We start from the raw sequence: 72,089 nt of genomic DNA on the forward strand, positions 1-72,089 counted from the left end.
GCATTCTTACATGTGTAAAGAAGCTCCTTCGCAGGTTTCATTTTCTAGATGATTTATTCCCGACGATAACATATTTACAAGGTGAGAGTGCGACTCACACGTTGCACAAGGCTATGACTATCTGCAGTCCCGGTGGTTTCTAATAGAGTAGATTAATCTCGAACAGTCTTTCTTGATGGTTTCCACCATGTTGATTTCCAACAGTCGGCCCCGATGTCGTCCACCTGCAGTTGTTCTTCAGTCCCCAAGGCATCACCCCATATACCCGCACGGCCACGCCCTGGTAACTTCCAGCAGTTTTCCCCGGTAGATTCTCTCAGCAGACTCTATTGTCTTCTACTTCACTTCTCTTGGATGGCAAAGTTTATAGTGGGGGCAGTGGAGATGGGTTGAAACAGGTACAGGTTACTGTACGGGGGAAGGTTCGTGTGAGTCGTACTCTTGCGTTGTAAATACATCATCGTGAAATAAATCATCTATCAAATGGAACCTGCAAAGGAGCTTCTTTACACATGTGAGTGTAAGCCTGAGTATAATCTCATGTGTTGTTGCTGTCGAGTATTTTAATTTTACCAGTGGGTCAATGAGGGAAGGGGATGATGATTTATGTAGTGATAGAATGGGTGGGTCATTCTTGAGAGCATGAAAAAGTGCGTGAGTGAGGTTGACACAGTAAATGATCGGGTGATTGTGTGATCAGGTAAATATATGACTCATGAGGAGAGAGAGGGAGTATTTACGTGAGTCATAGATTTAAGGAAGTGGGTGAGTTCATAATGGAGTGAGTACCAGTTTATTGAGTTGAACAAGGCGAGAACTAAAGCGACCAGGATGAGTCTCATTTGCAAGAGAGACCTGGATCACCCAAATTACCAAAGCTAAATAAAACACAGAGTTACAGTAATTAAAGCAAACATACTATTTTCTTCTTTCGATAAAGCATATATAAACAATAGAAAGACAACTGCTGTCTCATGAAAAATCGACGTAATGGAGCTAAGGGATGATAGAATGTGTGAGTAATGTGCGACATGGATGTCCTCTGCCCCCTACACGACTGAACATTTTCTTTGACTACGTAGTTTGAGACGATTTCCATGGATGTACCAGTAGAATTTATCTGGTATAGATATAATGGGAGGCTGATCGATGCCTGAGCCGGTCATGGTATGGCTCTCTATTGTTAAACCATATTATGAATGCGGATGATCTGGTGATTACTGCCCACTCTAAGGAGAAGTTGGAGACACTACAGCTAAACATGAAGCATGCTACTAAAATATGGGCCGTTACCATCAGCCCCACGAAAACAAATCACCTCCCTGGGTATTTTACATCATAAAAATGCTCCCTTCCTCAATTCCTCATGTATTTGGGGCACCTGAGGAGAGAGTGGAGTGGGCAGTGTGCTGATGATCAAGTCCGTTTTGGGAGCCGAGGTCTCATTTAAAATAATTCGAGCATTATATTTTCATCAACTGCTCAACAGTGTGGAAGCTACCTGGCATGTCACTCCATAAAAATCTTCATGTCTTCTCGGCCACAGTTATACCCTTCCTTATCTCTCTCGAAAGGAACATTAAGGTTAGCTTGCCCACGATCTATTCAGGGTTTAACCAGACTGGACTTTGTAAGCTCACAGATTCCTAGAATATCTGGACAAATGCCCATCTGTGGGCTCCTCCAGCAAGCGAGGCTGCGTTGATTGTGTCATGCAGTCCGTATGCAGTCACGGCATCCCCAATCAGCTTCAATTTGGCTGGATAGATGGTGCTAAATGGGCGTGGTACGGGGTAGAGAAGAGATGGACTGATGTGGTGCAGAAGGATGTGGAGCTGATTGGACTTATTGATGACTGGTATCAGCAGTGTCATGATCGGCTTCTGTGGAGGAGGTTCATGAAAGGTGCTGCTGGGGAAGTGGAGGCAGTTGCCCTCCAGCAACAGCATAGGGCAGAGGAGCGAGGCTCAAAACAACGAGCAGAGCGCCAAACAACTGACACAAATAAAGTTGGCACAGTGGGGAGCACGGCTGTTGCATCTGCCCATCATCTTCCTAAGTCAATCCATGGCACCTGCGTCTATTACATGACCTCCTGCCAGCCAGCCTTCAACACTTCACGTGGCCTCAAAATGCACCGAGCATGGCACAAGTGCTGTGGTGATGTCACCGCCACTTAGGGGTGAACGACGGTTGTCGCGTTGTTGTTGTGCGTGTGTGCACGGACGCATGCACGCCTGTGAGTCTCGTGTATGGAGAGATAAAGAGAGGCAGCCGGGCAGGGTGCTGGCCATTCACCCCGTGTGCCATTCAGAGCTTCATAGGCGCTTGCCCCAACATTCTGGTAAGGCTATACAGCGGATGATTGTCGCTGTTGTGTGTGTGTATGGACGTTCACCCCCCTCCCACCGCCCCCGTGTGTGCAGGGACTCATTACGCCCCCTCCCGACAAGCAGACCGGCATCCGGACTAAAGGTAAGTGACAATAACAGATTTTTTTTCCATTTAAGTAACTTTATGTTTTGCTCACAATACAGTATTTATTAGAGTGTTGCATGCAAATGTACGATATTTTGTCTTATATATGACTTTGTTGATGTTCTATGGGGTATGTTTGTCTTTCTGAGTAATGTTTTAATTAGGGTGGTGTCATTTTCACAATTTCCCCAATATTTTTAAATGGCCGACTTGCGCTTCAGCAATTTTCGGAACCAATGGCTAAATCTCTTCATCTTCTTGGGCTTGGTGGTGGTGGCAGAAGTGGTGGTGGAAACGGTTGCGGTGGTGGAAGCTGTGGCAGCGGCGGTGGAAGTGGCGTCGGTGGTGGTGGCATCATTGTACATTTGAGACACGGTCCATATTAGCTCTTTCAGCTGGCTACGGAGATGCAGGTTCTCTTCTTGCAGCCTCTTTTCCCCATGCCACATGTCCTCGTGACGCACCAGCTTCCCGCGCAGCCTAAACTGTTCCTGCCCTCTCTGCGGATTCAGGAAGTTCAACTTCCTCAGGTGGGCGTGCAGCGACCTCCGGAGATCTTCGTTTTCACAGCGCAGCGACATTTGCCGCTTTGCTGCATTGCAGTCTCGGAGAAAATCTGCATGCAGAGACTTGCTCTCCCTGCAAGGCACTCTCGTGGGCTCCAGCTCCAACTGGCGCTCTTTAAGCTGTTGAACCAGGCTCCTGATCTCTCTCTGGAGAGTCTCTCGGTTCTCCATGAACTCCTCCAGCTGATGCTGTAGCTCCAGACGGAGCATCTTGCTCTTCTGACAGAGCTCCACATTCTGCAGGCCCATCCTCTCCGTAGACAGCGTCGTGGTCTCATGGTCAAAGTCTGAAATGGAAAGCGTAAAAAGAAGATATATGAAGATCCCCATCCCAAGCATGGCCAAGACCAGAACGCCAACGATCAGCAGCACCATGCTCAGTTCGAGTTGACGGCACGCGGGACAGAAGCAAGTGTGAGACACGTCACGAAGGGGCGTGTTATTTATCGTGACGTCATTACCGGATGTGACGTACACTATGACGTAACAGCCATCTCTGCCCACTTATTGTCAATCATTGCCCACCACGTGACTCCACGGCCCTGCCCCTAACCACACAGCTCCTCCCCCATACTCTTCTTCCGCCTTCCCCACGTGACGCGAGCCAATCACGCGAGAGGCGGCGCGCGGTCGGCCCCGCGTCCGCTTCCCGCCATTCTTGCAATGGGCGGCGGGGCCGCTCAGGGTGGGGCGCGGGGGGCGGGGGCGAGTTCACTCCACGTCGCGAGTCGGGAGGAGGGACGAGGGGGAGGGGCCAGGAGGGACGAGGGGGAGGGGCCAGGAGGGACGAGGGGGAGGGGCCAGGAGCGGGAGGGGGGGGGAGCTGAGAGCTGCGAAAGTTTGGGGTACCACTACTTGAAAAATATACTGTACCACAGAAATGAGTTTATGTTTAGTTCGATTTAGAACATCTTTCCAATGGTTGCTTAATTTGAAACCAACTTCTCGGTTGAAATTGTGTCTGTGTTTGTAGATCTGAATTGCCTCGTGAACAAATCTCTGATAAAAACCCGTGGGTTTGCAAAGAACCTTGGTATCGGAGAAAATTATATCGTGATCACCCACATGGTTGTAACAGTGATCAGCAAAGAATTCGTTTTGCTGTGTTTCAAATCTGATTTGTGCTCGCGAATTCGGTCAGAGACATGTCGCTTTGTCTCCCCGATATAGCAATCACCGCAGGTACAACTCAATTTGTAAACCCCGGGGTACTGTAAGTCAGGAATGACATCCTTCACGGATGGGATCAGATCACGAATTTTGTGTACTGTATTGAACCGGACCTGGATCTTGTGTTTGTTTAGAATTTTTGAAATCTTTTTAGTAACGCCTGCTATATATGGTAGTGTGATGGTTTTGGCCGGAGTATCAAGTGGTTGTTTCTGTATGGAGGGAGAAACAGCTTGGCGGATGGTACGGTCAGAGTAACTATTCCTTTTGAGGGCCAGGTGTACATGTTTTAATTCACTGGTCAGGTGGTGTTGGTCCGAAATGCAATGAGCCCTATGGTATGAAGTTTTGATGAGAGAATTCTTTTGGGCTGGGTGGTGGTGGGAATCAGGTTTCAAGTAGGAATCTGTGTGGGTGGGTTTCCTGTAGACAGAATGCCCCAATGAGCCATCAGGTCTCTTCTCAAACAGAACATCTAAGAATGGTAGCTTAAATTTCGATTTAAAGTTTTCGTGACTGCAAGGATTCATCTTCTTTGGTTCTTTCGGTAAAGTCACGTAGAATGAGAATAAAATAATAAATTGATAAAATAAAATAACACAATAATATTCTCACGACGTTTCGGCCACAACACAAGCGGCCTTCATCAGGTGAAGGGGACGAGACTGTCTGGAGGACAGCGCTGGAGTGAGAAAGCCACGCTGAGATCACGACCTTTAAGCTGTGTGAGAAGAAACAAAGCGCCTGACAAAGGAATTAGCATTTAATTTAGCATTGAAATGGCTGAGTGATTAGCTTGTGACTGGTCACAGAAAAGGCTATATTAAAGTTAAAGCATACACATCTGCAAAGGCACCCCTTGACAAAGGAATTAGCATAGAATTTAGCATTGAAATAGCTAAGTTAAAGTATACACATCCGCAGAGGCACTACTTGACAAAGGAATTAGCATAGAATTTAGCATTGAAATAGCTGAATGATTAGCTTGTAACTGGTCACAGAAATAGCTATGTTAAAGTCAGAGCATATACATTCACCGAGGCACCTAGTACAAATCAAACAGGAGAATTTAGCATTGAACTAGGCGAATTTAGCATTGAAATAACTGAGTGATTAGCTTGTGACTGGTCACAGAAATGGCTGTTGAAGTTAAGGCCTACACATCCGAGCTATTCACTGTAACTGGGTATACAATACAATATATAATGAATACTATATCATGAACCAAAAAAAATACTAAAATATAAATTACCTCAATGTTATCAATAAACTCTATATTCTCCAATCAGCTAAGCTACCAACAATAAGTCGTTATATATCACAATGCTATATGGCGAAAAATGGGTGGATTCTTACCCTCAACTTTAGCAACACGGATAGCTTAACCGTGGTTAATGGTATGGTTTACAACATGGAGTATAACAGCGCCTCGCAGCTGTCTCTCTCCCCCTCCTCTGTTCCGACCATCGATGAACTCGTCCGTCTGAACGGGACCCGTAGCTATCCGTGGTGCTAAAGTTGAGGGTAAGAATCCACCCATTTTTCGCCATATAGCATTGTGATATATAACGACTTATTGTTGGTAGCTTAGCTGATTGGAGAATATAGAGTTTATTGATAACATTGAGGTAATTAAAATGTTTGTGTTTTTTATTGGTTCAGTATATAGTATTCATTATATATTGTATACCCAGTTACTGTGAATAGCTCAGATGTGTAGGCCTTAACTTCAACATAGCCATTTCTGTGACCAGTCACAAGCTAATCACTCAGTTATTTCAATGCTAAATTCTCCTGTTTGATTTGTACTAGGTGACTCGGTGAATGTATATGCTCTGACTTTAACATAGCTATTTCTGTGACCAGTTACAAGCTAATCACTCAGCTATTTCAATGCTAAATTCTATGCTAATTCCTTTGTCAAGGGGTGCCTTTGCGGATGTGTATGCTTTAACTTTAACATAGCCTTTTCTGTGACCAGTCACAAGCTAATCACTCAGCCATTTCAATGCTAAATTATGTTAATTCCTTTGTCAAGGCGCTTTGTTTCTTCTCACACAGCTTAAAGATCGCGATCTCAGCGTGGCTTTCTCACTCCAGCGCTGTCCTCCAGACAGTCTCGTCCCCTTCACCTGATGAAGGCCGCTTGTATTGTGGCCGAAACGTCGTGAGAATATTATTGTGTTATTTTATTTTATCAATCTATTATTTTATTCTCATTCTACGTGACTTTACCGAAAGAACCAAAGAAAATGGTAGCTTACCATCTTTCTCCACTTCCATGGTCTTGTTCTTCTGACAGAGCTCCACATTCTGCAGGCCCATCCTCTCCGTTTGCAGCGTCGTGGTCTCGCGGTAAAAGTATGAGATGGAAAGCTTAAAACGAAGATAAATGAAGATCTCCATCCCAAGCATGGCCAACAGCGGAACGCCAACGGTCAACAGCGCCATGCTGAGCTCGTGTTGACGGCACGCGGGACGGAAGGAAGTGTGAGGCACGTCACGAAGGGGCGTGTCCTATATCACCGGATGTGACGTACAGCCATCCCTGCCCACTTATTGGCAATCATTGCCCACCACGTGACTCCACGGCCCCGCCCCTTACCGCGCAGCTCCTCCCCCATACTCTTCTTCCGCCTTCCCCACGTGACGCGAAGCGAGCCAATCACGCGAGAGGCGGCGCGCGGTAGGCCCCGCGACCGCTTCCCGCCATTCTTGCAATGGGCAGCGGGGCCGCGCAGGGGGGGGGGCGGTGGGGGCGGGAGGGGGCGGGGCTGAGTTCACTCCACGTCGCGAACGGGAGGAGGATTGACGAGGGGGAGGGGCCAGGAGGGACGAGGGGGAGGGGCCAGGAAGGACGAGGGGGAGGGGCCAGGAGGGACGAGGGGGAGGGGCCAGGAGCGGGAGGGGGGGAGCCGTGGCGCCGCTCTTGGGCCGCGAGGCCTCCCCCTGGACCCGCGGCGCCACGCGGAGACCGCGACAGCAGCAGCAGCAGGAGGTGGTGGTGGTGTTTGTGGTTGTAGGCACGGGAGAGGTGGTGGTGGTGTTTGTGGTTGTAGGCACGGGAGAGGTGGTGGTGGTGTTTGTGGTTGTAGGCACGGGAGAGGTGGTGGTGGTGTTTGTGGTTGTAGGCACGGGAGAGGTGGTGGTGGTGTTTGTGGTTGTAGGCACGGGAGAGGTGGTGGTGGTGTTTGTGGTTGTAGGCACGGGAGAGGTGGTCACGGACAGGCGGTGAGTGCCGGGTGATGGAGGGGGGGGATTGCAGGGTGAGTGAGTTAATGAGGAGAATTAATAGGTGAGGAGGGTGAGTGAGTTGAAGGGTGAGGTGAGTGAGTGGGTGAGTGGTGAGTTCACGACAGGGAGATTGGGGCTGAGTGAGTGAACGCAGCGCACGGTAAAGATCCCCTGAGAGCATTCGCAAGAGTTGGACATTGAGTGCCGCTGTCAGGGTCCACACGCAAATTACTCACTTGGCATGATATACAAATTAACCATTGTAAACGATAACTTTAAAAAGTCCGCTATTTGTCAGAGCTAATGCGATGTGCGTTTTGCATATTTGTAGCACGTTATAACCATCGTCAACATCGTCATTTAGAGTAACCATTAGTCCATACGTGTCACTTGCTAATAGTCCCCGGGTCAATCACAACTTTGCCGTGCGTGCAGGCTTTGTCTCTGGCTGCTCGCTAGGGCTGCGATGCCTTTCCATGCCACAAGATGACGTTCATTGCTCCTTCCACACCGCGACAATATTTACTGCAGTGTTCTATAACGCGGCAGTTGCGTTGCTGAATAACACCGCGTTGTGTAAACTCCCTCGTTACAATGACTAATACAGGGTAAAGCACAGTCCGTGATAACAGCGTGAGATGCGTGTGTCGGCTGAACAAAGACTGAGGCGCGTGGGGAGCATCAGGAAGCATCCAGCAGCATCCCAATGCCTCGTGTGACGCTGTGCCCAGGCAGCCGTACAACCGCACATTCCTACTCGCGCGACGTGGTTCTGTTGACTCAATCGCGTTATATCCATTTAGCATCTGCGTTATAAAACGTGTTCCCTATTACATCCATCGTGCCATATCCAAATGGCGTTATGAAAACACGCGTTGAGGCAGAACGAACTCTATAAACTATTTTTATTTTACCAGGTGAGACCCACTGAGCTATGTGGCTGTTTTCCAGAAGCGACCTTTCCACAAATGATAGATCAGCTAAATGGCTAATCACGTTAGAAATGTGTAGCACCAGCCACAAATACTCTAGACATGGGATCCCCTTTGACAGGGTCAGTGTCTACTTAGATTCACTCACTCCGCCTATTGTCATGCGGCATCCGCAGCTGCGTCGCGACACTTGGTAGAGTGCTGTCTTTGAGGCAGAGAGCTTTACAACCGTGTGCAGTGGTTAATTTGCTTAACAGCTTTACACCGAACTCCTTGCTTGTGGTAAAACATGTTTGCGACTTTGCTGATCGAGAACTATGCAGATTTAGATTTATAGTAACATGTACTTAGTGTGAGATGAACTTCCAAACAATTTCCTTTGCTCAACATCTTGCAATTAATGTCTTTTTAAATGGTCAGCTTAAGTGATTCCGTGATGGTTATGTAACTTGACCATTAAGATAATCTATGGAGCACAATTATTTCAGTATTATTTGTCGTAAGTAAACTTTAAACAGAACCCATATGTGATATTATATTGCCTGATTATTTTAATTTTTAATGTAGTCTACATGCTCTTCTGGGGATATTACCCCACATTTACCATTCATTGATGTTCCCTTTGACATTGGTAATTGGCATTGTCACACCATAGTAATTCATGGGCAATTATGTAATTCTCTCTGTGTCTATCTCTATCTGCATCTGTCTGTGTGGGTATCTCTCTCTGCCGGTGTGTTTTTCTCTATATGCGTCTCTCGTGTGTCTCTTTGTGTGTGCCTCTCTCTGTGTGTGGATCTCTCGGTGTCTGTGTCTCTCTTTCCTTTTCCACGATGTGGTGTTGTATTTACATGCAAATTCTACCTCTAGCCCTGCCCACTTACCCTTGGGCTGAGCTTATCTCAAGCCAATATAACTTTGTGTTTCAGCAGCTTTCTCGCTATATTTTTTCACCTGATGATGGTTGCTTGTGTTGCGATCGAAACGTCGTGATCTATTATTTTTTTCTACCTACGTGACTTTACCTAAAGAACCAAAGAGTATTGTGATTTTGATAGTGATCTTTGTGGTGGAGGTGGTGATATTGATGGTGGTGTTAACGATAGCGGTGATTTTGGTGGTTGTAATGGTGGTATTGATGGTGGTAATGGTGGTTGACTATTACCCCTCTCGTGTCCTTACTTCCACAACCAGGTTTAAGAATCTGCTGGTGTCTGTGCTGGAGGTGGACGTCGGATATCTGTGCGGTCTGGAGCGGTGGACAATAGACTCCTGCAGCTCAACCAGGTGGACGCACTGGGCAGGGGGCAAGATGGTTGTGGCCTTAGAGACCCACTTACTCCCACAGAGAGCCATAGACTCACTCACAGAGTACACTCACACAGAGAGCCAAAGTCTCACTGACACAGAGCCATAGGCTCACTCACATGGAGACACATAGACTCACTCACACAGAGAACCATTGATTAACTCATTGGTTTTTTCGGTAAAGTCACGTATGTAGAAATACCATAAAATTATATTAAAATAAATCAATCACGACGTTTCGACCGCAACACAAGCGATCTTCATCAGGTGTAAAAACAAATAGCACATAGGGTGACATCAGCGCAACACATAGAGAGCGTTAAACTGCACGGAGGTAAATACAACAAGAAGATGAGAGACGAGAATTCAAAAAACCTAAGAAAAATTTACGTGATGCAAAACCAGTCGGCCAACGACACAGTTAGACACCTGCCTGGCAGACCACGAATTTCAGAAGAGTGCTAAATTTCGTGTTCATCCTCTGGGTTGAACATACCAGCATAGACAGAGTGAACAAATACGAGGTATAAGATAGCAGAAATACATATACAGGGACACAAGAGGTAAGAAGAGGAAAGACGGACAGAGAAGCAAGAAAAAAGGGGCCGGAGGGATGAACAGACAGAGGCTTAAAATAAGTAGTAGAGGTGGGGGGAGGGGCGGAAGAAAGCAAGGGGCACCCCACCCACCCCACCCCACCCACCCATCCCCACCCATCCCCACCCATCCCCACCCCACCCACCCCACCCCACCCACCCCACCCCACCCCTCCCACCCCTCCCACCGATCCTCCCCCCAACCCTCCCCTCAACGCTCCTTTCACTCCTCCCGTCACCCCTCCACCCCTCTCCTTTCTGCTGCGTCAGGGCCAGAGGCTGAGAGCACGGGAGAGGAGGCTACACGGGGAACTGGGCCGCGTCAGGGGCGAGAGACGCGGGGCGACTCGACACTTCACAGCGTGGGTGAGTGTGGGGAGTTCGTGGTGCATGGGGGACGGTGGGTGGTGTGGTCCAGAATATAAACCACCTGTGTAGGATACACGGGGGATTTTTGATTGGTGCTTAAATGTGTGTGTGTGGAAAACGGTGTAGTGTGTGAGTGTGTGTGCGGTGGGGGGTAGGGAGGTAAATGTGTGTGTAATGCAAATTAGTATCTGGGGCGGTGTGTAAACATCACACATTGGGGAGACAAAGGCGGTCCGGCGTGGTTCTGACCACTTACCATTTCGTGTACTATGCCAGCCTTCATAGGAGCTCAATAACAGCACTTGCCCCACCAGTCTGTGGAGCTCCATGGGGGATGTTTGTGTTGGAGCTCGTGCTGTAGGTGTAGACGACGCACGACCGTGGATCCTCTGTAGGGAGCGCGCGTCTGCTGTGGGTCGCATGGAGCTGCACAAGCGGACACCGCCGCAGCGATTCCCATACCGAGTCACGAGATAGGCGCTGGGAAACACCACCATGGTGTGCTTGCCTTGTATGGTCAGTCGTGTGACTGATTATTATAATATATTAATTCACACCTGTGCACCGTGTCATGGCAGTTTCTCTGTTTTTCCTTCATTGCATTTTTATTTCAGAAATATTTCACCTGCAAAATAGATTGAGTTTGAATATCTCATGCGAAAGGGTGCCCAGGGCATGTGGGGTCGTCCAATTGCACAGTGTTTAGCGCACATCACTACACACCCATGGACTAAATCCAGAGGCGAGTGACAAATGAATCAGTTCTGCCCCCCTCGCTTCACCAACCCGCACTAGTCAGCGTGGTGAAATATGGTAAAAAATCAACACGACCGACAGGGCATAGGGTGCCCATTATCCAGAAGTGCTTTACTTTATGATCACATCCACATCTAATGTGGATTTGGTTATTTTTCTTTAGTTTTCTTTGTTGCATAAATACAACTTGACAAGATGTGTACTGCTTCATTCTGGTACATTTACTGTTTTTCAGTGCATTTCAGCACTGGGTGTGTTTGTTGGATTTATTGTTTGTCACGTGAGGTTAAACACTAACAAAATATTTTATGAACCAGGCAAAGTTCACTAAGCTATTAGATTTTTCATTAAACTGACAGATGCTGTAACCTGGTCCCTTGGGTACCCAGGCCTTCCTATAGTATAACTCCAGGAATCGGCAGATTTTTATTTTATTGTACCAAGTAAGGTCCACTGAGCTATATAGCTGTTTTTCAAAAGCAACCTGGCCACAAATCGTAGCTCAACGAAGTGGCTTATCACGTGGAAATTTGTAGCAGCCAAATACTGTAAACGCATATTTCTAAATGTGGAGGGAAAAAAACTCGAGGATCCAGAGAAAAACCCACGCCACCACGGGGAGAATATGCAAACTCCAAATATCCAGGCGTCGGGGTTGGAATCGAACCCACGACCTCCTGCATTCCAGGCGAAGGGGATAACTTGTTGCCACCACTGAGCCCCTTGTTAATCTGATGTGGTATACTGGTACAGCCCCTGGTGGCCTCGGTCACTTTACTGACCTTTGCACCATTGTGTAGTCGGTTCAATTGAGTCGCAGACATACTCTTTGGAGGCAACAAATTTATTTATACCAACACGAAGGGGTAACTTCCCTTTTACCAGATAACAACCTATGGTGGTGGACCACCAGGCTATCTGCGCTAACACTCTGGGATAGCTACAATGAGCAGGACTCCAGCTTGAGTCCTGCCCATGTGTTGGTGACTCTTCACGGACGTTGAATGTAGATCTTTCAGAAGACAACAGCAAAGCTGAACCCCGGTCCCTCTGGGGACCCGGTTTATATGCTCACCAGTCGTGGCCGGCTCTGCCCTTGGCCACGACTACCTTCTCGATTCCTATTGCAAGATCTCGCCCTGATACGTGACTACCCACTAGCCCCAACTTGGGGCCCCTGTGTAGACTTTACCCGTCATGTACCTTCCAGGGTCAACCAGAGTGCAATGGCCCACATTAACCTCATTCATGGTTGACACTTTCACACCCCTCCTATAGAGAACAGCACTGCACGCCACACGTGGTGCCACTCAGCGCCATGACTCAGCGCTCACCAAGCCCCACTAGGGCTGGTACTACACCCACATATATGGGGTGTCGGTGATGTAATTACATCGCACGCCGTGCCTCTCAGGCCGGCACTACACAGTGGCATTCCCGATGTCACTACATTACCCCCCCCCCATTCGTAGCATTCAGCCGTCCTGGCTGTCAACTCCCCCTTAAAACTAACCAAGTGAATAAGTTCTAGATTTGAAGCTTTCGTGACTGCAAGGATCCATACTCTTTGGTTCTATTCGGTAAAGTCACGTAGGTAAAAAATAAAACAACAAAAATCATGACGTTTCTTCCACAACACAAGTGGCCTTCATCAGGTGAAGGGGACCGTACTTTCATGAGGACAGCGTTGGAGTGAAGACAGTCCATCCCAGGTCGCGTCCTTTTAAGCTGTGTGGGAGGAAACAATGCTTTGACAAAGGAATTAGCATAAAATGACCGTAACGCACAAGAGGACCGGCACGGAGGGGGGGAGGGGGTGTGAATTGGAACGTAGAGGACCGGCACGGGGCGGGGGGGGAGTTTACAAATGTAGGTGTGAAGTGAAATAAGCTTCTATGAAAGTTTGGTATATCACTATTTGGATAAATACCATTGAAAATTAGTTTAATGTTTGGTATGATTTAGAACATCTTTCCAATGGTTGCTTAAGTGAATAAGGTGAAAAAAACGAGTAAAAGTGACTAAACGCTATGTGTGCCTCAATAACAATAACAAATAGCATATAAATAACCAAGCCCACCTATACAATATATACACTAGCTGCAAATGTACAGAACAACACGAGAAAATATAAAACGCGAATGCACGGAATCCCCTCCATCACCAACAACTCCCATCCTCACCGTGTAACAATACCCATAAGCACAACAAAGGCTAGGTTCAGCCAATAACCGATATGGCCTACTGAGTGTGACAAGCAACTGATGGTGTGGGAGTGTGTGTGCATGGGTGTCACAAAATCCGAAGAGTTTTTGAGCGAGTCCTCGTGGCTGGGCCTCCAGTGGAGGTGGGCTCACTCTCCCTGGAGGTCCCAGGGGGAATATGCAACTGTCCAGTCGAATCCGGCTCCTCACGAAGAGCAGTAGGCCGGGTCGACGGGTTCTCCTCTCTCGAATCAAGTGAAGACAGCGCAGGCGGCGGCTCGGGGGACATCAGGCGCGCGGCACCTGAGGGAGGAAGCACACGACTCCGCTGAGGACCAACCTCAACGTGCACACATGCCAGCTCGCCGGACACATCTGTCCCTCGGCGCCCACAGTGTGGAGATGGAACAAACTCACAGGGAGCAATAAAGGGCTTAGGGCAAGAGGAGTGTACAAATCAACTCCGCCGCCCCAAGCGGATCTGGACACACTGCGGTCGAATGACCCGAATCACATCAACCAGCCCTCTCCAGGGTTTGAGCAATTTGGGCGATGTACCCACCGGTACCTGTGGACAGTGCAACCAAGCTCTGTCCCCAGGTGCCCATTCATGTTTTTGAAGTACGGAAGCCCCTCAGCCATTCATTGGCCAATCGGCACGAATCAGAATTTACTCTGGAAGTCTCCCGCACTTCTGAAAGCTTTTGAAGGGTACAGCACACGGAGTCAGAGATTTAAGATTTAGCCTTGTTGGGTGCGGCTTGTAACTGAACATGAATCAGGGGGTCGTGTTCTCGCTGACCTGATGACTCAACATGGAGGTCAGAGTTCTGTGCAGCCACCTCAACCATACCATCCATCTGCGGATTGTGCGGTGACATGCGTACTTTCTTGGTTCACAACTAACGCACACCTCTTGCAATAATTTTGAAGAAAATGTTTTGCCCTGATTGTTCAGAAGATGTTCGGGAGCACTCTTGTCCATTATGTAGTGGGTAATAAACTGGAGGAAGCTTACTCTGAGGCAACACATTTATTATAACATTAACAGGTTATTACACAATGGGGTAATGGCCCCTTTCACCCGATACTCTATGGAGGTAGTCCCTCCAGACTAGCTTGCCTCTCACTGGCTATCACGACATCTATACTGCTGGGGCTTGAGTCTTCGCTTGAGTCTTCACTGGTTATCAGCTGGAGCTTTCACTGGTACAAGCTCGAGCCGACCCTAGCCAGGGGTTCGGCTCTGCCCATTGGGCTCTACTCTTCAGGGCTCCAGGATGCTCTTCAGTCTTCGGCCGGACAACAACTGCTGGGACCGCTCAGGGACCTGACTTATATATAGGCTCCTGGCTCACTCCGCCCCTGGCCACGCCTTCCTTCTAGGACCGTCTCCGAGGGTCTGGAGAATGACATCATCTCCCCAGCCCCCTTCCCGGGATCTGGGGTCCCGACCGTTGGTCACGATGCTCCCCCAGGGATTGCCTTGGCCAACGGCCCGTCATCATTAATCCAGCAGGTTCAGCCTCCCCTCTGCTCCCTACTGACACAAGCTAGTACTGCCGGCTATGATTAGTGGCGATCATGTTCAACCATGCCACTACAATTACATAGCCATTGAGGAATGCCTCAGTGATCTTTGCCGCCAACTGTTTGGGAAGCGGCCAGGCCACAGGCCATCATGAGAAATACTCGACTCCCACCAGAAAATATTTATTCCCACGAGCGGCTTCTACCGCGTGTACTGCACACACCCCTTCAACAAATTAGCAGCATCCTCAGCCATGCCAGGCCAGAAGAAATCCGACTTACGTGTGGCCAATGCTAGTTTATGCACACCCAAGTGCAACAGACGCTCGTGCACCGCCCAAATGACCTTACCCCGCAGGGCGGTGGGCACAACAATGTTGGAACATCGCATCTCTCCGTCCCAATGCATGAGCAATCCACCTCTGAGAATGAAAGAGGCGACACCCCATCGATCCTCGCCCCCATCAGTCTCTCTGACTCCGCATCGCAATTTAAGCAGGGAAGCGTCCTCAACCTGGAGGCGCCCCCATTCTTCGTGGTCCAATCCAATGACAGCATCACGCGCCACTGGATCCCCAGCTCCCTCAGATGTTACAACCTCGGCCGATGCCGTAAGGGTAGGGGGCGAGTGTTCGTTGCGCGGCTTACAGCGACCGGAGCCCGAAAAACTTGCGCAACTCTCGTTCGTGGGTAATCGCGAGAGGGCGTCCGCGTTCGTGTGATGGGAGCCTTTGCGATAGGTAACCTGAAAAGAGTAGTCACGGAGGACCTCCAACCAGCGTGAAAGTTCGCCAGATGGCTGGTCAACCTGCAGCGCGTACTGCAGCGCCGCGTGGTCCGAGCGCACCTCAAAGTCTCTCCCATACAAATATGGAAGATACTGTTGCAAGAAAAACACGATAGCTAACAGTTATCAGCGTGTGACACAGTACCGCTGTTCAGCCGGAGACAGCACTCTGCTTCCTTATGCGATAACACTCTCGATGCCATTGACAACTAGAGACAGAACAGCTCCAATGCCAGTGTTACTAGCATCTGTATCAAGGACAAACGGCAAGGAAAAGTCGGGGTAGTGGAGGGGAGGGGCGTTCACCAAGCCATCTTGGAGTGCAACAAATGCGGCCTCCTCATGGGTGGTGCCGATGTCACAAGTCGAGGAGACTGAAGTGCTGTGACAAAAGGGCCATTGCCTGAATCGTCTCTTACTATAAACATTTCATTTCAAAGCGGTGTTATCGAAGAAGTTTTTTTGGAAGATAAATAACATCGCGATGGGGGGAGGGGGAGATAGCGGGATTGAGGGGCAGCGATTAGGGGGGTTATAGAGGTGGGTGTTGAGTAAAATAGTATCAGTGTCTTGTGCTTGAGCCTAGGGGCTATGCCAAGGGGCTAGGACATTGAGAACACGGATTCGAATGAACGTCTCATCTTGCCACATGCTTTTTTTACTATCTCCATCAGTAACAAAATCAATCTACAAAGCAACGCTGCTTCTAAAATGGGTATAGTACTCTGAAGCATGTAAAAATGGTAATGTACTGTCAATCGTACTTTAACAGGAGCATTGTCTCTTTAAAGGTCACGGTTTTTGTTGTTGACATGAACTCTATTGGCTTCCACCTCCCTGTTCACAGAGATCGTCAATAGAGGCTGAAGTCTGTTACTCGCGCAGTCAGTCGAGGGAGTGATAGCCCTCACTGTGCCCTTCAGCCCGTGGCGTTGCCTATGGGACTCATTGTCCCGTAACATCCCGAGTTCACAATGTCGATTAAAGCGACACCTTTGTTTAATAACGATCCATGAAATTAGTGGGACTTTATATAGTGTGACAGTCTTGTCTTTGGTAATACTGTACTCATGTTTGTTTCTGTTGCCTGGTTTTTAATTGGTAAAGCTGTGATCGTGTTTGATCCCTCCACTGGTATCCGATTAATTTCTGCATCAAGCACAATATCCCCTTTACTGTCTTCAAGTTCCACCATGGACACGCTCCTGCTTGCCTCTCCCATCATCTTATTCCCCTCCCAATGTTCTCCTATATCGTCCCTACCATCTCGCTTTACTCCCCTTCACTCATTCTCCGCCCAGCAACCAAGGCTTCCTGTTGGAACTTCTAATCAACCTTTACTCATTCGGAGGTCACTCATTCCCTTTTCTTTTGATGCAATTATTTGGGCCTGTCACTTACCATCCACAGATTTCTCCTGTGATCATCACTTTATGTTCTCTCTTTAGAAATGTAGGCTGAATGTACACCTCCTTGTTCCCAATGATGATTGTATCTCACTGATGTGCACATCACCTTGACAGAGGCTCTTTTTAAAGGCACTCTAATTGATTATTTCTCATTTCACAGCCTCCACTACACTACTCAGCAGATTATACCCCACTTTGTTCGTCAAGACTTGCTTGAGGCAAATATAAGTATGGTCCAACAACTTCTATGACTAACACGGCACGAGTAAGACTGCCTGCAGTCCAACCAAAAAGGCTGCATCATTGAAAGCTGGTTTCAAGCCTGCCCTCCACGTGTGTTAAAAGATCTTACTCACCCATGTGATGATAGTTGAGTCTCTGGGTGTCAGCATTTCTGCTCTGATATTGCAAGTGTTGGATACTAGTGATTTCTTTCATTTTTCTTAGGGTACCTCTCACTTTATACTCAAATGGCTCAATGCAGAAGGTGTAGGGTCTTTGGTTGCTGTGGCTTGCATGAGCTCTTCAAAGGGATATGACGAAGAGCGATTCTGCATTTGGGAGCATAATTACTTCTAGCATGCTAGTTTCCGCCTTCAACTGCTGAGGAGCTTGCCACTGGCATTTGTAATTGCGCAGGAAATATTAAAGTAGGCTCCCCTGAGCTGACTGAAGTTTGCAAAGTCATCCTTTATTTGACTGAGAGTTATTATTCAACTGCTGCAGCTTTTCCATCAGGCCCCCTCTGTTCATGCCAGATCTGAGTTTTGCATTGCCTTCTTAGGCCCTTGTAGCAGTTTTTACGTTCGTTTTTCAATTAAACACCACGTTTAATCACTAATCCATTCATTTCCAATATTGCAACAGGTTGTTGGGCTGGTCTTGGCGGCGTTGTTTACATAATCTTGAAATTGTCCCAAACTGTTGGTTCCTCATTAGACAGGAGCGTGCATTACCACTGCCCACCTCCACATTACAACCATCCCCACCATAAGAATTATATCCAGTATGAGCTGGAGAAGCTTTTGTTGAACTTCGAGAGTACTACTAAGAAATGGGGTTTACGTTCATCCCCACATAAAACAAAGCACCTGCCTGGGTATTCTGTCATCGTATTCTCCCATCCCTCCACTCCCCATGAGCAGTGGGGCAGTTTTGGACAGAGCAGAACAATTTTCCATACCTGGAAAGGGTGCATGTGACTAGCTCCAGTTTGGCAGCAGAGGTCATGCTCCGAATCGGTTGAACATAATTATCTCAGCTGCGTAACACACTGTGAATGCTACATTGCCTGTCGCTCCATGTAAAGCTCTGGGTCTTCTCAGCCAGATATCCCCTCCCTTCTCTACATTTGAGAAATTTGGATCCCTTTTAAAGGGACATCCACACTGGTTTTGCATATTCAAGTTGTCTACGATCCACCGTGGACTTAACAAACTAGATTATGTGAGCAGCTTAGATCCTTGAATGATCTGGACAAATGCCCATCAGTGAGATACTAAGGCAGGTGAGGCAGCATTGGCTGGGTCATGTAGCCCAAATGCCCAGTCACTGTGTACCCAAACATCTTCTGTTTGTCCAGATATAAGGGGCTTATCGCTATAGGCAAGAGTTTGACTGCAGTGTAACAGAAGGATGGTGGAGCTGTTTGGGCTTGCCAACAGCTCGACCAGTGGTTTCAAGATCAGCGTCTCTGGAGGAGTTTTGTGAAGGATGTCCGCCTCCAGCAATAACGGAGGGCGGAGGAGTGATGCTCACAACAACGAGCGGAGTGCAGAATGAGTAAAATGCAGCAAGGTGGAACAGTAGGGAGCACAGGTGGTAGATCTGCCAGTCATCCCTGTCACTCAACCCATGACACCTTTATCTATCCTGTAACCTACTGCCCATGAGCCTTCGACAGTCCACATGACCTCAATGTGCACTTAGCCTGGCACAAACACTTTTTTGACGTCACCAATTTTGAGTGGCGAATGGCTTTTATTGTTATTGTGTTTATGTATCCACCCCTTCATGTGTCGTACTGGCCTTCTTAGGTGCTCGCTAGCAGAACTAATCCCAATAATGTAAAAAACGATATGGGAGATTTTTCTAATTTGTATCTTGTATGTTTGTGTACATCGCCTATGTGTGTTTGTGGCGAGCCATGCTGCACAACAAACTCAGCCACAGTTATCAATAGCACGTGATATCTACACTGGTTTTGGGTCCTCTAGGTTGTGTCTGCATTAAATGAGTGCCTGGTACAATGGGTAATCAGTATAACCTATGAGACAAACGTGGCCAGGTGTGGTGCTGGCCATTTCTACCCCACTTTGCGTGCAGGTCTTCAAAGGGGCTCACTAACAGCACTTGACCCACCAGTCTGTGGAGCTACATGGGGGATGTTTGTGTTGAAGCTCGTTCTGTCGGCGTAGAAGACGCTCGACAGTTTATCCTCTGTAGGGAGCACGCGTCTGCTGTGTGTAGCGTGGAGCTGCACGATAGTGAAACCAATAGAGTTGTTGCGCCTTGGGCGTAAACATCAATGTATGTCCATTTGCCAGGTGTTATTTTTTTCATTTCCTGTGGAGATGTGTGCTGTATGAGAGAAAAAGCGACTAAGCCCACGCCCTCACCCCCTTCTCCCTATTGCATTATCTCCTCGTACTATTTGACTACTCATAAAATCATACGTATATAGTGACACCCCAGGGATAAATTAATATTGCTTGTTATAGCACCTTCTTGTAGAAAGAACGCTGGTTAAGTCAGACCGGCCTGTATATGTACAGTATAGATATTTAGTTTGCAGCAATGCAATACACACAGCTCAATACACAAAGAGTTAAATGTATAAATATCTCATACTAAAGAATGGATTACTTGGGTTTACAAACATGATGTACAAAACTCGTTATAGTCTCATGCTCTGCATGCTGTTGTAAATGCACGTGGTGCATACTCACTGACCAGATGCTTCGTTATTATTGATACTAATAAAAAATGTTAAATTAAGAATTTTCTTCATCAATTTCTCACGTTAAACAAATATAGGGAGGCGTTCATCCAGCGGTAGAGAGACAATGGCTGCTGATGATGATGTAACGTGCCGCTAATTTTGAAGAATTCCTAAGAGACAGTGCAAGTGGAGATTCAAAGGCATAGGAAGGTGGTTGCACAGACACCTGGACCACTGCTGTCCTGTATAAGTGATTTATTTAACATAATGAACATTACAGTAACATTGACGTTGCCTCATGTGTGTACTTTAAGTTTTGGCTTCCCCACACAAACACACTACCTCCACAAAAGGTCATGTTTACTCATTTCTGTGAAGCGTATTCAAGTTTAATTTATTAGGTATAGCCCTGTGAGCCATGCGGCTCTTAAGTCGGGTGCAAACGCAACAAACAAAATATGAATCTACATTGCAGAAAACTATTGAACCACAACCAGACCAAAATAAAGCTACAAAAACAATGTAACAGCAGTAATCATAGGAACTGTGATTTTAAAATTAACAAACGATAAACATAACATGTACGACAAAACCTGCAGCCATAGCTGGCAGCACGACACTCCCAGTGTATGATGTGTGAGTGAGTCAGCAGCAGCGTGAGTGAGTGTATGATGTGCGAGTCAACGTATGATGTGCGAGTCAGCGTATGATGATCGAGTCAGTATTAGGTTGAGTGAGTACATGATGTGTGAGCCAGCGCATGATGAGTGAGTCAGTGTATGATGTGTGAGCGAGTCAGCGGCAGAGTGAGTGTATGATGTGCGAGTGAGCCAGCACACGATGAGTGAACCTGTGTATGATGAGTGAATGGGTCAGTGGTTGTTCGAGTGTATGATGTGTGAGTGAGTAAGCGCATGATGAGCGAGTCAGTGCATGATGTGTGAGCGAGTCAGTGCATGATGTGTGAGTGAGTCACTGCATGATGTGTGAGTGAGTCAGTGCATGGTGTGAATGAGTCAGTGTATGATGTATGAGAAAGTCAGTGTCGGCTCCCTCTGCCCGCGCTGTCGCCCCCCCCTCCCCCCGGCTCCGTCGCCCCCCCCCCCGGCTCCCCCGCCCCGTCGGCCTCCTGGCTCCATCGGCTCCCTCCGTCGGCTCCCCCGGCCCCCTCACAAATGGCCCCGCCAGCCGCTGCTGGGAGCGCGGTATGTGACGTCATACCACTGCTAGACAACCTCAGAGCACCCTCTACCCATACATTGAGAGCATGGGAGTGCCCACTACATAGGGACTACCCAAGATCAAACCTGGCTCCCACCCTCTAATCGTCACTCAACTAGAGGTGACGCTATCCCGATCATTGCACATTACAACGCAATTTGCCGTCTGCGTGGCATCACGATGGTCGAGGCAGTGAGCACGTGGTGTCACGCAGCTGCTTAATCTGCTAAACCTGTGTGGTGTTTTGAATTAGGTTTACATTTTACTTTTCTTTATCGTAGTGTTGTGTTCATGTGAATGTTCAAATGCTTGCACTGAAGAGTGTTTTGAGATGCCTAAAGTGTTTCGATGCAATTGTATGTATTTCTATATATTCCAATGACAATTTTTAAGCTTTCATTACAATTTAAATAACTCAATGTATTCACAATCAAATACCTAAAGTCACAATTGTACCTAACCGAGACCTCTCAGATTTTAGTAGCAACATTTTATTTTTATAATTATTATTCTTTCCCGTACCTGTCTAAAATTACACGACTATGCTTACAGGTGACACATGGTTTGTTTTCATTTTCTTCAGGTGACTCGATGCATTTGTCGTGATGGCATCAAAAGTTTCTGCATGTGAGAGCATTAAAACCAACAAAGTGAATCTGCAGAAATACCTCCAGGCGAAGTCTTCAGAAGTGCTTGACTATTCCTATCAAACAGGGATAGTCCTGGACAGTGTATATGCGTCCCTCAAAAGCGAGAATAACCCCATGGCACGAACACGGGACCTGGTTGACCTGGTGCTCAACAATGGAGAAGAAGTGTGCATGAGATTCCTTAAAGATGTGCTGGTGCCACTGAGATCCGAGATCCCTCTCTTGGGTCAGTGGATATCACAGCATGAGCAGCAGCTCAACGTGATGGGTGTCGATCTGAGCACAACTGCGGGTAAAGCCATCCCTGGAGCAGCTTCTTGTGAGTGATGCTAAACTTCACGTAACCACTCGCATGTCTCTGGCAAGTTTAAGCGAAGGAATTGCTTTGAACTGATATGAACTGTCATTTGATATTCGCAAACTGCACCACTCTTGCATAACAACATCCCTCTCAGGAGGAGGACATTCATATTCCATTCCATAGCAGGGTATGTACAAGGGATCAGAGATTTGGAGGAAAGGATGGATGGATAATGGAAATGTGTGTCAGTATCAAAACATTGCATCCACACTGTACCCCAACATTCCTGAATTTCTGTACTATCCTACACCTCCCTTTCCTTGCAAATGACTTAAACATGGTGATTTTCTCTCACCTCTTCAGACACAGGCATTTTATTTGAGCTGGAAGAATATAATGAGCTATGAAGCTCTCTTTCAAGTGTCAAGCCCAATATGTTTGGCCATGGCAGCAAACCCATCAGCTGCCTTGGTCTCCATGACTTGGTACAATCTGGATTCCACCAAGGCCATTTCGTTGAAACTGTTTCCCTATTGAGAGTGAATGACCACCTCTCTTAAATTATGGAAGCTGCTTCTAGTTCTTGACTTTTGGGCTGCTTTGGATACCACACACCACTCCATCCTATTGAATCGGCATGGCTACGCAGGCATCTCTCACACTTCCCCATTGCTTCTGCTTCCCCTCTAAAAGTGAGCCCTATTTTTGCAAGCAAGGACTGCCTTCTGTTCAGAAGTCCCAATTATATGGTGTTCCACGTGGCTCGGTCCTTGGCTATCTGCTCTTCTCAGTATAATGTCTCCTCCTTTGTGGACATTTTTTACTCCTAATTTTTTTATATTGACTAGCTATGACTGCTATTCTCTTTGGTTCTATTCAGTAAAGTCACGTAGGTAAAAAATAAAACAACAAAAATCACGACGTTTCGGCCACAACACAAGTGGCCTTCATCAGGTGAAGGGACCAGGCTGTCTCGAGGACAGCGCTGGAGTGAAACACAGCCACGCTCAGACCGCGACCTTTAAGCTGTGTGCGAGGAAACAAGGTGCCTTGACAAAGGAATTAGCATAAAAATTAGCATTTGATTGGCCGACTTAGCATGATGAACGGCGTAGAGGTGGTGTACATGTGGGTGCACATGCCGGTTGGCGCGGAGGGGGAGTTTACCTATTGATGGTGTGAAAAGGGAATTTTTAAGAGCTCATTGCATTTCGGACCAACACCACCTGACCCGTGAATTAAAACATGTACACCTGGCCCTCAAAAGGAATGGATACTCTGACCGTACCATCCGCCAAGCTGTTTCTCCCTCCATACAGAAACAACCACTTGATACTCCGGTGAAAACCATCACACTACCATATATAGCAGGCGTTACTAAAAAGATTTCCAAAATTCTAAACAAACACAAGATCCAGGTCCGGTTCAATACAGTACACAAAATTCGTGATCTGATCCCATCCGTGAAGGATGGCATTCCTGACTTACAGTACCCCGGGGTTTACAAATTGAGTTTTACCTGCGGTGCTTGCTATATCGGGGAGACAAAGCGACATGTCTCTGACCGAATTCGCGAGCACAAATCAGATTTGAAACACGGCAGAACGAATTATTCTGCCGTAGCTGATCACTGTTACAACGCTGTGGGTGATCACGATATAATTTTCTCCGATACCAAGGTTCTTTGCAAACCCACGGGTTTTTATCAGAAATTTGTTTACGAGGCAATTCAGATCTACAAACACAGACACAATTTCAACCGAGAAGATGGTTTCAAATTAAGCAACCATTGGAAAGATGTTGTAAATCGAACCAAACATTAAACTAATTTTCAATGGTACAGTATATTTTTCAAGTAGTGGTACCCCAAACTTTCGCAGCTCTTAAAAATTCCTTTTTCACACCATCAATAGGTAAACTCCCCCTCCCCCCCCACGCCAACCGGAATGTGCACCCGCATGTAAACCACCTCTACACCGTTCATCATGCTAAGTCGGCCAATCAAATGCTAATTTTTATGCTAATTCCTTTGTCAAGGCACCTTGTTCCCTTGCACAAAGCTTAAAGGTCGCGGTCTGAGCGTGGCTGTGTTTCACTCCAGCGCTGTCCTCGAGACAGCCTGGTCCCTTCACCTGATGAAGGCCGCTTGTGTTGTGGCCGAAACGTCGTGATTTTTGTTGTTTTATTTTTTACTAACGTGACTTTACCGAATAGAACCAGAATATGGATCCTTGCAGTCACGAAAGCTTTAAATCTAGAAATGACTGCTATTTCTAATGACACCCCGCCTTTTAATGCCATTGACTCATGAAACGGAACCTACTCTCTCCTCTTAACTCTTGAAAAATGTTGATACTCCTACTGATACTCCTGCTGTTATGGAGTGACTCATGCAGCAAGCTATGGCTGCAAAGTTTGGTAGTACATGTTATGTGTATCTTTTATTGTAAAATTTAAATTAGTTCCTATGATCACTGTTACATTGCTTTTATAGCTTTATTTTAGTGATTTCTAAAACGTTTTGGTTTAGCCATATTTATTTGTTGTAGTACAGAGTTAGACTGATAACTTTAATCTAAATTGTCTTATGGTTGTAATTGTTTGGCTTGCATCCCACTGGGATGTTTGCACACAGCATTGATATACGGTGCTTTTTCCGGAAGACTTTGCTGTTTTTTCCTGGATTTTTCTGTTTGCGCGTAGTCACTTTAAGATGTTTCTTGTTCCTGGTTTTGTTTGTTGCAGTTGCACCCGATTCAAGAGCCGAATGGCTCACAGGGCTATACAAAATAAATGAAACTGAAACTGGATTGGTTATACTTCACTCCAGATTCAACGTCAAATTTGTAGACCTCGTCATTTGTAAAAAAGTCCACGGGAGATAATGACTCCGAATATATGATTCCCGAGAAATTAAAATAAGATCAGATACAGAGGGATCAGGCTACTCATGGTCACCATTGCCCAAGTGGTGAGAGACTGGGTTCAATGTTTCCTTGGAAAGCTGATGGAAGTTGTTGAGCAAATTTGTCATTGGAAATCGACACTCTCCACAATGTAGTGGCTGCCACAGTGTTTGCTGATGATGCAGTAGCCAGATTAGTTGAAGTTCAAGTGAACCTACGATGTATCACGTGGGATGCTACGAGTGTTGTGATTCATGTGTCTGTTCTTGTGGAAGTGACAGCACTTCATCTTCTCTGCTGCTAGGACCGTGGCTGGTGTACTGCACTCCACCAGTGTAGCCCCCGTGCTACGTGATGTAGGCCAGCTTGAGATGGGAGAGGAAACACAGCCCCAATACCAGTGAAATATAAAAAAAAAAATCAACATCCTAGACAAAAAAAAATCGATAATTGTAGGATAAGGCAAGCAGTGCATTTTACACACAGATTGATAGAATTAGGTTGTGATGATGCTGATGTACACGGTAATGCTAAATGTGGTACTATCTTTTTCACAGGCAAAACAAACAAGACACATGGTGGTAGCATTTTTGTTATGATAAAACATATTTTTTTACAAAAGGTACAGTGTTTATAAAAATTGCATTTGGAGAATACACATCGTGAAAACTTCCACACAATAATTCATGATGTACATGATGTTGCTGCATTATCCATGGTGAATGAATTCGCTATGCTTTTTTTACATAGTTTATTTTAAACATATTTGTCTGCTATAGGAATATGTTTTTTATTGTAAGTGAAACTGATCTGCTCGTTAAATTATTTGTGTCATTTAGATAAGCCTGGTGATGATTTCAGAGAATTATTGCTAAAGCTGACATCATTAACACGAAACTACGACGCACGACCTGGAGAACCTGCAGTGTTTTTGCTGGAGAGGATGGTGAAGCCAATTCTGGTTCCCTACTACCGCCATCAAGAAACCAAGGAGCACGAGTTACTAGCGAGAGGCAAGCAGCACGAGGAGCTGATGAAGAGAGCACAGAGAGAAGGGATTACTTACAAGAAGCTCTTTGATCACATTGGAAAAAAAACACACCCCCGACTGGTTATTGTAGTGGGGACTCCAGGCAGCGGTAAAACCATGTTGAGCAAATTCATTGTGCACAGCTTGCTGTCAGGTGAGAAAGTATTTGCACGACGCTTTGAGCACATCGTGCTCATAAGGTTCAGGGAGATAAATGATATTGGAGAGGTGTCACTGGCAGAGCTGTTTTCTAAGCTGCACTCATGTTTGGGAAACAAAGCGGATGAGGTTTTCGCAAACCAAGAGAGAACCCATTTTGTTATGGACGGGTTGGACGAGTTTGGAAAGCGCCTTGACTATGCCAATGCGTGCACCGATCCACGTAAGACGGCAACAGTAGAAGCCATCATTGCTGCCCTAGTGAATGGAAATCTCTTGCCCAAGGCCTCGGTCTTGATAACGACCAGACCCATTGCCATGGAACAACTGAGTCAAGTGAATGTTGATCGAGCTGTTGAAATCACTGGGTTTTCCAACAAAGATAAAATAGCATTTTTTAACAAATTTTACCAAGATAGGAGTCTAGCAGAAAGGGCACTCAAGCTCCTGCAGGAAAATGAAACAGTGAATACATTGTCCCAGAACCCTTCATTCTGCCATATAGCAGCCATTACACTGAAGGAACATTTACAAAAGTCTGAACATTCTGAGATTATCCTCAAATCAATGACCGACCTCTTCACACAATACGTGTTTGGGCTCATAGTACACCATGGACGTGGCAGCTGCTGTGCCAAGGAAATTGTATCGTCTCTTGGCAATATGGCTCTGAAGGGGGTTCAGCAAAACATCCAGATGTTCAGCCAAAAAGATCTAGAAGAGTTTGTTGTTAGTTCTTCTGAACTAGGAAGTACATTAATCAACAAAGTGTTCACATGTGAGGGCATTAAACAAGGGAGTTGTTATTCATTTTCACACTTGACAATGCAGGAATTCTTTGCAGCGATAGCTCTGCATCTGTCACATTCAACATGGCCAGTGAATGACGTCATCAAGGCTATTAAGGACAGCAAAGATGGGAGGTTTGATGTGTTTCAGAGGTTTTTTTGTGGACTGGCATCAAGCACTCCATGGAAGTTCTTTGAGGGTATCTTGGATCCTCCATCTGCAGATTATCAAAAGGAAATAATCGAGTGGCTCAATCGCAGCATGAAGAATCGGATGGTTGACAAACACAGGCTCAACAGTCTCCTGCACTGCGTGCACGAGCTGCACGACCGCAAGTCCCTGAGTGATGTCACTCGGTCCATGACTGAGATAGACCTGTCATTCACAAGGCTGTCCCTGCCAGACTGCGCTGCCATCTCCTGGATCCTGCTGCAGCGAGAAGAACCTGTGGAGACACTCAACCTGTTCGGCTGTGGCATCGGCACCGAGGAAATGAAGAGGCTTCAGCGTGGACTGCACAGATGTAAACATCTAGTGTAAGACTGGCACACCTTGCATTCACTACTTCACAAATTGTGTGTGCATAATTGTGCGTGATATCAACTCAGTTTCAATTGAGCACCAGGTGCAGTGTGTAAAACATCGCTACTCGGGAGACAAAAGCAGCCGGGCGTGATACTGGCCACCCACTCCATCATATGCCATGCCGGCTTTCATAGGTGCTCCCTAACGGCACTTTCCCCAGCAGTCTGTTAAGGCTATACGGCAGATCTTTGTCTATAAGAATCCTCACTTATTAACTGTGCATACAGTACAATGTAACTCCATTCTCACGTAAACACTCGGTCTTGCGTAGCCCAAGCATGAACACAAATTTTGACAAATTCTTCCCCTTGCCACTGCCATCATTGTCCTCACTCACTTCACTCCTCTCCCCGCACGCCACGCTCACCCCTCCCTTGATACCTCCCATTAACCCCCAATCTGCTCCTGCCTTCACTTTTTCCATAACCCATCCCCCACCCTTGCCCATACCTTCACTCTCCAGCCGCATACCCACTCCCACTCATCCACTGAGGGATGAGGTTCGGTGAGTGAGTGCGTGCCTGCTTGAGTTGGTGGGTGACTTGGTGGGTGGATCGATGAGTGAATATGTGGAGTTAAGTGAGGATGTGAGTGGCGTGTAAGTGGGTTGGTGAATGAGTGAATTAGTGTGTGAGTGGGTTGGTGAATGAGTGAATTAGTGTGAGTGGGTAAGTAAATGTACAGTGAGTAGGTGGGTCCACAGTGAATGCTGCACTCACTGTACGTTAAAGTACAAAAGGAAAAAAAAGTTATGCATATTCATGGATGCTGTAAAGTTTTCCATCATCTTCAGCAACATTTAATTAGCGATAATGATAGCCCTCACACTATATGCAGGGAGTGAGGTGACCTTAGGCCATACTGAGAAAATGTAGCCCTGATTGCGACTGCGGTGGAGAGTGAGGGTAACGGTTTGATCCACGTGTCCGATTCAAGCCCCTGGTTCACAGTGGATCATGGTCAGTGATTGTGCTCACCACTACAGAGACAGCTAATTGGTAATGGGTGTTAATCTTAGTTGTAAAGCATTAAAGAGACAATGATCCCCCAAGTAGCCCATATAAACTGGTGGGGAAAGTGAAGCCAGTGACAGGGAACAAGCACACACTATTACACTGCACTTTAGAGCACAAAGACAATCTCCCCGTGGAGCCTGCATACACTTTTGAGGCAAGTGCTGATCGCACTTCCCTGACCAGCACCGTCCTTGGCTGTCTTTCTCTCCCCATTGCTGATGTTGACACACCACCAGGTACTCATTTAAGGCAGAGTCACCCTACGGGAGTTCCAGGACCAGAATTTTTTTCATCACTCACCACTGATGCTGTTTACGGATATTGAACCCAGGTCACTTCGTTTGTAATGTAATGTGCCAACGACTTTCCCACCATTCCCCTAAACGCATATAAATACACAATCAAAGACACTCGTATATACACACAGACATGTACACACACAAACGTACACATAGTGTACATATAAACTCACACACTCCTACACATGTACAAGTACAGCCTTTGGTCAGTCTACTGCTGGATAAGGCACTCCCACACCATGCAGGTCTTGGGGGTTATTTGACCAGACATCACCAATCTTGTCAGTGTGGGTTGGTGTAGAGCATAGAGATGAATGTTGTTCCATTGCCATAACGCAGCTCCGCAGGCTACAACAACTGTTGTTATACATGTTAGTCTTGGGTAGAAGCACCATCCAGCCTCGAGCCTATTTAGATTTTCAGATTTATTAGACCTTACATGTGTAGTGTTCGATTTCACTCGGACAACTTTTGTCTTTCTTTGAACACCGTTTTATTTACAACTCTCAGCATGTCCTCAATATTTTACAGTATCCATGTCGCCACGGCTCGCTCGTTGTGCTTCACTCGACTCGCTCGCCACCTTTGTCTCTCCACTCCCCCACGATTACTTCGCTTACTCAGCCGCTAACTTCTTCATCTCTGCTCTCCTATATCACCGTCACTATGCTCTCTCCACTGCTAACTGCTTCGTCTCTGTTCAGCTTCGCTATCGCTACGCTCTCTCCACTGCTGGCTGCTTCTCTTCTTCAGCTCCGCTATCGCTACGCTCTCTCCACTGCTGGCTGCTTCTCTTCTTCAGCTCCGCTATCGCTACGCTGTTTCCAAGCTCTGTCTCCAACTCTGTCTCCCAAACTCTGTCTCTCCAACTCTCTGTCTCCAAGCTCTCCACACTTCAATTCCCCGCTGTTCACTCCAAGCTCTCCAACTTCAACAACCTTGCTCCAATTGCCGACCCCCCAATTTATCCCCGCTCTCATTACTCCCCAATTAATTAGTCCGTGTCCCAACGACGCTCCGCATCGTTCGAACCTGTTTCTCCTCCAGACCTTTAGGTGCCACTCTAGCCTTGGCAACAGCTCCAGCCAATCACAGCCGTCCTTGGTTCACCCAGCTTAATTGCCCTAATATAACCTGCACTGTATTTGCCTTCGCTACAGGCTGACCCAACATAACCCGTAGTGTCTGTGTTATCATGTAATCACGCTGAACACATCTTTGAATTCAAAGGGAAACCCATGGAGACGCGACCGCTGCACAGGCGTTAGTTCAGGGTTTTGCATATATAGATCTCGCAACCAGTCCGGATCATCTCCATCACCCGGCAACATCTCACTCTGTCCCGTTGCCAAACACGCCTCCCCTTCCGGACCCGGCGCTGCCGTTGCATGCGCCAACGTTGTACCCTCCAGAATGACGACCGATTCGTGTCCCACGTTTACAATTTGTATTAAAGGGTCGCAATTTGCCGGTACAATAGTCAAAGCCCCTACCAAAGTGGGCATCCGTGATACAGCATTTGAGGGCGTCAGCAATATACCCTCCTGTTGCTCGCCGAAAGGCAACTGTTTTTTAAAGCGCAGCGGCACAAGCATCTGCGTGCCAGGCGGAACGCGAACGGTGCGGCTCACCACGGCCTGCACCACGGCATTCGCAACCGCAAGCTTAAAAGACGTTCCCAAAAATTTTAGACATTTTTCCGATGGCAATTCCAAACACCCCTTTCTCTATAGAAATTCTAAGTGGCATCCTTTGCAAATAATCCGTTCCCAACAAACACGGTACCGCCAAGGCCTTGGAAACCAAAATATTCCCCGTAACGCTCACTTCGCCAATTTGATTCGTCGCGACCATACAACCCATAATACCGAGACTGCCACCATTTGCTACTATGCACGGCCCATCAACCGGTTCTAGGGCCTGGGGCAAAGTTGGCAATAAGCAAAAAGTTTGTAACGAGATAAGGGTCGCAGAAGCCCCCATGTCAACAATAACTCTGACCATCACCCCTTGAATAAGTGCCATCACATCCGACGACCCCGGCGCAGCTCCCAAAACACGATGCACCAACGCGCCCCACACGTCCTGACCGTGCGCAACATACGAATGAGATGTGAATGGGTGAGATGACGCAGATTGGTGATGTGGAAAGAGCGGCCGTGTATTGAATGTATCGCGACTCACCCGGAATCCTCGGTCCTGGGAGAATCCTCGGTTGTAGCTGGTCGGCGCCCTTGGAAGGCCGCCCCTGCGCCACCAGCAGTCGCGGGCAACATGTCCTCTCCGTCCGCACTCGTAGTACATCCATACACCGCGGGGCGACGCAGCATGCCCGCGGGTGGCACCCCGGCCGCCGCTGCAATCGGCGGTGCCTCGCCCACCGCCACCGCGCTCTCGGACGCGGCAGCGCTCAGCAACAGCAGCTGCGCACCCACCACCGCTGGCTCATCGCGGAGGTCCAGGTTGACTTTGATGTTCCTGGCGATCTGTAGAGACATGTCATCGTCGTTGTTGCTGTCAGGAAGCGAAAGGACGACTCGTAGCTCCTTGGCCAACTGCAAAAGCTTCTCCTGCAGCAAGGAATCCAGGGCCTCCTGGTCCATCGCCAGGTATGCTACTTGAGCGAGGGCCAACAGCGCGCTGCGGAATGCAAGAGGGGATTCCGTGTCCTCCCGCTTCCTTTGCTGGAATCTACGTTTAGCGACCGACCGCGGCTCGTACACCTTGCTCATTGCCGCGAATGCCCCATCCAGTGTTGACCTGACGGTGGCAGGGAATCCATTAAATGTCGCCAAGGTATCATCATCGAGGGCCGTCGGCAGTGCCCGCAGAGCGGGACCCTCAGTCCACTCCAGAGATTGATAAGCTGCTCGGAACCGTCTTGTAAATGCCGTCCAATCCCCAACTTTGGCCTCGAACCGCTGCACATGAAGTCGCCGTGCTGTTCCCGATGGTGGTGCTTCATCGTCGTCGGATTTCTCCAATCGCTCCGACCCCGCGGCAACATCTGCTGGTCGACTTGACACCGTCGGTTGCATCTGGTCCGATGTCACAAAGCGGTTAAACGCCTCCGTCAATGTCGCCATCCTGGCCTCCCACTGGGCCATGAGGACTCTCCAATCACTCGACGGTGCGGGGGTCTCGGCCTCGCTCGAACCGCTGTCTCATTCTCTAGACTCTCGTTCAACCAGGCCCTCCGGAGGAGTATCGGCCACTTGGCAGGACACGGGCAAGCACGTCCTCGTCGTTGCTGTCGTCGGATGAGTCCACCGGCACGTTCTTCTTCTTGGCCGCCTTCCTTGACATCTCGGCATGGTTCGTAGTCACTCTGACACGAAATGTAGTGTTCGATTTCACTCGGACAACTTTTGTCTTTCTTCGAACACCGCTTTATTTACAACTTTCAGCATGTCCTCAATATTTTACAGTATCCATGTCGTCACGGCTCGCTCACCGTGCTTCACTCGACTCGCTCGCCACCTTTGTCTCTCCACTCCCCATGATTACTTCGCTTACTCCGTCGCTAACTTCTTTGTCTCCGCTCTCCGCTATCACCGTCGCTATGCTCACTCCACTGCTAATTGCTTTGTCTCTGTTCACCGCTATCACCATCACTATGCTCTCTCCACTGCTAACTGCTTCGTCTCTGTTCAGCTTCGCTATCGCTATGCTCTCTCCACTGCTGGCTGCTTCTCTTCTTCAGCTCCGCCATCGCTACGCTCTCTCCACTGCTGGCTGCTTCTCTTCTTCAGCTCTGCTATCGCTATGCTGTTTCCATGCTCCATCTCCAACTCTGTCTCTCAAACTCTGTCTCTCCACTCTCTGTCTCCAAGCTCTCCACACTTCAATTCCCTGCTGTTGACTCCAACTTCAATTCCCCGCTGTTCACTCCAAGCTCTCCAACTTCAACAACCTCGCTCCAATTGCCGACCCCCCAATTTATCCCCGCTCTCATTACTCCCCAATTAATTAGTCCGCGTCCCAACCACGCTCCTCGTCGTTCGCACCTGCTTCTCCTCCAGACCTTTAGGCGCGACTCTAGACTTGGCAACAGCTCCAGCCAATCACAGCCGTCCTTGGCTCACCCAGCTTAATTGCCCTAATATAACCTGCACTGTATTTGCCTTCGCTACAGGCTGACCCAACATAACCCGTACTGTCTGTGTTATGTAATCACGCTGTTTCCACTATGCACCTTCCTACTCCACTACACATGTACACTAATATACACACTCTCATATATGAATATACACACACTCACTCACATGTACACACTTTACACACCCCTGTTTGAGTCTGCAGTTTTAATGTGACAGTATTTTTTTACATGAAAATGAATGCAAGGAATCTTCATATAATAAGGATTCACATTCATGAGGTGCAATTCATCCAGTGATATGAGTGCGCCATGGACAAATTAGTGAATATACGCATGTATGTGCGTTATTTACTTTCGTTACTGTGTGTGTATGTAGGTGTGTAGACGAGGAGTAGTAGTGTCGTGATTAGCGCTACGCTACGCTATGAACCCGGCGTCCCGGGTTCGATTCCCGCTCACGACCAACACCGGTGACGATTATCTGAACCGGACCTGGGCCTCCCTCTAGGTCGACTCAGCCTCAAATGAGGACCTGGTGCGGTGTGTAAACATTGCCACTAAGGATACAAAGGCGGTCGGGGTGGTGTAGGTCACTGTTGTATATGTTGGTTGTGAAAATTTTGATGAAAATAATACAAATTAAATGAAATTTGGAATTTGCGTAATTATCCGCAATTATGTTAGGTGATGCAATTATGCGCATAAATTATGCTAATTCGAGATATAATCATATTCATTAATGCTCGTGTGTGTGATTATGCTATTGCAATCCGTTATTATGATTAGGCCCCGCCTCGCTGACGAGGGTCGGATTATCAATCGGAATAATACAATTCTTCGTATGAAGTTATACAGGTGCTGTGAGCATGCCAGAGTCAGCTCGGCTTCCTTGTTTAACTTCGTATTATCGATCGGTATAATACAATTATTCTCGTTTTAACATTTACTGAGTGTATTAGTGTGTTTATGTCAGGTCTCCAAATTGAGATCTCAACGCAGAATACAGTTCTTATAAATAAGATTATTACGCACGAAATCAGGAAGGACACACGCAACCACTTCTGCGTTAATCAATTTTATTCTAAACAAAACTTTAACATAAGGATATGCGAACTCTCAAGCTCGGAATTTTCAACACAGCATCAACACAGTAAACATCAACGATTGCGTTGTTTCACTTTGACAACTGCACATATCATTAATTCCACTGCGTAACGCGAGCTTAATTGGTGATAGGGAGAGTCGTTAAAACATGCAGGCACGCTATTCTACACAAAAACCTTAACACTCTAATATGGAAATTTTTGTACTTGAAATTGTCAGCATAGTACTACAGGCAATGTTCATTTCATTGATCCATCTCTTCAACCCTCAATAATCACGTTGTTAATTGGGTAACTGAACAATTGATTGCTTCCTCTGGGTACCACGAGCATATGGAAAATACGAATAAAAAGTCCTTAGTAGTTCATCCGACGATATTCATGCGAAAAGGCAGTCAAAACAATTATTATTCTCAAAGGCAAAAGTATACGTCAATGGATTCATCGGCAAGATTATGCCATTAAAAGAAAACGAACGACTGAGATACTTCTAAATGACCGTATCCACGTAACTCAATAGGCAGCAATGTTCTTCACGATCAGCACCTTGGAATGTCACTCTTCTTGATTGTCCCGATATGCGTGTTGTGTGTCTTCGTGAAACAGACGCAGGGTGATGCGTCGTGAGGGTGAGAGTGTGGGGGGAGGGTTATACGAACTGCTTTGTTCTCTTGCTCGGGGCGTCGGCTTGGCTGCTCGTGCTGGCAGATACGGTCTCTTTCCACTGATGTAGTAGCTGCGCCGCACGTGCTCTCTGTGGAGATGCTCGAACGCGCTCTTTGCTGGTTCGCTGACTCTTTTGCTTCCATTGCTGGATGAGCCAAGTCAGCACACGCTTGGCTGCTGGCAGCTGGCACTCAATGTAGAATAAAAGTCTTTTAGCGATATTTCTTTCAGCTCTGAACTCACACTCGGTGGCACATCGCTACTCTGCCAGCCTCGCATCCTCGGTTGATCGCGGGGCCCCCTTGGAGCCTGCCGCTCGCCACCCTCTTCTGGCGCTTGCTGAGCTGTTGTCTTGTTGAACTGTCGAGTGTGCTATTGTCGCTCACTCTCAAAACTTGAAAATTGTATTTGCACACCTCTTACACAACTCTGATAGCTTAGTATGATACAGCTTATCGCAATCCTCGATTCTGCAAGCGACTCAAAACATCAGGATGAATGTATAATAACTTTTAGCGATACTCTGTCTGCCCATGCCGAACTCAGCACCTAACGTCCCCTCGCCCCTCTTCTCTGCGGGACACAGCACCCATTGCTAATGTCTCGAGGCCATGCCTCGGAGCTGGCTTGATGTCTTCTTCCGAACGCTGTCTCGCTGTCCTTTGCGGAGCTTAAATGTGAAATTCCCTCTCCTCTCTCCGCGTCTCTTGCGAGAGAGAGAAAAAACAGATGCCCTCCCCGTCCGCTGTCTCACCGCGGTCGCGCGCGTGATTGCCCCCCTCCCCTCTTGGTGACCCCGGGCGGCTGTGTTACATCAAACAGGTTTGTTTGTGAATTGTCCTTTGGCAATCTGGAGATTTTGCAGATAGTCGCTAACCTCTCTTTGCCCCGGAGGTTATTATTTATTTATTTAAACGACCTTTTTACGATCTCCCGTTGCTGTTTGCTGGTCCTTGTCGTAGCGGTGTTTATTTATTTATTTATTTCAGTTACTATTTTTAAAATATCGGCAAATATTATTATTGATTTTAATTGTGGAAAAAGGGCCATATACAACACCACCCACCCCCTCGTGTGCCGTTCCGGCCTTCATAGGTGCTCGCTAACAGCACTTGCCCCTACAGTCTGTTAAGGCTACACGGGGGATCTTTGTCTTTTTTGTAAGATGAGGTCTTGCAAAACAACACCCTTATGAACACAAACACGTTTCAGATTATAAAGGTACAGTGCAGTAGAAATGAATGGATGATTGTGAGTAAACTCCTTTTTGTGAATGCCACCTATGATATATAAAATGTCTAACACAGAAGCATTGAACAATGAGCAGCTTTGCTCATGAACGTGTGTGCTCTGGTCACGTGCACCGCCATTGTGAGTGTCCCTCACTCACCGCGTGTTTGACTCCGCGGTTCCCGTGGGCTCAGTGAGTCAGCGCTGTCCCTTCCCCTGTCCACCCGGGTTTAGGCTGAGTGAGAACGAGATCAGAGACAGGGGACTCCAACTTTTAGCCGACGGGATGTTGGAGAGAGAAGGGAGTTTGGAGACGTTAGTGTTGAGTAATTTCCTGATGCACACACACTAATATAGGTACACCTAAACAAATATATACACATATACGGACACAAAACACAAATATACTCACTATACCATAATAATGTATTTAAACGTCGATTATAACTTAATTTATATGCACTCATCAATTAAGTTATTAGCCACACTTATTACAGCACTGTTAACCACTTAAATAACAATACAATTACATATTGACTTAAAGCTTTCGTGACTGCAGGAATTCATACTCTTTAGGTTTTTCGGTAAAGTCATGTAGATAGAAAATAATATTTGATTATTTTTCTATCTACGTGACTTTACCGAAAGACCCAAAGAATAATGCAATTACCATTGTCACATTACCTACTATAACCAATGATATTGTTTCAACTATATTGTGTTAATACAGTAGATCATCGATTATCCAGCAGCATCGGAGGGGAGGGGTACTGGATTTTCAAAAAACACCAGATGATCACATCATTATTTAAAATAGCTTGTTTTTGCACATTCTTGAATAAGATTATGTTTTTAGGTGTTCTGCATATATATTGACTGTTTCAAATAGTTTACGATATAAAAATCGCTTAACTAAATATACAAAGACAAAATAAATATCTTGCTGTAAATAGTGACTATTTACTGTACCGCACTCAGCACTCCAATATCGAAGACTCTGCATGGGGTGATGTGCGTACAACGCTCTTGTTCAACAACTTGTGTTAGACATCGACTTGTGTTTGACAACTTGTGTTTGACAACTTGTGTTTGACAACAACAACAACAACATGTGTTTGACAACAACATGTTTTTGACAACAACAACTTGTGGTTGACAACAACAACTTGTGTTTGACAATCGCCGGACTGATGCAGCCTTCAGACCGGTGCTCTGGCGAACGCCGAACTGCACGCAATTTTCGCCGGATCAAGCTGTATATTTACTCTTTCTATTACTGTAGTTGTTAGTCATGAAAATGTATATAAGTGCAGTATTTTCATTGTTTAAGTTGTATGTAGTGTATAATGTACTGTATATATTTTTTGATGCGGAAATGGGAGGATGTTCTGAGGAAATTAGGAATGAGAGGCTACTGGAAGAGTTGTTGTGGAAATGCCGATATGCAGGCCAGGTGCTAAGTTACCTTGTGCCAGACAGTTGTCACTGGGGGTTTCCTTTAATTACATTGTGATGAGATGTTACATGAAACGCTTTCAGATGTGACCGCTTACAGAATGATGCAATATCGAAGATAAATCATGATTATTTGATCTATATATACATACACAGAGATTCTACAGATAACTTTTAGCAGACTTTTGGGTCATGTACTGTTCGGGAACACCTAATGAAGACCAGAACGGCACATGAGGGGTTGGGAGGCCAGCACCACACTCAGCCAACTGATGTTTACTTACTACACCAGGTAGTAATTTAAGGCTGAGTCGACCTAGGTGAGGTCCATGGCCGTTTTAGATATTCATCAATGAAGTTCGCCGTGAGCGGCAATCGAACCAGGTTTGTGGCTCACTGTGCTAACCACTGCACCACTACTTCCCACGTGCATGCACACAAATATGCATGCACTAAGATACACATGTACCAAACACGTATAGAGATGGACTTACACAAATGCACACATAGTAGACATTCACACACACATCACATTCAACCCAAAAATCTAAACAGCAGTTGCTATTTGCAAGCTCCTATTAAAGTTGACACGAGGTTCATTTGTGCACAGTAGCCACAAACACGACCCTCAACCACTGTCCCATCAACCACCACCACCCCTCACCATCCCCCACTCTGTGCCCAGACCCTCCACCCATCCCCTCTGCCCCGACTAACCACCTCTTCTCTTCCTGCAGTCTGTATCTTTGTTCACTGACGGACAAGTCGGGTTCCTCTCTCAGTGTCATCCTCAAGGCCAACACAGGTTTGAAGATTCTCAGGTAAGCTCTGCTGTTCGTTTCTCACTTGTGCTCTGTGCACTAACTGCTAATTATTGGTGCAACGCGTTGTCAAGTAAACATTTGAATGTGAACACATTTAATCTTGCTGTCCTGCTTAATCGAGTCCACTTTAAAAATGTTTTACTGTAATCTTAACACATTTGTTTAGTTTAACACATAGGTTAAAGCAATATTCACAACATTGTTAGCAGATACATTAATTGAAAACATCTCCCTGTGTTCTCGATGAAAATGTACTTCACTTGTGTGTGATCCTCTCTTGTAACTTTGTGTTTATATAAACACAAACACTTCATATTATAAAGGTACAGTGCAGTATAATTGAATGGATGATCGTGAGTAAACTGATATTTGTGAATGCCACCTATTATATATAAAATGTCTAACAGAAGCATTAAACAATGAGCAGCTTTGCTCATGACGGTGTGTGCTGTGATCACGTGCACCGCCATTGTGAGTGTCCCTCACTCACCGCGTGTTTCACTCCGCGGTTCCCGTGGGCTCAGTGAGTCAGCGCTCTCTCTTCTCCCGTCCACCCGGGTTTAGGCTGCGTCGCAACGAGATCGGAGACAGCGGCCTCCGACTTTTAGCAGACGGGATGTTGGAGAGAGAAGGGAGGTTGGAGACGTTAGTGTGAGTAATGTCCTGATGCACACACACTTATATAAGTACGCCTAAACAAATATATACACATATACAGACACAAAACACAAAGATATTCAGTAGCATAATAATGTTGTATTTTAACGTCGATTTTAACATAATTTTTATGCACTTATCAATTAAGTTATTTGCCACACTTATTACAGCACTGTTAACCACTATTAAATAACAATACAATTACAATTGTCACATAACCAACTCTAACCAATGATATTGTTTTAAATTATATTATGTTAATATATTAGATCATCGATTATCCGGCAGCCAGATTTTCAAACACAACCAGATAATCGCATAATTATTTAAAATATCTTATTTTTGCATATTCTTAAATACTATTACATTTTGATTTAAAGCTTTCGTGACTGCAGTAATTCATATTTTTAGCTCTTTCAGTAAAGTCACGTTGAAGGGAAACAATAAAATAATAAAATATATATAATGTATTTTTTATTGTTTTATATATTTTATTATTTATTGTTTCCCTTCAACATGACTTTACCGAAAGAGCTAAAAATACGATTATATTTTTAGGTGTTCTGTATATATATTTAGTGTTATTAAATAGTTTGCGATCTAAAAATCGCTAAAAGTAAATATACAAAGACAAAATGAATATTCTGCTGTAAAAAGTGACTATTTACTCTTATTGGTTCTTTCGGTAAAGTCACGTAGGATGGAAATAATAAAATAATAAAAATAAAACATTATAAAATTATCACGACGTTTCGGCCACAACATTTACTAACCGCACTCACCACTCCAATATCAAAGACTCTGCATGGGGTGATTTGTGTACTATGCTCTTGTTAAACAACTTGTGCTTGACAACAACAACTTGTGTTTGTCAATAGTTGGACTGATGCAGCCTTCAGACCGGTGCTCTGGTGAATGCCGAATTCCACTCAATTTTCGCCAGATCGCACTTTATATTTTCTGTTTCTATGACTAGTTATTAGTCATGAAACATGTATATACGTGGAGTATTTTCATTGTTTAAGTTGTTGTATGTAGTGTGTAATGAACTGTATATATTATTTGACACTGAAATAAAGCATAGCTGCTTGTTTTGTCACGCACTTTGTGCCGATCGCCGGACTGGTTCAGCCTTTGGAGCGGTTTTACCGGTTTCATCGGATGTTGGAACCCAGATAGGCACGCTCTGGATATAATCAATGATCATCTGTATTTAATGTCATAGATTACAATTAAGAATTTTATATAATGAACGGCTGCAATCTTGACATTAATTGCCCACCCATACGTTTACATTAATAACACCACAACCTGACTCTTATTAAAGCCATAAATCACCAATGGCTCTTATTCGCCAACCCGATACATTTGAACATTATTTGATCCTTACCCAATATACAGTTTAAACTAGCCTTTGCCTCGTGATGGGTTACGTGGACATCTGTGAAAAAGAGCTTTTTAGCTTTTCAGATTCTCTAATATAAATAAATATTCAGATTTATATTCTGGCTCCTCTGCCTGTATCTAGTGGCCTTGCATGGACAAACGCGATTTTTAATACAAAATATTGCAGACCTCGCCAAATGCGGTGGGTTACGTTCCTGTAAAATGCCGTGTTGGACAAAGCCACATTAAACAATTAATAGACAAATAGGATTGCGTTCCTGGGTCCGAAATGATTACTCCCTCTGTTTAGCTGATTCTACGAGATTTCCACCCTTATTGTACTAAAAGGTGTTGAGTTGCTCTCCATTTCTTGTGAGTGTGTACACTTTTATTTTCCAGTTTCACCCCACTCAGTGCCTCTTCTCTCCCTGTAGTCTGATAGAGTGCTCACTGACGGACAAATCGATCCCAGCTCTCCATGACATCATGATCACCAACAAAGCATTGAGGAAGCTCGGGTAAGTTATGCAGCTTGTGTCTCATACGCGCTCTGATTGTTGCTACAAACAAAACAACTGAGATTCGTCAGTAACACTGTGGCCTTAGCAGGAGAAAATATGGAAAAGGCAACGTTTTGGAAATTGACCTTCACACCATGTTTGTGTGCTAAGAGAGCCATTGCCAGAAGTGGAGTGAGTAGTGGAGTGTATTCCAGTGCATTTAATATTCTCTTTGGTTCTTTCGGTAAAGTCACGTAGAAAATCAAATCAAATAATAATAATAGAATAGACGTTCCGATTGCAACACAAGCAACCATCATCAGGTAAGAATGAAAAAAATGCCAAACTTAGAAACACAATGCAACACAACACAGAACCGAACAGCACAACAGCCAACACCCCACCTGGTTGACCCCGCTCCTCCAAATAATGACAATATTCATTATCAGACCAATGAACATGACCAAACGACTGGAAATGCGCCTGATCTTAAATCTGCAAGATAAGCAGGCTTTAGCCTGGAGTGCTGAGATGGGTGACCACCGCACATAACCACAGGAGTTATAGGCAGCAGAGCTAAGTTGCAGACAACAGACTGCAGTGTGCAGCACAATCCACCGTTGTACTTCACTACGATCCTAGATCTGCAGTCCTTGCCATCACAGGCCTGCACTGACCCGCGTGGTGAAGTATGGTGAAACAGCTCTCATGGCATGGGGAGACCTTCATCCAGCATGGTTGTTGTGGGGGCTGCGTGGGTCTTTGTGTGAACCCGCGTCAGCGTGAACCTCTCTCTTGCTGCAGGGTGGATGGCACTCGCTTCAGTGAGGAAGGGAAGCAGGAGTTGAGGAGCAGATGGACTCACCGAGGAGGCCTGGATATTTAGATATAAGCTGAGAGGCCGTGCTGGCCCTGCAGCAGATGGAGCTGGTCCACGCACGACTTGAACAGCAGCCCGGCTCATTTTACCTCCACCGCTCCGATCGTCGACCCTGACTCTGAGACGACAATGTGCTGGGAGCTTTCTCTGTGAGCTCCACATGGAGCCAAGGGTGAACGCGACTCCAAGATGCTGATGAGTGTGGTGATTCCAATAATGTGTAATAATGTGTAAGTGTATTTATGAATATGTGGTATAGGGAAGCGATGTTGGTGGCATGTGGAAGGGGTGTCGGTGGCTTTTAAATGGTCTGGCAGCTCACCATTGTTTCACTGAGTAGGAATGTTTGTCATGAATGTGCGTACATAGGGGTGTGTATCACACTCATGCAGATATCCTCGTCTATTTATGTATGACTTCAATATTCACCCTCTATCTTTTTTATATTCATGCATTTTAACTTTCAGTTGCGCTATGATCGGTCTAAAAATAATCTTCCAAGCCGACTTCAGATATAAGAAATGTACTAACGATTGTTATAAAGTTGTTTTACTCTGAATTCTCTTTCATTGCTCTAATTGATTAGTTTTCGATTTTGGTGCCTCGGATCACACTTGCAATTGAAACTATCCAGGTTAAAAACCTGGCTAAACAAATACACTTGATATTTCTTATCTTTGATTATACACATCTGTATACCAAATAACAGCACTTCAGCCTCGAAATGCTTAACAACGTATCAATAATTCAATTTTAATGTATACATTTATTGGCAGACTGTCATTGTCTGGATGTGGTCTGGGAATGTTTATTGCTGTTGTTTTACTGCCTTTCCCAAGCTTGGGAACTGATGCAATTTGAACTTGCATACTTTTAGGTATTTGTTTAAGTAACGCCATGGTGGTGTGATGTCATCTTCCTCGCCTGGTATGCAAGAGTTCAGGGGTTGGATTTCGACCCTGACACCTGCTGTATAGTTGGAGTCTGCATGTTCTCTCCGTGGTCACTTGTTTTTTTTTTCCTCTGGGTTCTCCAGTTTTTCTCTCCATATTTAGAAACATCCGTTTACATGTATTTGCTGCTATAAATTTTCACGTGATAATCCACTTCCTCGAGCTATTATTAGTGGCTTGCTTCTGAAAAATTAGATAATAGCTCTGGGCCTTTCCTGGTAAGATAAAAAAAAGAGTTTAGTTTCATTTGTATATTTTAAGTGATTTGTTCACCTTTACTTTACTGTGCACTCTTATCGTGTTGTATTGTATTGGTTGTTGTAACTTTTGTCCTGTCTCTACTGCACTCATTGCATTACTCCAGTATAAATGTTCAGATTCTGCTATTAAGTGTAGATTTATATTTATATACTCAGCCTTAACTGAGTATCCATCGCAGTGTGTAAACATCAGCACTGGGGAGACAAAGGTGGCCGAGCGTGGCACTGGCCACACCACACCCTCGTGTGCCATGTCAGCCTGAATAGTTGCTAACTAACTGGACTTTCCCATACAGCTTGTGGAGGCTACATGGGGAATCTGTGTATGTTTCCTCGTGTGTGTGTGTGTACTGTATATGGGGGATCTGTGTTGTACTTGTGTGTGGGGGTAGCCGTGGTTTAGATGGTGATGATGAAACACGGGAACAGAGAAGAGACTCCCAGCGACTCCACTCCTCCGCTCCCAGTGTCAGCGCGTTGAGCTTTTGATGCAGGAGGTTTAGGAAATGTCCATTTGTCTGACTCCACTTGCTTCTCTTGCTTGTCAAGCATTCTAACTTCTCGCATGGACTACGTGCTGGAGAATACAAACTCGGTGTAACTCACAAGAGGACTCTCCTGGTTACTCATGCGGCGTTGCCATTTAAATATTTCAATGTTATTGAATAGTTTTGATATTGTGCGCAATGCTATCATCGACCATACTAATGGTGTCACGAGACTAATAACATAATGTTTGGATATCTCACGGTGCAGTGCAAGCATTTGTGTTCGATAGCGGCCCACAAAAGTGGATATCACAGAGCTACCAGTCAAATGCATTCCACTAACACTCGGTTTCAGACAGACCCATAAACTGAGATATCCGCAGACTCACATTTAGATATAAAGACTCATATAGACACAAAAAGACAAACAGAGAAATGTACTCACACTGAGCTAGAGACTTACAGGGATGCATAGACTCACACAAGGCACACAGTCTCGCTTCGACAAACACACTCACAAAGAGACTCATATCAACTCAAAGCTACAGACTCACGAAAACGTCCAGAGAATCATACAGAGAGCCCCCCCCCCCCCCAACTAGCACCGCCCACTCTACCACCAGGGATGCCCATTCCATCATGAGACCCGCACACTCCCCAACGAGGCCCGCCTACTCCCTCACTTAGCCCAACCCACTTCATCACTAACCCAGCCCACTACCATTAAGATCTGCCAATTTCACAGCTTGCCACGCCCACTATACCACTAATCCCTCCCACTATTATCCCACTCCTAGTTAATTTTCTGATCTTTAACCGTCTGGACCACTGTTATTCTCGTCGTCTTGGTCTCCCTGAATCAACCCTCACTCTCCTCCACAAATACAAAATTCTTCCACACAAGTTATTTTCAATCTACCATTTATTTTTTACATTTTACCTCTCCTACTTCAACTTCACTGGCTTCCCGTTCACTACCGCTGCCTTTTAAAATGCCTGATGCTCATCTTCAAATCTTTCTAGGGCCTTGCCCTACCTCATCTTGCCCCTCATCTCCTTCCATGTGCCCTCTCGTCGTCTCCGTTCCCAATCTTCCCTGTCCCTCCATCTCCCTACGCCCAATCCTTCTCTCTGGACACCTCCACTGGAATAACTTTCCCCAGGACATTAAGCAGTCCCCCTCCTTAACCTCATTCTGTTCCTCTCTTAAAGCCTCACCGCTTCTCCATTTCCCATTCTCTACCCCTCCCTCCCCTATCATTTTGTCTTCTGTTTTCAGATGGCTGATGTAGATGCAGAGTAACAACTAAAATTTCACATTCAGGTGGTCAAGCCAGATAACCACGTCAAGAGTAGCGCAGTGTGTCATTGTCATGTGGATCGGACATTGCTTCATTGTATGTTGATTGGTCTGTTCTGGATGACCACAGTTGAACACTGGAGAGTTTTTAATTTTCCATTTGTGCATCAGCTATCTGCATCTGCCATGGTTTGTGCAGTGGATGCGGTTTAGGGTGGACCATGAGCTTCTTGGAAGATCAAACCCAGGGATCTGCCTTGGGCCTTTCACAAGGTGTTCGTTAACATCTCGCCACCAGATGAAGTGAACACCACTACGGTGTGCTCGGGATGGGTGTTCAGTCGTGATCATTTTAATCCATTCTATCTCACACCTGCCCACCGTGTCGTGGCAGTTTTTCTGTTTTTCCTGCATTGCATTTTTTATTTTAGAAAATATTTAATCTGGAAAATCCATTGCGATAGAATATCTTACGTGCAACGGTGCAAAGGAATATCAGGTGGAGCAGTTGCAGTGCTTAGATGCACCACACGACAAACCCATGGCCTGAAAGCAGTCGAGTGAAGAAGAATCAGTCCTGCCCCCCCTCGCTTCACCAACCCATACAGGGCGTAATGGTGAAATATAGAAAAAAAGCATTTACTCGTTGGTTCTATTCGGTAAAGTCACGTAGGTAAAAAAGAAAATAACAAAAATCACGACGTTTCGGCCACAACACAAGTGGCCTTTCAGGTGAAGGGACCGTGCTGTCATGAGGACAGCGTTGGAGTGAAGACAGCCAAGCCCAGGTCGCGTCCTTTAAGCTATGTGGGAGGAAGCAAAACGCTTGACAAAGGAATTCGCATAAAAATGAGCATGATGTACGTAGGAGGTGCATGGGCCATGATGGACCAGGAGCGGGTGGGGACCATGACGGACCAGCAGCGACCGAATTCGCGAGCACAAATCAGATTTGAAACACGGCAGAACGAATTCTGCCGTAGCTGACCACTGTTACAACGCTGTGGGTGATCACGATATAGTTTTCTCCGATACCAAGGTTCTCTGCAAACCCACGGGTTTTTATCAGAGATTTGTCCACGAGGCAATTCAGATTTACAAACAGACACAATTTCAACCGAGAGGATGATTTCAAATTAAGCAATCATTGGAAAGATGTTCTAAATCAAACCACACATTAAACAAATTTTCAATGGTACAGTAATTTTTTCTTCAAGTAGTGGTATTCCAAACTTTCACAGCTGCATATTTCACTCCACACACTCACTCCACTCACTCACTCCGCTCACTCACTCCACTCACTCACTCCACTCACTCACTCCACTCACTCCACTCACTCACTCCACTCACTCCACTCACTCCACTCACTCACTCCACTCACTCCACTCACTCCACTCACTCACTCCACTCACTCACTCACTCCACTCACTCCACTCACTAACTCCACTCACTCACTCTACTCCCCCCCCCCCCCCCCCGCTGCTGGTCTGTCATGGTCCCCACCCGCTCCTGGTCCATCATGGCCCATGCACCTCCTACGTACATCATGCTAATTTTTATGCTAATTCCTTTGTCAAGCGTTTTGCTTCCTCCCACATAGCTTAAAGGACACGACCTGGGCTTGGCTGTTTTCACTCCAACGCTGTCCTCATGACAGCACGGTCCCTTCACCTGATGAAGGCCACTTGTGTTGTGGCCGAAACGTCGCGATTTTTGTTATTTTCTTTTTTACCTACGTGACTTTACCGAATAGAACCAAAGAGTATGGATCCTTGCAGTCACGAAAGCTTCAAATCTAGAATTGATAACCTCTACGGGGAGGGCTTTCACCTATCTGTTAGCGCTTTCAACAGACAACGGGACAATAAGTCAAAGCTCATCGAGACGCTGACCTTCCTCAAAAGATGCCGCGACAACAAGGTAATACCCATCGCTTTCACACTAACATCTGCTGCTGTATCCTCACCGAATTCTAAACAGATTCTGTTTAAGGCCAGCCTATCTTTTATCTCAGAGAGGATAAGACTACTCCGTTTTGACTCGATACTTTAGACAAGACTCTCCTACAAGCTCATTTAACGCTAACACAAAAATGTCACCTGCTGATTGGAACCACGTAGACAACATGACTGCTTCTTCTGCCGATTCACTTTCAGTCAAATACAAAGCTAACTTGATTTCTAAATTCAACCACCTATCGAAGAAGAACCCAGTCCCACATATAACAAAACTAGACGTTAACAAAATCGTCATTAATCAGAGTAGCACCCCGATTTCGGACAATCTGAAAACAGTACTGGCTAGAGGGCTAAATTTTACTGTCACCCCGAAACATTCCTGTAGATATCATCTTTCAGGTCGATGCGGCCCTTAAAGGCATAGGACACATCCAAGCAGACGTTGCGAGAGCTGAAATATCCACTATTCCTAAGAATGCTAAGAAATGTTGATTTAAAGCTTTCGTGACTGCAGTAATTCATATTCTTAGCTCTTTCGGTAAAGTCACATTGAAGGGAAACAATAAAATAATAAAATATATATAAAACAAGAAAAAAATTCTCACGACGTTTCGACCATAACACAAACCATCGTCATCAGGTGTGTCGGTTTGCATACATTTATTTATTTTTAAACGGTGTATTTTAAACGGTGTTCTTTGTAAGCCATCTGGCTACCATGAGAGATTCGTTCATGAGGCTATCCACATATACAAGCACAGAGACAATTTCAACCGAGAAAATGGATTCTGGCTTAGCAATCATTGGAAAGATTTGATAAACCATTTCAGGTCTTAATTGATTGTTCACGCTTACAGTGGCTTTCAGACAGCATACATTAATTTTTCGTCTCCCCCCTCCTCTTTTCAGAACATAGATGGACTAGTCCTTCTAAATAAACTGCCAAATCGCTGCACGTGGCGCTGACGTTTTTTATAAATATATAAATGCACCGTTTAAAAATAAATAAATTTATGCAAACCGACACACCCTGATGACGACCGTTTGTGTTATGGTCGAAACGTGAGAATTTTTTTTATTGTTTTATATATATTTTATTACTTTATTGTTTCCCTTCAACGTGACTTTACCGAAAGAGCTAAGAATAATGCTAAGAAACCCATTAGCAACACAAGCAAAAATGAACGCTCTGAACTCGCGAATTTAAAAACCAGAAGTGATATAGTCATCCTCTCAGCCGACAAAGGCAACGCTACTGTAATTATGGATAAAGATTCGTACAACAACAAAATCCAGAACCTACTCAACGATGGAAGTTACTCAAACATTAAAAATGACCCTACTAATAGCCTAACTATAAAAACCAACAAGATCATCACAAGTTCGACCTCCCTAATCGAACCAACTAAACGTCCCTCCTTAAAACCTTCTGCTGCAAGACCCCCTAGATTCTATGGTCTCCCCAAGATTCATAAAGAAGGCACTCCACTACAACCCATCGTATCCACGATCAACTCCCCTACCTATAAGCTAGCATGTTTTCTGTCAGATACCTTGCTACCTTTCACTGGCAAGACCTCAGCAGTACTTAACTCAGCTCATTTGGTCTCTATGGTCAAAGACGTTGTACTGTCCCCTGACGATATCCTTGTCAAGCTTTGATGTGGTCTCCCTGTTCACCAAGGTCCCGGTACCTGATACCATTGAAATAATTGAAAATTTGGTCCAACATGGACTAGACCCCGATACACCTGCGCTGATTAGACACTGCCTCACCAATACCTACCTACTTTACTTGGAATGGCAGCTTCTACAAACAAAATCAGGGTATCCCCATGGGTTCTCCATTATCACCAGTGATAGCCAATGTTTTCATGGAGAAATTTGAATCAGACGCCATCCAGACTTCCACCCTCAGACCTTCCCTGTGGAAGAGATATGTGGATGACACTTTCGTCATTTGGCCACATGGCCTCCCAGCTTTGAACCTTTTCCTACACCACATCAATTCTAGACATCCCGCCATCAAATTCACCATGGAAGTGGAGAAAGATGGCAAGCTACCATTCTTGGATGTTCTGTTTGAGAGGAGACCTGATGGCTCACTGGGGCATTCGGTCTACAGGAAACCCACCCACACAGATTCCTACTTGAAACCTGATTCCCACCACCACCCAGCTCAAAATAATTATCTCATCAAAACGTTATACCACAGGGCACATTGCATTTCGGACCAACACCACCTGACCAGTGAATTAAAACATGTACACCTGGCCCTCAAGAGAAACGGATACTCTGACCATACCATCCGCCAAGCTGTTTCTCCCTCCATACAGAAACAACCACTTGATACTCCGGTCAAAACCATCACTCTACCATATATAGCAGGCGTTACTAAAAAGATCTCCAAAATTCCAAACAAACACAAGATCCTGGTCCGGTTCAATACAGTGCACAAAATCCGTGACCTGATCCCATCCGTGAAGGATGTCGTTCCTGACTTACAGTACCCCGCGGTTTACAAATTGAGCTGCACTTGTGGTGATTGCTATATCGGGGAGACGAAGCGACATGTCTGACAGAATTCGCGAGCACAAATCAGATTTGAAACACGGCAGAACGAATTATTCTGCCGTAGCTGACCACTGTTACAATGCTGTGGGTGATCACGATGTAGTTTTCTCCGATACCAAGGTTCTCTGCAAACCCACGGGTTTTTATCAGAGATTTGTCCACGAGGCAATTCAGATTTACAAACACAGACACAATTTCAACCAAGAGGATGGTTTCAAATTAAGCAATCATTGGAAAGATGTTCTAAAACACTCACTCCACTCACTCACTCCACTCACTCACTCCACTCACTCACTCCATCCACTCACTCACTCCACTCACTCACTCCATCCACTCACTCACTCCATCCACTCACTCCACTCACTCACTCCACTCACTCACTCCACTCCACTCACTCACTCCACTCACTCACTCTACTCCCCCCCCCCCGCTGCTGGTCCATCATGGCCCATGCACCTCCTACGTACATCATGCTCATTTTTATGCTAATTCCTTGGCCAAGCGTTTTGCTTCCACACAGCTTAAATGACGCGACCTGGGCTTGGCTGTTTTCACTCCAACGCTGTCCTAATGACAGCTCGGTCCCTTCACCTGAAGGCAACTTGTGTTGTGGTCGAAACGTCGTGATTTTTGTTATTTTCTTTTTTACCTACGTGACTTTACCGAATTGAACCAAAGAGTATGGATCCTTGCAGTCACGAAAGCTTCAAATCTAGAAAAAAAGCATTACTACAGATAATACATAGGAAGGCCTTTATCTAGCAGTACAGCAAGTGGGTCTGTGAATTCCATCTGGTTGCAGAACTGTGAGTGTTATTCTCTCATGTGCAAGGTGGAGTTTCTCCCGGTACTCCAGTTCCCTCCCACACAAAGCCAAACACCTGTTTCATGGAAATAGTCAGCCGTCCCAGGGCAGGCTTAAAAAAATTAGTCTTGGGATGCCAGTGATGTTATCGCAGATAGATGGACAACATTGTTATTATCATATTTGAAATTCTCTCTCTCTGCTAAGAGCACTCTTTCCCTCTCCTCCACACAAAAAGCTGAGACAAAGAACCCCTAATAGCCATACAGGCTCTAGAGTCAAGTGCTCTTTGGGAAAATGGCTCAGCCTATTTCTTATCTCGTAACACCCATGTCCCCAAAATGCAGCTCTCCCTTGAGCGCCGTCTTTAGCAAATACACTCGGCTCCACATTCTCCTTTACTGCATCAATCCATCTCTTTTCCAGCCTGTGTGATGTCCGTTTATAACCCTCTATCTGCCCCAACATAAGCTACTTGAGCATGTGGAGGCTGGGTATGTTGGCTAGATGACCCAGTCAACTCAAGTATTGCCCGTTGGAAGAGCTCATGTGATGTGAGCTCACAATCCAGCCTGGTTAAACCCAGGATGGATGGGCATAAGTAGGAGAGGGGGACGATGCCAACCCCAACTGCAAGCGATGATGAAATTATTTATTACAACTTTCATCAGCTGGCTGAAACCAGGCCACTGTCGGTTTTAATGGGGTCCGAGATGGACACCCACCACCAGAGTGGAAGACTCTCAAGCGCATCTTCCTGTGACCAAGCCACCATTACCTGACTCCCGATAATGGGAGGTGAGCCCACCGTTACTTGAGATTCGCAGCTTCCCACACCGCATTCATTGTTTTATTCAAAAGAAGAGCCACTCCCTGTTTTGCAGTTTCCAATCCCATGTTTAGGACTGTCCATGCCTCAGTGGTTGGTACTATGCAACCTACGACTAAAATGGACATCCAGAACGCAATGAGAAGAGGCACTCGAGAACAAGGAGACGAGGAAGTATGAAGAGGAAATCTTCAGCAGAATCAGGGGGGAAAAATTTTAAAACCTTAGTATAGCAGGGAGAGAGATCGCGGAGACACGGACTTTGGAGACAACTCGGTGTTTATTTACCAGCTTCACATTCCCTATTGCCATACTAAAACTGAAGGGCCTTTGCTATTGATGCCCGTAGGGTCTGGAATGCTATTGCCAATAAACTGCAACTTGAATCACTACCTATGAGATCTTCACTCAAAACTGCTCTAGAGGAGTTGTACAACCCTAGCTGCCACTGCTATTCAGTGGCCTAAAATATGGCTCTAGATTTTGGTGTTATAATTAATTTATGTAGTTTATTGTAAAAAATTCGGTCACAGTCCCTATGATCACTGTTACATTGGATTTATGGGTTTTATTTTGGTGATTTCGAAAAGGTTTTTTTTTGTTTTGGCCATGTTTTTGTTTATTGTAGTACGGAGTTGACTGATGGCCTTAATCTTAGTTGTCTTGTGGTTGTTGTTATTTTGACTTGCATCCCACTGGGATTTTTGCGCACAGCGTTGGTGTACGGTGCTATTTCAGGAATATTTTGATATTTTTTTCCTGTATTTTTTGTTTGCACAGTCACATAATCACTTTAAGACGTTTTCTTGTTCATGTTTTTTGTTTGTTGCGGTTGCACCCGATTCAAGAGCCGAATGGCTCACAGGGCTATACCAAATAAATGAACTATGAACTTATTATTGGTACTTACAACACACACGGCGTCGCTAGGCAACCGAGCGCGAGGAAAGGGGGGGGGTAGAGATGGTGTTTCTTCATTTGAGTTTAGAAAAAAGTTGATTTGCAACTTGCAGCAACAAAAACATCATCGTCAACATAATGACTCATTCCTATTGGATTCCAGTTATGGTGGTTGCTTTGGTGACGGTGGTTACTACGATGATTGCTGTGGTGATGGTGGTTTGCTGCTAGAGTGAATGTGGTTTCTATGCTGTGATTGCAACTATGTTGATGGTGATTGCTGTATTGTAGTTGCCATATTGGTGGCTGTGGTGATGGTGGTTGTTGCTAGACTGATTGTGGTTGCTACGCTATGGTTGCTGACAGTGATGGTGGTAACTACGGTGATTACTGTGGTGATGGTGGTTGCTGCTATGGCGATGGAAGTTGCTATAATCATGGCGGTCTCTATGGTGACCATCGCGGTGATGTTGGTTGCCACGATTGCTACGGCGGTTGCCGTGGAGATGCACGCAGTGGTCCTGGCAGTGGGGCAGATCCAGGAGCTCTTGGGCGAAAGACTCCTGGGTGCGAGTCCAGGACAAGACGCGAGACTCTCCGCTGGAGAACTCCGCCTTGAGAGATTCACAGTTACGCGATCAGAGCTGCCTCAACGCATCCAGGGGGTCCTGAGAGAGACACGGAGACTCGGGGACTCGCACAGAGACGCATGCAAAGACTCGCAAATAAACTCACCTCATGATTCACAGACTCGCACAGAGACACGGAGGCTTACACAGAGACTCACAGAGACTCAGCTTCACGAGCAGCGCTGCCATTCGCTCACAACTCGCCCACCCGCTCACCCACTCACCCTCACACTCACCCACCAGCCAGTTACCCATTCACCACCCAGCCATTCACCTACCCCTTCACCACCCACCCACTCAACCGCCCGCTCACCCACTCGCTCACCCAGCCGCTCATCCACTCGCTCACCCAGCCACTCACTACCTAACCGCTCACCCCCTAACCCACCCACCACTCATCCACCTACCCGCTCACCCACTCACCACTGGCTCACCAACTCGCTCGCCGATTTGCTCACCACTCACTCGTCCACCCATTCACTCGCTCACCCACGCTCTCAACCACTCACCCACTCACCATCCACCCATTCCTTCATTCAGTCACACACTCACCACCCACCCACTCACCAACCCATCCGCTCACCTACCCAACTGCTCACCCACCCACCCGCTCACCCACCCACCCGCTCACTCGCCCACTCACCCGCTCACTCACCCACCCTCTCACACACCTGCCATCTGCTTATCCACCCACCTGCTCACCCACCCGCTCACTCGCTCACTCACCCACCTACTCACACACTCACCATCTGCTTACCCACCCGCTCACCCACTCACTCACACTCTCACCCACCCGCCTGCCCACCCGCCCACCAACCATACCCGCTTACCAACCCAAGTGCTCAACCACCCACCTGCTCACTCACCCACCCACTCACACACCTGCCACCCGCTCAACCACCCATTCGCTCACCCACTCACTCACACACCCACCCAACCACTCACCACCCACCCACTCACCACCCACCTGCTCACCCACCCATCCATACACATTCACCCGCTCACTCACCCGCTCTTGGGAGGATAGACTTTTAGTTAGTAAAACATCTGTAAACAAATCAGGATTACTTGTTTTACAGATGATAAAATAGATCAGTAGACAGGGGCTGTATGCGTTTCTACGTTGTAATTTATATTCTGCACAAAGGCGACTCCACAGCAGCTGTGGCGAGGCAAGGCCGGCGATCACGAGAGCCAGATGACAGCAGATAACTCGAGAGAAGCACGCGTTATCGTCTAGCTGTGGGTGTGCTCAACTGCGCGTGTTTGTGGCTAAATGCGAGAATGTGGATCAGTGTGTTATTAAATTACGAGGCTGCAATAAGATCCTTGTATGTATGTCGACCTTCTGTTGCACCGTGCTTAGCCAACCGTGATAATCGGACATTACTCAATTGTATTTTACATCGAGCAATCAGCACCCCTACGTGCAGAGCAAAGCCGCTTGCAGGTGAAATGCTGAGTCGCCTTCTTATTGTGCAAAAAAAAAAGTTGCCACTGGGGGTGCCCTTTAGAAGTGCAAAGGGGATTGCATTCCTCGCAAACCACGTGGCCCAGCTTTGCCCTTGAAAGGCAGTCGCGCCATGCAGGCGTCCCAGTGTCAGCGCTGTCACCACCGTCACCACCATCACCATCGTCACCACCGTCACTATCATCACCACCCACACCATTGTTACCACCGTCACCACTTTCAGCATCGTTACCACTGTCACCAACGTCACCACCCACACCATCGTTACCACCATCACCCTCCAGGTGTAGGATTCACGGCATTTAAAGGGACAGGGAGTCATCTTAGATGAAAAACCATACATAGGTGTGCAGCATGCATGCACCCACCCTCTCCAACTTATCTAGACCAACAGCTCAGAAAAACTGAATTTGTGACCAAGTTGTCGTTTAGACCGGCGGTCCCCAACCTTTTTGGCACCAGGGACCAGTTTCGTGGAATAATTTTTTTTCACGGACTGGGGGGGGGGGGGGTCATCATTGGGCCTTTCCCCCTTTTCAAAGAAGCTCTCCAACGACGTTTCTTTTTTGCTCATTTTGGCGAGGGTTAGCTTGTGGGCTTTACACCAAAACTGTGACTGAGACAAGTGCACAGTGCGGGAGAGAGGCGTGGACGGAAGTGGTAAATACAATAGGCAGGCCACGCGCAGACTATAATAAGTTACGGATTCCGACTTCTCATAAGGAGCGTGCAACCTAGATCCCTGGCATGCGCAGTTGACAGTAGGGTTCGCGCTCCTATGAGAATCTAATGCCGCCGCTGATCTGACAGGAGGCGGATCTCAGACGGTAATGCAAGCGATGGGGAGCGGCTGTAAATACAGATGAAGCTTCGCTCGCTCGCCCACCGCTCGCCTCCTGCTGTGCGGCCCGGTTCCTAACAGGCCACGGACCGGTACCGGTCTGCGGCCCGGGGGTTGGGGACCCCTGGTTTAGACCACAGACTCAAAGCGTTGAGAACACGTGGCCGTCCCAGCAACAGGCAGCAGTGAGACAAAGACAACTGTGGACCGGTTTCATCTAATTAGGACTCATTAGTGCAGGACGGTAATCGATAATTTCTCTTGTCATATGCCTCTGGCAGCCCCATATATGGAGATGACCTTTACACTATGGTGACCCCATACACAGTTGTCTAAAGGTAACAGTAATCAAATCTGTAAATGATGATAAAACCAATCACAACAAATATAAATTATGCAGGCTGGAAACAATAGATTTCACAATTGTATCAGTGAAAATAGTATACTTGTTTTTTTTACGGTAAAGTCACGTTTACACGTTCAGATACAAAAACACTCCGCATGTACCCTCCCCGAGCGAATCTAAGTAATTAAAATAAAACAAAAACAGCACCATGCATTACTTCTCTACTTTGTAGTCGCGAAAGTCTAGTGTGACAAGTCTTGATCAAATCGTGTTTATGCATATACACGTGCCTGAGTAAACATTTTAACGATGATAATCCTCTACAATTGAAAAAAACATCGCATTAAGAAGATCTGTGTGTGGGAATATTTACAAGGCCTAAAAGTTGCACAGCGCATACGACTTAGGGGTCTACAGCTGTACGCACTGCCGTGCAGTTGAAATCCTTTAAATTGTGAGAAAAAATCACACGCGGACCGAGTTATTTATGGTTGGCGCACTGCTTTATGAACCACATATGTATTAGACAGTCACCCACAGAAGTGGATATAACAGAGCTACCTCTAATTACAAATGTAATTTTCTTCTTGATTTCCCTGCATCTGCCCTCATTCCCCTCCACCAAATAAAAAATTATTCTGCACGAGTTATTTTCAATCTCCCCTTTAATTCTCACACTTTGCCTCTCCTCCAACTCCAATGGCTTCTCGTTCACTACCGCTGTCTTTTAAAATACCTGTCGCTGGTCTTTAAACCTCTCCATGGACTTGCCCTACATAATTTTGCCTCTTTCATCTCCTTCCATGTCCTCTCTCGTCCTCTTTGTTCCCAATCTTCTGTCTCTGTCCCTCCTCTTTGTGCCAAACCTCATTTATGGTCCATCTACTTAACCTTCTTCCATTCCTCCCATAAATCCCCACCTCTTCTCCATTGCCCATTCTCTACCTCTTCTCTCCCCTTAAGCCTCCACTCCTTCTCGTCCCTACTCTTCTCCGATCCCATTACTGTCTATCGCTGTCACTTATTCCTCAAACTTTGTACACCCCTGCCATCTAAATCATTCCATTCTGTCACCGTCTTGTGCTTGTTATGTCAAGAGAGAAGGCACTCTATAAATATACACCAAAGCCACCACCGCCACCACCGTCACCACCGCCACCAAGAAAAGGAACAGATTTATTTGTTGGGTCTGGAAGTGGCCAAAGTGCAAGTCGGCCATGAAAAAAATTTACATTTAAAATTACACCGCCACTAATTAAAACATTAAACACAAACACAAAGGTTGTCTGTATAATCTTAACGGACTCTTGAGGCAAGTGCTTTTATCGAGCAACTATGAAAGCTAGCATGGTACACAATGGGGAAGGTGGCCAGCACCATGCCTGGCCGCCTTTATCTCCCGAGTAGTGATGTTTACACACCGCACCAGGTACTCATTGGAGGCTGAGTCGATCTCGGGTTAGCCCAAAACCACTTTAGTTCATCGGTACCGGTGTTGCCAAGTTCATCGCGCAATACGCGAAACACTATACAATTACCGGATAATACGCATACCCACACAGGCGTATGCATGTGTGGGTGGGTTATTTATACAGCAGTATGCAGCATGGCAGTCAGTCGGCACCTTCCGCAATGCACGTTTGTTATTCATGAGGGTGCACATCCTGATGTATTCATTGGCTGATCACCCGAAGCCACCGTGTGAGCTGAGAGTTTCTCGATCTTACCGGGTACTCGATAGAGCTGAGAAATGCACTGCGGTCAATACTCAGTCATCATTTAGACGTAGAGACCCAGAGATGAAGAGAATCCCTAGCAGCCCGTACATATTAATGGATAGCAGTGATGGTCCCAGCTGCTGACTTGTACACCAGGGGTGAAGAATTGAGACAAGGCTGTGGTCCCAAGATAATTTCACTCCTTCCATTTGTTTTGTATTGAGTGGCATCCTGACGGGCACGACACGGTTCAGACGCGGCCACCAGCTCAAAAAACACGTACAGAACAAACCCTGCGCAGAGAAGCATGCAGAGACGCGTGCTCGAAATCACACCAAGACAGAGGAACGCGCAGATGAGAGAACATACACAGAGGTAAGATCCCTCCTCATGTTGACCATGATGAGAAGGAAAGAGCAACATGCAGATGAAAACGTTTCTGGAAGTGACGATGGCTGATGATCAAGAGTAACTTGGAGGGGAGGAGGTGGGAAGCTCATGCACAGGAGGCGCTGGGGCCGATTGTCACAGCGCAGGCGTCACGAGAAGTGACGTTGGTTTGGGGAGGCCTTCATCAAACAGTGGATTTACCACTGGCGATGATGCCCATAATGATGATGAATGCATGGGCAGTCCACTCACATTCGTGCATAATCAGGTGCACGTCCACTTCCCTAGTCACCCCTCCACTAATCTCACTCCCCGAGTCACCCCTCCACTCACCTCACCCCCATTCCCCGAGTCACTCTCACCTCGACTTCTCCACTCTATCGCCAGTCGCCCTGAAGAGGCCCAACTCCGGAGCCTCCCCCAGTGCCACGTTCACTCTCAGCACGAACATCGTGTGGTGCCACCCCCTCCTCTGCTGCATCCCTCCAACTCTTCCTCCGCCATTGCGAGAATCGGCTCCACGAAGGGTCCCACGCTGTCCCCGTCCCTCAATGGACTCGTGTCCTTTGTTGATGAAGGCCATTTAATAAAATAATGATAATTAATTATGCACACACACAGGTCACCAAAGTAGCCTCAATAGACATGTTAGGGCAAGTTGTGGAGCCTTGTGCTGTGGAACACACGAGGGGGTGGTATGTATTTTGTATGTTGAACTTCTTTTGCACGGTACGTAGCCAACCGTGCTAATCGGAGGTGCAGGGGAAGGGCAACAAAGAAAGCACAAAAAGTAGTTCTAAAGAAATTAGTTTTCAATCTAGATGTAAAAGTGCACAGCTCCAGTGGCTTCTAATATCAGAAGGAAGAGCGTTCGAGACGGCCGCAGAAGCGCTTCTGAAAGTGCGATGCAGCGACCGTCTTTGTTCGATGGTTCGCCAAAATCTGCTGTGGGGATGTGATGTGGCCAACACCATGCACGCGGCCACCTTTGTCTCTCCCAATTGCTGATGTTTATTATAGACACTGCACCAGGTACTCTTTAGAGGGTGAGTCGACCGAGGGAAGGTCGAGGACTGGGTCACACAGACACACACACAGAAAAAGATGCCCTATGTCAAATCCAGAGGCTTCTAAGAAAATGGAGGTGTAAGACGGACACAGCTATTACATGGATGAAGGTGTAATACAGATATTTGTGTTAAGGTGGTGCTGCTCACCTGAGAACAATAACAAAAATCCCAACACTCATTCATCTGTTTAATCTTTGATTGGAAAACGCTGGGCGAGACCTGCGACATTCGAGTGAGCTCACCTACTCGCTCACAAACACACAACACTCAACCCAGTCAATCAACATGTTACACACCCTAAATATGACCCGCCTTGTCCTGGGGAAGACCTGCAACATGCTACTGAGCTCACCTCTTCACTCACCTACTCACCCACTATTGCTATGTCATCCACACACACTCGCTTATCTTAACAGACCTCAATAATTGACATTTAGCTCCTGAAGATATTGCTACATGCAATAAAACGCGAGTGTGTGAGTGATTGAGTGATTGATTGAATGTGTAAGTGAGCGTCTGGTTGCGTGAATGAGTGAGCATGTGAGTGCGTGTGAGTGTGTAAGGTGAACGGTAGTGTATCGGCGAATGTGCTGTGCTACAAATCTGGTGATCCGAGTTCAAATCTCGCTCACCAGTCTTTGGGTCTCTGTGTAAGTTTTTACCTCTCTGTAAGTCTATGGGTCTCTGTGTAAGTCTATACCTCTCTGTAAGTCTATGCGTCTCTGTGAGTCTACGGTTCTGGTAAGTTTACTGGTCTCTGTGTGAGTCCATGGGTCTCAATGTGAGTTCATGGGTATCTGTTATCATCATCTGTGTTTGAATGAGTCGATGGCTCTGTGTGATTGACTCCAAGTCTCTCTGTTCGAGTGAGTTTATGGCTTTCTGTGCGAGTCTATGTCTGCGTGACTTTACCGAAATGACCAAAGAGTAATTCCTGCAGTCACGAAAGTGCCAAATCAAGTTTGAGTCTATATCTCTCTGTGTAAGTGAGTACAACATATCCTTGCTTAACGTGGGGGTTGCGTTGTCGAAAATTGCTGTTTAAAGCTATTTTACGTCAAGCAGAAAACTTTTCTAAAAGGAAAAACGGTAAAGGGGGAGGCTCCGTTTTAGCACAATGTAACTTTTATTATTATTTTTAATTGAGAGTACAGTACACTGTTTTCTATGTTTATTTTAAATGTGTTGTGTACATGTAGAAGATCTATCTTATAATCTTTATTTATACTGGAGGAATCTAAAAAGCCCTTTTTCACAGATTTCCAGTTGGGGTGATACAGAAAGTTACAAGAACAAACGATGCAAAAACACAATCGAAGTGAAAAGTATAGGAAAGGTTAGCAAATCACAAAAAAATAAAAATAAACTATTTTTATCTTACCTAGTAAAGCCCTCTAAGCTATTAGCTTCTATTTCAGAAGCGAACTGGCCACAAATGATAGATGAATGAAGTAGCTTATGACGTGGAAATTTATAGCAGCCAAATAATAATAAAAAATTGTGTTACATTTATCAAAATACATACAAAGGACATGAAAGGGAGATATGATGAGTGAAAACTATAAGGGAGTGAGTGAGATGACACTACACACAGATGCTGGAACAAAGGCTGAGGAAGAGGATGACACGCCACGTAACACAGTGCGCACCGGTACAGCAACAGCTCCCAGCAATACAGAACAACGCTGCCAACACCCACACCACTCATAAGAGCAGTCCGTCATGTGCTACTCGAGTTATAGTGGGTGTGGTGTGCGCTAAGCGAAACACATTACATAAAAGACGAGGATGTACTGCATAAAGTCCTCTACGTCAGTGAGTCTATGTCTCTCTGTGTGAGTCTGTGCGAGTGACTCTGTGGTTCTCTGTGTGGGTTAATCAATGGTTCTCTGTTTGAGTGAGTCTATGTGTCTCCATGTGAGTGAGTCTATGGCTCTGTGTCAGTGAGACTTTGGCTCTCTGTGTGAGTGCTCTCTCTGAGTGAGTCTATGGCTCTCTGTGGGAGTAAGTGGGTCTCTAAGGCCACCACCATCTTGCTCCCTGCCCAGTGCGTCCACCTGGTTGAGCTGCAGGAGTCTATTGTCCACCGCTCCAGACCGCGCAGATATCCAGACGTCCACCTCCAGCACAGACACCGGCAGATTTCTTAAACCTGGTGGTGGAAGTAAGGACACGAGAGGGGTAATAGTCAACCACCATTACCACCATCAATACCACCATTACAACCACCAAAATCACCGCTATCATTAACACCACCATCAATATCACCACCTCCACCACAACGATCACTATCAAAATCACAATCACAATACTCTTTGGTTCTTTCGGTAAAGTCACGTAGGTAGAAAAAAATAATAGATCACGACGTTTCGATCGCAACACAAGCAACCATCATCAGGTGAAAAAATATAGCGAGAAAGCTGCTGAAACACGAAGTTATATTGGCTTGAGATAAGCTCAGCCCAAGGGTAAGTGGGTGGGGCTAGAGGTAGAATTTGCATGTAAATACAACACCACATCGTGGAAAAGGAAAGAGAGAGACAGACACCGAGAGACATCCACACACAGAGAGAGGCACACACAAAGAGACACACGAGAGACGCATATAGAGAAAAACACACCGGCAGAGAGAGACACCCACACAGGTAGATGCAGAGAGAGATAGACACAGAGAGAATTACATAATTGCCCATGAATTACTATGGTGTGACAATGCCAATTACCAATGTCAAAGGGAACATCAATGAATGGTAAATGTGGGGTAATATCCCCAGAAGAGCATGTAGACTACATTAAAAATTAAAATAATCAGGCTATATAATATCACATATGGGTTCAGTTTAAAGTTTACTCATGAAAAATAATCCTGAAATAATTATGCACCATAGATAATCTTAATGGTCAAGTTACATAAACATCACGGAATCACTTAAGCTGACCATTTAAAAAGACATTAATTCCAAGATGTTGAGCAAAGGAAATTGTTTGGAAGTTCATCTCACACCAAGTACATGTTACTATAAATCTAAATCCGCATAGTTCTCGATCAGCAAAGTGGCAAACATGTCTTACCACAAGCAAGGAGTTCGGTGTAAAGCTGTTAAGCAAATTAACCACTGCACACGGTTTTAAAGTTCTCTGCCTCAAAGACAGCACTCTACCAAGTGTCACGACGCAGCTGCGCACGCCGCATGACAATAGGCGGAGTGAGTGAATCTAAGGAGACACTGACCCTGTCAAAGGGGATCCCATGTCTAGAGTATTTGTGGCTGGTGCTACACATTTCTAACGTGATTAGCCATTTAGCTGATCTATCATTTGTGGAAAGGTCGCTTCTGGAAAACAGCCACATAGCTCAGTGGGTCTCACCTGGTAAAATAAAAATAGTTTATAGAGTTCGTTCTGCCTTAACGCGTGTTTTCATAACGCCATTTGGATATAGCACGATGAATGTATTAGGGAACACGTTTTATGACAAGGATGCTAAGTGGATATAACGCGATTGAGTCAACAGAACCACGTCGCGCGAGTAGGAATGTGCGGTTGTACGGATGCCTGGGCACAGCGTCACACGAGGCATTGGGATGCTGCTGGATGCTTCCTGATGCTCCCCACGCGCCTCAGTCTTTGTTCAGCCGACACACGCATCTCACGCTGTTATCACGGACTGTGCTTTACCCTGTATTAGTCATTGTAACGAGGGAGTTTACACAACGCGGTGTTATTCAGCAACGCAACTACCGCGTTATAGAACACTGCAGTAAATATTGTCGCGGTGTGGAAGGAGCAATGAACGTCATCTTGTGGCATGGAAAGGCATCGCAGCCCTAGCGAGCAGCCAGAGACAAAGCCTGCACGCACGGCAAAGTTGTGATTGACCCGGGGACTATTAGCAAGTGACACGTATGGACTAATGGTTACTCTAAATGACGATGTTGACGTTGGTTATAACGTGCTACAAATATGGTAAACGCACATCGCATTAGCTCTGACAAATAGCGGACTTTTTTAAAGTTATCGTTTACAATGGTTAATTTGTATATCATGCCAAGTGAGTAATTTGCGTGTGGACCCAGACAGCGGCACTCAATGTCCAACTCTTGCGAATGCTCTCAGGGGATCTTTACCGTGCGCTGCGTTCACTCACTCAGCCCCAATCTCCCTGTCGTGAACTCACCACTCACCCACTCACTCACCTCACCCTTCAACTCACTCACCCTCCTCACCTATTAATTCTCCTCATTAACTCACTCACCCTGCAATCCACTCCCTCACCCCCCCCTCCATCACCCGGCACTCACCGCCTGTCCGTGACCACCTCTCCCGTGCCTACAACCACAAACACCACCACCACCTCTCCCGTGCCTACAACCACAAACACCACCACCACCTCTCCCGTGCCTACAACCACAAACACCACCACCACCTCTCCCGTGCCTACAAACACAAACACCACCACCACCTCTCCCGTGCCTACAACCACAAACACCACCACCACCTCTCCCGTGCATACAACCACAAACACCACCACCACCTCTCCCGTGCCTACAACCACAAACACCACCACCACCTCCTGCTGCTGCTGCTGTCGCGGTCTCCGCGTGGCGCCGCGGGCCCAGGGGGAGGCCTCGCGGCCCAAGAGCGGCGCCACGGCTCCCCCCCTCCCGCTCCTGGCCCCTCCCCCTCGTCCCTCCTGGCCCCTCCCCCTCGTCCCTCCTGGCCCCTCCCCCTCGTCCCTCCTGGCCCCTCCCCCTCGTCTCTCCTGGCCCCTCCCCCTCGTTCCTCCTGGCCCCTCCCCCTCGTCCCTCCTGGCCCCTCCCCCTCGTTCCACCTGGCCCCTCCCCCTCGTCCCTGCTGGCCCCTCCCCCTAGTCCCTCCTCCTCCCGCTCGCGACGTGGAGTGATCTCGCCCCCCCACCGCCCATTGCAAGAATGGCGGGAAGCGGTCGCGGGGCCGACCGCGCGCCGCCTCTCGCGTGATTGGCTCGCTTCGCGTCACGTGCGGAAGGCGGAAGAGGAGTATGGGGGAGGAGCTGCGCGGTTAGGGGCGGGGCCGTGGAGTCACGTGGTTGGCAATGATTGACAATAAGTGGGCAGGGATGGCTGTTACGTCAAAGCGTACGTCACATCCGGTAAAGAAGTTATATAAATAACGCCCCTTCGTGACGTGCCTCACACTTGCTTCTGTCCCGCGTGCCGTCAGCACGAGCTGAGCATGGTGCTGCTGATCGTTGGCGTTCTGCTCTTGGCCCTGCTTGGGATGGAGATCTTCATTTATCTTCGTTTTACGCTTTCCATCTCAGACTTTCACCGCGAGACCACGACGCTGCAAACGGAGAGGATGGGCCAGCAGAATGTGGAGCTCTGTCAGAGGAACAAGACGCCCCATCTGAAGCTACAGTATCAGCAGGAGGAGTTGATGGATAACCGAGAGACTCTCCAGAGAGAGAACAGGGGCCTGGTTCAACAGCTTAAAGAGCGCCAGTTAGAGCTGGAGTCCACGAGAGTGCCTGGCTGCGAGCGTGCGTCTCTCCGTGCGGATTTTCTCCGAGACTGCAATGTAGCACAGCGGCAAATGTCGCTGCGCTGTAAAAAGGAAGGTCTCCGTAGGTCGCTGCGCATCCACCTGAGGGAGTTGAACTTCCTGAATCCACAGAGAGGGCAGGAGCAGTTTAGGCTGCGCGGGAAGCTGGCGCGTCACGAGGAAAAGTGGCACGGCGAAGTGCAGATGCGCAAAGAGTGCCGGCATCTCAGTAGACAGATGAAAGAGCTGAAATGCGCCATTTCTCAAATTTACAAAGATGCCACCAACGCCACTGCCACCGCCGCTGCCACAGCTGCCACCACCGCCACCAAGCCCAAGAAATGAAGAGATGTATTAATTGGGTCCGAAAATGGCTGAAACGCAAGTCGACCATTTAAAAACATTGGGGTAATTTTGAAAATGACACCGCCCCAATTAAAACATTATTCACAATGACAAACGTTCCCCGTATAGAATCAAGAGACTATTGGGGCAAGTGCTATTAGCAAGGAGCAGCACCTAAGAAGGCCTCCACAATACAATCACAAGCACAAACACAAAGGTCCCCCATGTAGCCTCAACACACTGTTGGGGAAAGTGTTGTACAATATATATTTATCTATGTTTAACTTATTTTGCATCATATGTAGTCAACCATACCAATGGGAGGTGTTGTTAATGAATAGTACAACTTTTGGATTCCATTACAGAGAATCGTTAGTGAGTCGAACAGTTCATAAGTCTGAATAAAATAGTGTACTGTATTTAAATTCACATACTGGAAGTGTTGTAAAATGTATTACGGTTTAACAAAATTTTTGAAGCATTGTTAAAGTCATAACACGGAATATTATACATTTGCAAATAATACTGTAATAAATACTGTATGGTAAACAAAAAATAAAGTTACGTAAATAGGACAAAAAATATGTTTTTAATGTCACATACCTTGAGTCTGGATGTGGGACCGTTTGTCGGGAGGGGGCATAATGAGTCCCCATAACTGCACACGGGAGGGTTGGGGGTGAACGCCCGCAAGCACACACACACACAACAGCGACAGTCATCCCCCGAATAGCCTAGCCAGAATGTTGGGGCAAGTGCTGTTAGCCAGCAGCGCCTATGAAGGCTGGAATGTCGCACGAGGGGGTGCGTGGACAGCACCACGCCTGGCTGCCTTTGTCTCCCCAGTGGTGATATTTACACACCACACCAGGCACTTATTTGAGGCTGAGTCGATCGACGGAAAGCCCAGCAACCATTAATATAATCGTTAAAGGTGTTGGTCGTGAGTGGGAATCGAACTGGGATCGGTGGGATGGTCGACAGTGTTCACCATTGCACTATCTCTCCCCACACACACACTCACAGGGGTATATGCGTCCGTGCACACACGCACAACAACAAGACAATAATCGCCGTTTGCCCCTAAGTGGCAGTGACATCACCACAGCGCTTGTGCGGTGCTTGGTGCATTTTGAGGTCACTTGAAGTGTCGAAGGCTGGCTGGCAGGAAGTCATGAATAGACACAGGTACCATGGGTTGACTTAAGGTGATGACGGGCAGATGCAAAAGCCGTGCTCCCCACTGTGCCAAATTTCAGTGTTTCAGTCGTATAGCGCTCTGCTCATTGTTATGAGTGTCGCTCCGCTGCCCTACGCTATTGCTGGAGGGCAACTGCCTCCACCTCCCCAGTAGAGTATTTCATGAACCTCCTCCACATAGGCCTATCGCGACACTGCTGCTACCAGTCATCAGCAAGTTCAATCAGCTCCACATCCTTCTGTACCACATCAGTCCATCTCTTCTGTAGCCCATGTCGCGCCTGGTTAGCATGATCTATCCGCCCAAATTGAAGCTGCTTGGGGATGCGGTGACAGTGCATATAGACTTCATGACCCAGCCAATGGAGCCTGACTTGCTGGAAGAGCCCACTGATGAGCCTTTGTCCAGATATTTCAGGAAATTTTGGCCTCCTCACACAGTCCAGTCTGGTTAAACCCTGGATAGATCGTAGGCAGGCTAGACCAAATGTTTCAAACCATTGCAGATAATCCTATAGAGAGAAATAAGGGAAGGCATAACTGTGGTCCAGAAGACATGAAGGTTTGTATGGAGTAACAGATCAGGTAGCTTCCATACAATGTTACGCAGCTGATGAAAAAATAATGCCGCTCGAATGAATCGAAGTGAGACCTCGGCTGCCAAAACAGAGCTGGTCATCAACACACTGCCCAAGTACGGAAATATCTCCACTCTCTCCACAACTGCCTCAAAATACATGGAGAATTAAGGGAGGGGAGCATTTTTATGATGTAAAATACACAGGGAGGTGATTTGTTTTTGTGGGGCTGATGGTAACGGCCCATATTTTAGTAGCATGTTCCGTGTTTAGATGGAGTGTCTCTAACTCCTCCTTAGAGTGGGCAGTAATCACCAGATCATCCGCATTCATAACATGGTTTAACAATAGAGAGCCATACCATGACCGGACTCGTGCATCGATCAGCCTCCCATTATATCTATACCAGATATAAATTCTACTGGTACATCCATGGAAATCGTCTCATTACTAAGTAGTCAAAGAAAATGTTAAGTCGTGTAGGGGCCAGAGGACATCCATGTCGCACATTACTCACATATTCTATCATCCCTTAACTCCATTATATCGATTTCCCATGAGACACAGCAGTTGTTTTTCTATTGTTTATATATGCTTTTCATTACTGTAACTCTGTGTTTTTATTTAGCTTTTGTTATTTTGGTGATCCAGGTCTCTCTTGCAAATGAAAATCATCATTGTCTCTTTAGTTCTCGCCTGTTTTAACTAAATAAATTACTACTTACTCACTCCATTATGAACTCACCCACTTCCCTTACTTTATGACTCACATAAATACGTCCTCTCATTCCTCATGAGTCATATATTGACCTGATAACCCAGGCAATCACCTGATCATTCACTGTGCCAACATCACTCACGCACTATTTCACAATCTCACCAATGACCTACTCATCCCATCACTCACTACCTTACTCACCATCCGCTTCCCTCATTGACCCACTGGTAAAATGGAAATACGCAGTCTAACACTCACGTGTTTAAAGAAGCTCCTTCGCAGGTTAGATTTTCTAGATGATTTATTTCACGATAACGTATTTACAACGCAAAAGTACGACTCACATGAACCTTCCCTCGTACAGTACCCTGCATCTGTTTCCACCCATCAACACTGACACCACTATATCCTTTGCCATCTAAGAGAAAGGAAGTAGAAGACAGTTGAGTCTGCTGGAAGAATGTACCAGGGAAACTGCTGGAAGCTGCCAGGGCGAGGCTGAGTGGGTAGAAAAGGGAGAGCGAGGCCCGCAATTGGGGCGCTAGCTCGGAGACTGAAGGACGACTGCAGGTGGATGACATCGGGGCCGACTGTTGGATATCTACATGGTGGAAACCATTAAGAAAGACTGTTCGAGATGAATGTAGTGGAAAACACTGGGGCTGCAGATAGTCATACCCTTGTGAAGCGTGTGAGTTGCACTCTCTTCTCAAAAATGGAACCTGCAAAGAAGCTTCTGGTGGCAGTGGTGGGATACAGTCTACAAGTTCAAGAAGGAAGACCCGCCGAAGAGCTCCTGCAGAGGACGAGTTATCAACCCTAAGCGCTCCGGGTTTTTGAGACTCGGCAAATGGCGGGAGTGAGAGCCGGACCCCGTTGGCAGCCAAGTTCCCGATGGAAGTGGATGCTCCGCCAAAGACCCAAGAACCAGCATCGCCGAACAAAGAAAATTGGCGGCAGCTGTTGGACAGGTTGGACCACCTTACCTCAGTGGTGGATCGACTGATAATTTCGATGATGAAGAAAAGAGAAGAGGAAGGAACAGGTAGTGCGCGGCTTAAGCCAGATCCATCTCCACCATGGACCGCAATGGCGAGGAGAAAGCGCCATAGGGCAGCAGCCATCGCTTCCCCCCGTCGAGCAGCAGGTGGGAACCAATCAAATGACTCAACCACAACTAGAAGCTGTTCAACAGACCTTGACCACCACGCAGAAAAATACGGGAGGTGATTGGATTGCATTCATCAAAAGATTTGAAGCAGCTGTCAGAGTCAGCCGATTGATTGACGACGAAGTGCTACGACTGCTGCCTATGGTGTTGGATGACAGAGCACTATTGGCCTTCTTTATGATCCCGGAAAATCAACCTGCCACAACCCAACAAGGTTGTCAAGGGATGGCCGATGTTTTCTGTCCTGCGTCCAGCACAAGGCAGCAATTTTCAGCCTGGAGAAGAGGAGATAGCGAGCCACTGATGGCTTATAGAAGTACCTTGCAAGCGGTTGCAGATGTGGCATTTCCAAGGATGGACATGACAACCTGAGACGTGCTAGTGGCGGAGTGGCTACAAACTCTCCTCTATCAAAGTGGCATTACATTGCCGATTGTGCCAGAGAGTGAGCAAACTTCAATATAGTTTGCTAAATGCCTCTGGGCACACACAGATCCCAGGGCACCATGTGAAGTAGCAGCCCATGTGACAAGGGTGATGGAGAATGGAGGAGCAGGAGGACCAACGGAGCCAACAGGGACAGCAACAACAGGGACCGCCGCAATGCCCAGCATGGAGGGTGATCTGCAGGCGACCTTGGAAGAGATGGCTGTGGCCATCCAGGGGTTCAACGATTCAAGGTGTCAACTACAGCATCAGCGACCATGGCACAACCACGGAGGAATCCAGGACCATGCGGTGATATACTTCTACCACTGCGGGAGGCCGGGCCACATCGCGAGAGGTTGCCGAGGGGAAGTCATCCGAGACAACCAAGAAACACCCAGGCGTGTCGCCTGTACACCCAGCCAGATCACACGTGCACCTCATTTCCAAAACCCTCATCACCAACATCACTAGCACACCACTCGATCACATCGACCTGGAGTGAAACAACAGGGAAAATTGGGCCAACATCTCGGGCTAAGTGGAAAAAGTTAGTGAGATCGGTCGTAGCAGCAGCGACAGGAGCAGCATGGTGTAAACCGACCCTCCCTGACTCGCCGAGACAGGTGATGTCAATAAACACAGCAACGATAGAAAATGATGTACCACCCGCAGATCATGATCTTGGGCTGATAAGGACCGAATGAATCCGATTGCAAAAATAGGATGAAATTATACAGTCATTGGCTGCACAGGCAGCTGAATGTGCTCAAACTGGTCAAAAGGGGGAGCCATTCATCCCATGGCGAGGACTCCTGATGAGGTGGGACATGAAGATGCAGCGTTGTTGCTTAGTGGTCCAAAAACCCTTGCAAAAACAGTTGCTACTAGAAGTGCACGCCAAACAACAAATGCACTTGGGCCACCGAAACACATTGCTCACACTGCAGGCTCGATATTTTTGGCCAGTGATGTCAAAAGATGTACGCGAGCGGGTAATCATTGTCAGGAGTGTGCAAATAGGAAACCTGCTCCCCATCCTATGCAGCCTCCACTGCAGTCGATCGCAGTGGTGAGGGTAAACGAACTAGTAGCGTTGGATATTCTGGGTGCATTTCCTAAAACAGCAAGGATAAAATAAATATTTGCTCGAGGGGATGGAGTTTTGCACACTGGCTCGTTGCATGGCCAATACATGACCAAACGGCTGCAATAATAGCAGAAGCCTTTCTCCATGGCTATGTATTGGACATGGGCCCCACTGAGAAACGTCTAACAGGCCAGGGTCAGAATTTTTCTACTAATCTGTTGCGAGAGGTTTGTAATATCGTGGACACTAAGAAAAATTCGAACGCCACCGTACCACCTGCAGTGTGATGGACAAGTAGATAGGCTTAACCGCACGCTGTCCGCAATGTTGTGCCATGTTGTAAATGGTGATCAGATGGACTGGGACTTGCACATCCCAGGGGTCCTAGGGGCATATTGTAGAGTGCCACATGCATCGGCCGGGCTCTTCCCCTTCTTTTTGATGTATGGGAGAGACCCTGAGCCACCTATTGAGGACCAACTGGTGGCTTTCCCTGCTAAAGTTGTGTCGTCGCCAGCCTCCCTCAGACTGCCACTAAAAAAGCTCTGTGAAGCTCGTGAAGCCGCGATAGCAGAGTCAGGCAGATCGCAAATAGCAAACAAACGGTTGCGGAAAAGAACGGAGACGCCTGTACCCTTTGAACAGGGTGATCGGGCCTGGTTACACTGTCCTGAGGTCCGGGTTAGAAAATCCGCCAAACTACACCATCCTTGGCAAAGCCCAGTGGAATTGTTAAAATCCTCTGCCCGCAAAGTGTTCGCATCCAAATGGGACACCAGAGATGGGTGGTTAATCCGAGTCGCCCTAAACCATATAGAGAACTGACGTCACAAGGGATCGTTCAGGCTCAAAAAGGCCGTGTCCAGGGGCGTCATGACAAATGCCAGGGAGGGGAGCATCCTCCTCACAGAAATAGTGCCCCCGCACTCTCCTCTCAGGATCGACCGGAATGAAGATGGCCACGATGAGGGAGGCCGACGGACTAATTTAGAGGTGCCGAGAAGGAGTGTCACCGAATCGAATGTGCTGCTCGACCACACCTACAGTACATATTGATGGCTTGTTGTAAATGTAGGGCTAATGATGTTGCGTATTGTTTACCTAAGAATGTACACCTTCAATAGGGCAGCCCACATAAGAGTTTGGTGATGATACTGAATGGTCAAGTTGGGTTGTAATGCCTTCCCCCCCTTGATTCAAGCGCCTATGTTATGCATTAACCCAGAGGTTAAATGTTTTGTACTCCATGCCCACATCATTGAATCCCGTGTGCGATCCCATTGATTCCCACATAGAGTTCCCTATTATAATTTAGAGTTGTAGCCGGGACAGATATTTTTATGGGCAGAAGAGGGTGATGTAGGGTACTGTACATGTGTAGTGGGTTCCAGGACACGGAGACGGCAGAATAGAAGAAGCACTATTTATTTAAACCTTAACAAGGGTTACACTAGAAGGGGTAGCGGCCCCTCCACCCGTATAACTCAGGAACACACCCCAGGCTTTCTAGCCTAAGCTCTAGGCTCCCAGTTCCTCCTGGTAGGGCTCTAAGGGAGGCTATCAGATCCGGCCCTGGTTAGGCACAGATCTCGGCACCCCGCCGACCAGACCGGCCCTTAGAAGGACTCTGACTCTGGGGCTCTGGGGCCGCACCACTGGCTTGCTGTGCCGGCCCTGAAAAGGGCAGCGGTCACAGGAGTTCCAGGGTCTCACCTAGCTGGCCTTCTTTCTTCACTGGTTGCTTCAGCCTCGGGCCCCACACTCTGCCCCGAGCTCCCTGGCTCCCCGCACTTTATACCCACTGGAGCCTTAGCGGACGTTGTTGTAGCCACCAAGGTGTGGGTGAACCACACCTTCCCGTGCCATGTGTTTATTCCCCATAGCACCCCTACATCACCCCCTCCCGTGTAACCCGCAGCCGTCCCGGCTGCAACAATACTCGAACAATAAACACAACAAACCCCCAACCGTGCGTGCCTCATAAGAACGAACACCCCAATAAATAACCCAACCCACCTATACAAAATTACACTATATACACATATACATTGTAACCCCCCCCCCCCCCCCCCATCAACGCAGCAAGAAAACTTAACAGTGAACAACAAGAGTAACAAGAACCATTTTTACAACAAGCGGCGCATTTTGGCGCGAGTCCGATTTGCGGGTTCATCGTAGGGGGAGGGTCCGGTCGGCCCGGCAGTGGGCACCGGCTGTGCAGGTGCACCGTCTTCCGTCACCCCGGAAGGGCAAACTCCGTCCCCACCGGGTGGCGCAGGCGCGCTGGAAGCCGTCATTCTTGAGGCGCCTGAAGGTGGAACAGTTAGCGAAGCATCAAGGGCAGGTGACGAAGACGCCGTCCGGGAGTCAGCGGAGACATCACATGCTCGGCCTGTGTAATGTGGTGGAGGGACGCGCGGCGCCACAAACGGCTTCAGACGCGAGGGGTGTACGTACCAGCGGCGTTTCC

The 72,089-nt window shown here is 46.8% G+C and overlaps 2 protein-coding genes across 6 annotated transcripts; one reads left to right on the forward strand and one right to left on the reverse strand.

Moving 5' to 3' along the window:
- Positions 1–777: 777 nt before the first annotated feature.
- LOC142908419 (uncharacterized) lies at positions 778–6,731 on the reverse strand. Its single transcript, XM_076059115.1, has 2 exons — positions 6,479–6,731; positions 778–3,331 (listed from the first exon to the last, which is right to left on the reverse strand). The coding sequence occupies exons 1-2, from the start codon at positions 6,663–6,665 to the stop codon at positions 2,676–2,678; spliced, it is 843 nt and encodes a 280-aa protein (XP_075915230.1). The 5' UTR covers positions 6,666–6,731; the 3' UTR covers positions 778–2,675.
- Positions 6,732–9,578: 2,847 nt separating this feature from the next.
- On the forward strand, positions 9,579–42,595 carry LOC142908420 (ribonuclease inhibitor-like). Of its 5 annotated transcripts, XR_012931741.1 has the most exons (6): positions 9,579–9,667; positions 10,555–10,650; positions 38,527–38,610; positions 39,178–39,264; positions 41,091–41,174; positions 41,961–42,595. XR_012931741.1 is itself a non-coding variant. In XM_076059117.1 (5 exons), exons 1-5 carry the CDS (start codon positions 26,302–26,304, stop codon positions 42,040–42,042), a joined length of 1,908 nt encoding a protein of 635 aa, XP_075915232.1. In that variant the 5' UTR covers positions 26,219–26,301; the 3' UTR covers positions 42,043–42,595. The 5 variants fall into 5 exon arrangements, 3 of the variants coding, with proteins under 3 accessions (XP_075915231.1, XP_075915232.1, XP_075915233.1); XM_076059117.1 differs by lacking the exons at positions 9,579–9,667; positions 10,555–10,650 and adding an exon at positions 26,219–27,872; XR_012931742.1 differs by lacking the exons at positions 9,579–9,667; positions 10,555–10,650 and adding an exon at positions 32,099–32,551.
- Positions 42,596–72,089: the final 29,494 nt, after the last annotated feature.

Source organism: Petromyzon marinus (genome assembly GCF_048934315.1).
Source record: "Petromyzon marinus isolate PM22_M1 ecotype Great Lakes invasive population chromosome 84 unlocalized genomic scaffold, UKy_Petmar_22M1.pri1.0 chr84_unloc.3, whole genome shotgun sequence".
Lineage (NCBI taxonomy): Eukaryota > Metazoa > Chordata > Hyperoartia > Petromyzontiformes > Petromyzontidae > Petromyzon > Petromyzon marinus.

Excerpts from the sequence above, each read along its gene's own strand:
- LOC142908419 (XM_076059115.1), bottom strand. The coding sequence starts at position 6,665 with ATGGCGCTGTTGACCGTTGGCGTTCCGCTGTTGGCCATGCTTGGGATG. Across the intron at positions 3,332-6,478 it reads CATGGAAGTGGAGAAAGATG|ACTTTGACCATGAGACCACG; the intron begins GTAAGCTACCAT and ends TTTCCATTTCAG.
- LOC142908420 (XM_076059117.1), top strand. The coding sequence starts at position 26,302 with ATGGTGAAGCCAATTCTGGTTCCCTACTACCGCCATCAAGAAACCAAG. Across the intron at positions 39,265-41,090 it reads GGGAGGTTGGAGACGTTAGT|TCTGATAGAGTGCTCACTGA; the intron begins GTGAGTAATGTC and ends CTCTCCCTGTAG. Across the intron at positions 41,175-41,960 it reads AAAGCATTGAGGAAGCTCGG|GGTGGATGGCACTCGCTTCA; the intron begins GTAAGTTATGCA and ends CTCTTGCTGCAG.